This window comes from Benincasa hispida, chromosome 12 (genome assembly GCF_027475165.1).
Source record: "Benincasa hispida cultivar pf3 chromosome 12, pf3_genome.v1.1, whole genome shotgun sequence".
Taxonomy (NCBI): Eukaryota; Viridiplantae; Streptophyta; class Magnoliopsida; order Cucurbitales; family Cucurbitaceae; genus Benincasa; species Benincasa hispida.
In genome coordinates, this window is record NC_143489.1 from 27,006,943 (window position 1) to 27,079,031 (window position 72,089).

Genomic DNA, 72,089 nt, shown 5'->3' on the forward strand with positions numbered 1-72,089 from the left:
TATGCATTGACACAAGGCAAAAAATGCGATCCAAAGAAATCAACGGCCAAGCGCATCAAGAAATTGCGTTAATGCAAGGTTATGCGATCATTTGTGCTCGCGAATATCTACTCAAGAAGGTTGCCGCATAGAGCTGGTGCATCTTGGTGGGCGCATCTGGGTGAAAAGTGTAATAAATCACGATGGGACAGAAAGTTAATGACGGTCGATCCCGAATTAAGTTGACAAGCCATTAACGACCTACTGTAGCAAGTACATTAAAATTTTTGGCGACAAATATTCGGTGCATCAGACAGAGAATTAATGTCATCCCATCAGTGTAATCATAAGAGAGAAAAATCCTTTCACCCCGAAGCTCTATAAATACAAGAGTCCACCTTCAGTGAAGGAGTTCGTTCAGTTAGAGAATTTTCCCTTTAGATAGAAATAGCCTTGTTCTTAGTTTTATTTTACTCAGAAGGCGGAAGTGAGGGAAGTAAGATTGTACCGAGAGATCATTCCGGTGAACTTGGAAGAGTGTCAGAAGCGTCAAGATTAGATAGAGAGCCAACTCTTGCAGAAGCAAAAACATCTTTTGAGCTGAATAGAGTTAACAGTGTAAAAGCTTTGGGAAGCAAGGAATTGTTACCAGGCTCTCTATCCTTATTTTCCATTGTCATTTTGTACTCTGAACTGACTTATAGAAATGGAATTTGCATCTTTATATCTTTTCACTCTCTGTATGTTACGCATGAGTAGCTAAATCTATCGAATGGGTTGAGAAGCACTTAGCTAGCACAACGGGGGATCTTCATTCTATGCGATTATCTTGTATTATGTATGCGTCATTCGTCCATTAAAGATACTCAGGAAGGTAGTCTAAGGATAGAATCTAGGCTTGGAAAAGTCAGGTTAGAATCTAGGCTCGGGAGAGTCAGATTAAAAACGCATAATCAAGAGATAGGAGCTTAGGAATAAGCGTTGTTTACTATTAACACATTGCATGCATCCTAGAGATAGGTTATGGTTGAATGCGGTCACCTTATCCTTGTGTGCATCTTGCATCATCGCATAGGCAAGAAGTAGAGACTTAGGAATAAGCTCTATAGACATTATCGCATTCATCGCATGCGTCCTAAAATTAGGAGCTACCGCATCTGCATTGGAAAATGATTTGTTGTCGAATGAGTGTAGCATGATTGCATAGTTTGACGCATTCTCTAGAAACGCTAGCTAAAATCCTTCTCAACCTGTTCCACCGTATACTCAGTGTATCTGTCGCATAATCATTCTTATCTCAAATCCACCACATACTTTTATACTTCAAACAACAAACCAACTAAATCATCAATTTATTTGTTACCATAAAGTAATCTAAAAATTATTGCCGCATATTGTTTTCCTTAGTCCCTGAGTTCGACTCTAGACTACCAGGAAACTCAGTAGGATTTATACTTGGGTTCTGCTGAGAAAACTTGTTGCACAACGCATTTTCCATCACCGCAATTCCTTTCATTATTTCACCGCATAAAATAACGCATCAGTATTCCTAGTCTTACTAGGTGATTCTCAAACACTTTAGCCGAGAGAATCTTTGTAAACATGTTAGTGTACAATAGACTTCTTATTAAACTATATGGGGAATGCATCTTATTCTCAATAATGACCAGGAAGTCATACTTTCCTCCCACTATATCGAGGTACTCTCAACTTTTTTAGTAAGACGCATCTAACCTGTTTTAAACAACTCTTGTTAACAGTGTTAATTCGATAACACTTTATTGATTTTTGCAATTTTTATGGAAACAAATAATACAATGTGATCTAGAATAATATTCCAATGATTGGAATGATGTTTGAGAAAACAATCTAAGGCAATTAGAAAGTTTGACATTAGATTTCAAGTTCAAATAGATCTAGAAATTTTAAAACTTTCTATACTTTGATCTAATCAAAGTATTTCAGTTTAATTTTACCTAATAAGTTTTGTACATTATGAATGTCTCAAGTGTTCTAAACTTATCATTTAGGTTAAATAACTATTTGCCTTAATTGATTTCTAGCCGTTTTAAATATCTGAATATTTGCAAATGGCTTTTAACTAAGTTTGGTTCTTTAACAGAAGTTGCTATGAGAAAGAACAAACATAATTTTCGAAAATGAACATTTCATTTACAACAAAAATATATACATTTTGTTCTTTACAAGATAACAAAAGTAGGTAAAATTATCATCAGACAGCAACATCTCCCATTGGTTAAGCTGAGCAAGCGGTCCTCAGGAACTAGTTTGTCTGTTTTGCTTTCTCTACCCTCTTCTCAGCAAGGTACTGAGGGCAATTCATCTTCTAGTGCCCTTCCTCGATGCAGTGGAAACACTTTCCTTTATCTGCAGCGTTATTCTTGCCTTTCTTCCCAGCGGGTTTCTTCTTTTTTTTCCCTTTGCTCTCCTTAACAGGATTACTCTTACTCTATGAAGAGGAAGCAACATCAGCCTTTTCAAAGGGCGTTCCTCTTTTCTCAGCGGTAGTAACGTTTACTTTCTATTCCAGTTCTTTAGCTCTCACTATTGTCTGGTAAGCCTGTAGCTCATTTAGAAGAGTAGTCAAGTTGTATTCAATTTTATTCATTAATGTGTTCGTACAACTACAGAAAACTCTTCGAAAGAGATTCCAGAATAAAACCAATTTAACTTCTCTCGTCAATGACCGCGTCATTTACTTCTGCCACGTGAAGTGGACCATTATGTTCAGGACATGTTCACGAACAGAGGCCCTCTTTTTCAAGCGGAAATTGTAAAAGTACTTGATGGAATCATGCCTTAGAGAGAAGGACGGTTGCCCGAACATCCCTCATAGAGATTCCATAATCTCTTTGGCAGTACCTATATCCTCATGTTTCTTCGCCAAGACATCAGATATGCTGGAAAGGACATAAGCATGGGCTTTATCATTCGCCCTAATCCATCTATCGTACGCATTCTGAACAGTTCAGTTTGTGTTAAAGCCCAGAATGGGAGGACAATCCTCTGTTAAGACAACCTATAAATTGTCTATCACTAGTATAGCATTCAAATTTGATTTCCAGGTTGCATAATTATCCCCTATCAATTTATCAGATGCCAAAAATTGTATTAGTGCACTCGTCATTCTGAAAAATATAAACAAATTATAAGTGAATTGCTTTTTAAACCCAATCAAGTTTTTAGTAAAGTAATAATATATCCAAAATTATTTTTGCGACAATACTACAGCAAAATATTCCTGACTAAAAACTATCTCCAGAATAAGTCATATTCTGATAGTCATTTAGCTACCGTTTTCTTTTCTTTTTCTTTTTCTTTTTTTTTTTGTCTTAAATTACTAACACTTTTAATAACTCTGTAAGTGTAATCCTCAATTTTTAGACCTTAAAATTCTGATCCCAATGATGCTTCTGAAGTTGGAAAGTCAAAATTAATACCGACTTTAAAAATCCTATTCATTTTTGGGTTTGAGTTGTTCTGAATCTTATGTTAAAACCCTTTGAGGGGATAGCCATCGTTAAACGACTACCAAAGCCGACTTAAAGACGACAAGCAGGAGGAACATAGGAATCTCACGGTTCGAACCAACAGAAGAGACAGTAGTATATGTTGACACATATCCTTCACCCACTTACTATGAACTACTTCCCATATTCGCTTTGGTCTTGATCTCATGACGAACACTTTCCGAATGGAGCAGTCAAGGTATAATCGACACGAAGTGTTGCACGGATCTCATGGTGGGAATTATGCAGGGACGTGAGAATTGAAATCAATATATCGTATAATTGATTTTCCATTGAACAACTTCCCCTCATTCACCATGATCAATTCACGCAAACACTTTCTGAATGGAGGTCACTCCAGGGTGACACGAAGTGCCATATGAACCTTTCGGTGTGAATATCTTCATAACGTGAAAATTTTAAAATCGAAACATCACATTTGATTTTAAAGTGAACAACTTCCTCTATGCACCAAAATCTCAATTCATGTAAACACTTTCCGTATGGAGGTCACTCCCAGAGTGACACGAAATGCCATATGAATTTTTTATTGTGAACTCTTAGGGACGTGAGAGCTAGAAATAATCATATCATATATGTTTATTAATCTCCCACTGAAGCGTTCTAACATATCATATACGTTACTTGATTTTCACTGAAGTGTTCTAATAGCATATCGTATATTTTATTAAACTCCCACTGATATTCTAACGTTTAAAGGGTCTATTCATTTTTTAGGTTTGTTTCGGCTAATTAAACAACATAAGTCTAGGTGTTTATCCAAGTATAAAGTTTATAATTGGATTTCACTTACGATGTCTAGGTGATAAACCAATTTTAAAACCTCACACCACTCACGTATTGCCTATAAAACCGGTTAACAATGCTTAATAATTCGGCCATAATCCTCAGTAGGAGGTGTTCCATAGACCGTCAACTTAAATACCTCCAGCCTTCGATAGGATTATATACTAGTTGAGTTTGTAACCCGAGTTTTACAAGTTTAACGACCTATTTTAACTATTAATACGAGTGGTTAACGTACGTGAGCATGCAACTGGTCTTTGTTATGGATTTTAAATATCTAACCCAATTTTATAACGATTTAAAAAATTTTAGACAAGCTAAACATCCACAACATACATAAAAGGCATTCAATATTTAATATAACATTTATATTAAATAAAAGAAACCCTAAATATGCATACTATATATTATAACATTTTATAACATACTTTCAATGCATGTAACATGCTTCCTATGGTGGGATTTTAAATCTACATGGCATACTGTATACACATACAAGATTTATTTAATTATAATATACATCATATGCATAAATAATAAACGCATACTAATATGGTTTTAGTTTTGGCATTTTCAAGGAAACAAAGGCCTAACTATTACAAAATGTACAAGAAACGGCTCCAAACCGCTTCTGGACCACTTGAACCATCCCAAACCAGACCCGAACGGCTCGAGCCAGACCTTCAAACCTTCAAAAGTGGCTGAACAGGACTTAATTAGGTCAAACTGGACCTTCTTGACTTGAACCGGCCGAATCGGTTCAGCTGGACCGTCAATTTGGGTTAAAGCGTGCATGTTGGGCTGGGGTAAGTAGCGTTGCAATGCTCTCACCCCAGTGTTGTGATTCTGCGAGTGTTCTTCAATTTTTTGAGTAGCCACGAAGAACAGCGTTGCAATGCTCAAAGGCAACGTTGCAACGCTGCCTATACAAAAGCTCAATTTCAGGTTGCAGCAGCTTGACCTTCTTTACTTCTTTCTTCAATTACAACTTAATTTCAACTCTAATAACTCCTAACAAATTATAGACTCTTGAACACACATATAAGCTTATTAAACAAGAGTCAATTACAAATTTAATCAAGGAATCAAAGAGAATTTAAATGCCAAAACTCAAAAATCCATATCAGTTCACCATTTTCATATATATAATGAAAAAACATCCACCAAACCAAAATTAAACCAAATTGAATGCTTAAATGATGCTCTGATACCAATTGTTAGAGTTAGAAAACATGCAACGGAAGAAAAAAGGATCATTAAACTTTCTAATTCATTAATTTTGGCTCAAATTTAAGCATGCTCATAAAATACAAGTGCGTTTTATGACATACCATTGAAGAACACCTTGAATCACGATTTTCAGCAGCAATCTTCTTGAATTCAACTTGGAAACCACCTCAAGGCCTTCCCTAATATCCTCTTGGTGCCTTGGATTGAGTTGTGGGACTCGAAATAAGCTTGGATTAAGAGATTTTTATGGAGATGAAGATTAACTTTCTGGTTTTTCACAGTTTTTGAAGAACCCGATTTCTTCAGCTTTTTTCAGTCAAAATGTAACTCTTGCATGAAATTTTCCACTCAAATCTCTCAGTTTATAATGCATGATCATCATGCAAGAAGGAATATTGCATGTATTGCAGCTCATGCTTGAATTTGACTGAAAATTGTGAAGTAGATTGTGTGTAAGCAAGTAATTGGAAATAGAAGTGGGAAAATTCCAACTTTTCCATTTCCAATTTTCTTCTTCTTTTTCTTTTAACTTGTAATTTCTCAAATTAAATCATAATTTTAGTTTTTTAATTCAATAGTTAAAACTGAAATTGTATTTAATTTTACAAAAATTAATTCAAAATTAATTTTCTAATAAAATTAATAATTAATAATTAATTAAACAAATTAATTAATTCAATTAATTTAATATCAAATATTAAATTAATCTAACACTAATTCCACCATCATGAATCCTTATTCATGAATTTAATACTTAAATCATATTTAAATATTAATCGATTCTCCAATTTCGTTTAATTCCAAAATTAAACGTGTAATTATAAATCTAACACTAATTCCACCATCATGAATCCCTATTCATGAATTTAATACTTAAATCATATTTAAATATTAATCGATTCTCCAATTTCGTTTAATTCCAAAATTAAACGTGTAATTATAAATCTAACACTAATTCCACCATCATGAATCCCTATTCATGAATTTAATACTTAAATCATATTTAAATATTAATCGATTCTCCAATTTCGTTTAATTCCAAAATTAAACGTGTAATTATAAATCTAACACTAATTCCACCATCATGAATCCCTATTCATGAATTTAATACTTAAATCATATTTAAATATTAATCGATTCTCCAATTTCGTTTAATTCAAAAATTAAACGCGTAATTACAATCTCATATAATTACTAATTTCCTTAATTCTAATTCGAACAATTCAAATCAACTTATCACATTACTCCAAGGCTAATCCATTTACGAGCTAATAGGGAAACCTTGTGGACATACAGATCATGGGTTCCAACGATTTGAGATTAATTGGCTAAACTCTTTACACCAAATTAAACCCCCATTCGTTAACTACTGGGTAACTCCACTAAAGCTTATAGTTTCACTCCCCTCATTGTAGATATATTATGTCCACTCGATATAACCATGATTAGTGAGTTAACCTTTCACAAGTTGTTCGTAATAACGGTTGGGCCAAAAGTCTGTTTTTCCCTCTAAGATTACCTCTTGTTCTTTAAGTCCCACTGATCCTCTAATGAACAATTGGTTTGTGATTCAATCAACAAATCGAGTCCCTCTCGGGCCAATGAGAGGGTGGGGCCCCTTGTTTAAGACCTGGAGTCAGCACTTAAGGGAACAACCACCCTACTATCCCTGAAAGCGGGTAGGAGTGAATTCCATCTTACACCCTATCTCCCCAGCTATCTACCCGGTCTTACCCCTGAAATGGAGGTTTATTGAGTCGGTGTTGTTGAGCTAACCCTCACCTATGTAAATCTAAGGATAATCCCGTATAAACAGGAGTTCATAGTTAGCTCGGGATTAAGGTCAAATTACCTAGGTCATCACTTTGAAATTGTCAGTCTTAAACAGTAAACGGTGTTTGAAAGTAAGAGTGACTGATTTCGTGGTTCGATCTTGTACAAACTCATTTCACAGGACGCCCCACTCCTCATGTCATAACTTGTACGAATTAGAATCACATCGTCTATAGCACTTTCAAACTCCTTTGTAACAACTACAGAGTAAGCCGCATCCAATAGTATTACGAGAATAAGGCACCCAACCTCATTCATATACTATATATCATTTTGACTATTTACTTGAACCTGATCAACTTTTATGTCTCCACATAAAGTTCAAGTACTCATGTAATAGTTATGGATCTTTTTTGTTTATTGGATTTATTTCTACAATGAAATAAGCAATATATTTTCAAAAACAACTTATTGAATTTTCAGAAATAAATTTTATTGTTTACAAACCATGAGTTTTAGGACATAAAACCCAACACTAAAGACCGACAGCTACATTCTTCACACTACAGATATATTTCTATGTCTATTGGATATAACCAATCAATAGTACGATGACCCTTCACAAATTGTTCGTAAGTACAGCTAGGCAAAAATTATCGTTTTGCCCCTATATTTAAATCTAACTCCTTTAGTACCATTGATCCCTTTAATGAACAATAAATCATAGTCCAACTATGATCAAACTTCTTTTAGACCACAAAAGGGTATGGTGTCACATTATTCAAGCTTTGAAATCAGTCCTAATTCATAGCTCATTTTTCTGTCTTTTAGAACATGCATGCTTAATTTGTAAAATTAATGTAGTTAGAGTGCGTAAGATCATAATTGCTTCTGCATGTTGATTGTCAACACCAACATCATTGAAGTTCCAATATCATTTTTCAACAATTTTAGGTGTTAAGTGCAAGCATATCGTATCTATAAATGCAAATGATTCAATGTATCTAATACACTTGAAGTAATATGTCTTTTCGTTGACAAGTTGAAGTAAATTGAGTATAACTATGTAAGAACTAATTGACTAAATCATATTTATAAAAAGGAATCAAACAAGATCTTAAGTTCTTATCAAAACCATTAAATTTACAGGTCATTACATCTTAAACATATCATAGGTTTAAATTCGTATCACAGGAAAGTTTGTATTAAAAAAGATTGCAAGGTAGGTTATAACTTCTACAAAATAGAACATGGTATATGTTTGCCATAAGGTTGAAGTTGCTTATAGTGATTTCCCAATTTACAAGTGCAAATAATCATCTTGGGTATTCTTCTTTCATGTACATATTTCTTGACAAGTATAACATTGGTTATGGCTATCCGTTTCCCTGGAATGTGTACCGTAAATAGTCCAAAATCTAATTTTAGGTTTCTATAGAATGTCAAATGCTATATGTTGGTCTTATGCTTACAAAAAGAAAATTAACAATGGTCATTTAATTAGTAGAAGACTTGTTCGTTTTCTTCCTTGCTTGAAAACTATGTTAGATGGGCTTGAGTTTTTATCACTTGCTCCTCTTGAAAAGTTTCATGTTTTCAAAAGACTTCAGTTTTTTTTTGGCTAAGAAACGAACATTATTTACATAGGCATTTGCAAATCCCAAATTGCCATTTCATTAGCTTTGGTTAACTTTGTGTTGGATCTTGTTGTTATTTACACGGGGAGTGGCTTATGGGGAGGCTATCTTCATGTTTAACATTTGATTAGGAACCAATCTATTCATGCGGATTTATTACCTTACAAACTGTACATTATAAAAAATTTGATCTTGAAGAGCCTTGACCAAATATTTTAAACTAGGTTTTCCATATATATATTTTGGTAGATATTCCTTTGGATTTTCAGGGCAACTTTTTATTTCGATTTGGTTATTGGGTAGTTTTTTCTTTCTATCTCTTTTTATGATCTTGCTCATATTCTTGCATACTTTTGGAATAACAAAGAGAGAATATAATTATTGTCTATCATTTTGTTGGGTTAATTTAAATGATACTAAGATGTTATTTTCTAGGTTGTAGTATTGACTTTTTGTAAAGATTGGATGAAAAGAATGTTTGATAAAGATTGGATTCATTTGAACAAGTATGAGAATGTCAAATTAATATAAAATTAATGATAGATTGATATAGTTATATTGGTTATGAACTTGAATTTTTATAATAGAGCACCCAGTAATATATGAGGGGAGCATAGAACTTCATCAAACAAGTTGAGTCCCTATTGGATGGGGTAGACGAAATTTTATGTTCGTGCAAGACATGTAGGAACATGAATCACCAAACCTTTGATTTTTTCTATGAACATTTGGTTATCAAAGGTATGGATCCAACTTATAGCAGTTGGTACCATCATGGTGAAGAAGTACGTGTAGAGAATATGTTTAATGGCGAAGCCTTTTGTAGTACTTCTTTCATGAACAACGAAAAAATTGATGAACCATTTGTAAATAGTGATGTCACTCAAAAGGTTGTAGCTGCCAACATTTTTTTGTATCCGCTTTGTACAAAATATACAAAAATGTCAGTTGTGGTATCCTTATATAAGATTAAGGTTGCTAATGATTTGACCAATAAAAGTTTCATGAGCCTTTTAGAACTATTGAGGTGTGAAGTTCATGACTCATTTTATAATTCATTTGAGGTGTGAAGTTCACTTATGCAAATTAGTTCAATTTCACTAGAAGTATCCATTTGAAAGGTATCTTACTTATCATACCATATACTATAAATAGCAATTAGTTGAAAATCTTAAGTATCTTATAATTTTTTTTGATACAATCCCTAGATACATGAAAACATTAAAAGGATATGTTAGGAATCAATCACGTTTAGAATGGTATATTGCAGAATACTATCTAGCTGATGAATGCATTCTTTTTTATAAGAATTGTGTTCAATGTTCAAATGGACTCAATGCCAAAGAATGCTACAATGAAGAGTTTAACAATAATGTCATTCTTCAAGATCATCCTATATCAACTGGAAATGAAGTTACATTATCTGATGATTTACTCAATATAATACATCAATATGTATTGTTTAACACAGTTGTGATGGAACTATATATAGAGTACGTAATGTAATTGAGACTATTTAATTTCTTTTCAACAAGGTTTCAAAATTTTAATTAGTGATTCATTAAATATTTTAGGATGCATAAAAATGAGTTTCTACTCTTGAATAAAAGGCTTGTCAATGATGATAGTCTCCTAATAAAGGTTCACTTGGAACAATTTCCACTTTGGTTGAAAGACAAGACAATATATTACTACTTTTGATGATAGAAACCATCATGAATTCATCTAAAAAATATATTTTTTGTATTAAAACATGTTTCATTAGACGTTGGTAATACAAAAGACTCAGATTTATTGAAATGGCTTACAAATAGACCTCGCAATAATGCAATGTCATATTCAAGTTAAACAGTAAATGATTCCATATCAAAAGTATGGAAAGTTTGACTCAAAAGAGTGTTGTTTCAATTGATGTAAATACACTATATAGATCAAGTGCTAAGGATAGATCTCCAAAGATTGATGTGATTATATATTGTGGAGTCCTGATCGAAATAATTTTATTTGATTACTATATCTATCGACTTCCATTATTTAAGTGTGATTGGGCTAAAATCCACAATGATGTGAAAGTTGAAGATGGATTTATACTTGCTAACTTGCATCAAAACCAAAGTCATTCGAAAGAGAGCCATGCATACCTGCATCACAAGTTATACAAGTTTTTTATGCAAGAGAAAATGACAAATTTGGTATGTTTTATTCAAAACACCCCTAGAAGATTTCATGAATTAGAAAAATATGATGAGAATGTTGACACAAACTTTGTGGGTGAAGGATTCTTCATAACGCTTGACAATATTGATGATGATTTTGAACGTTTTAACAATGCACGAACAGATTGTGAAGGCATCTATTATGATGACTTAGAATTTATGGTCACTTTGTGAATTTTCACTAACACTTTAATTGTGGCCATTTTGTGAACTAATTTAGAATTAGTGGTCATTTTGTAAATTTGCACTCATAGTGCATATTTAGAACATATGGTCATTTTGTAAATTTGGACTAACATAGTACTTATGGCCATTTTGTGAACTAATTTAGAATTAGTAGCCATTTTGTAAATTTGCATTCATATTGCATACTTAGCAATTATGGTCATTTTGTGATTTTGCACTAACATATAACTTGTGACCATTTAGTAAATTTGCACTCAGTGCATACTTAGGGACACTTAGTATGGTGTTAGTTGACCATGCTAGATGACCATTTTGTGAATATGCACAACATATTGGTAGGTTGTGTGCAATGTGAACCATTTCAATTTGTAATAATCTTCAAATATTTTACATGTATACTTTGTTGGGATTGATGTCCTAAATCTCATAGGATCCTATAGTTTGTAAACCTTGTATGAACAAATATATCAGTGATTAATAATATTTGATATTTTATTCACTTCGTCTACTGGGACTAGTTTTTACGCTTCCGCTCATGAGATTTAAAGTTCTTTTCATGTTTCTCTTAATTTTTAGTTTTGATGTTTAAAACTTACTTTTAAGAATCGTTTTTCAGATTTATTTATTATCCTTTATGATTTATGGGTACCCTACTATTGATTTAGTATTTGAATTTAATGAAAGTCTTTTGAACTTACCTTATTTAATTAGCATTTATTTCGCCATAATCGAGTGTCATTTTGAGTTCCATGCATGCATGTATTTAGTAACGGTCTAACTTAAGTCCTAGGGGGTCGGGTCGTTACAATCTCTGTTTTGGCTTGCTGTTTAAATTTACAAATATTAATTTGTAAGGGCCCCTATATTTTGGGCATTAATTCTTGCAATCGAGTCTGTATTCGTTTTGTTTTTTGAGTCGTTCATGAAGCTTCAGACGCAAAGGTTGCAGTTTTTTTTATGGAGAAGACGAAACGGTGATCGCATCGTGTAGCTTAAGCTAAACGATCATTTAGATTTGGCTATGCATTCGTGTAGAATTTTCTATACGATCGTGTAGCATCTGCTAAACGATCGCATAGCTAATGCTACGCGATCGTGTAGAATTGTCTACTCGATCGTGTTGCGTTGGTTGCATGATTGCGTAGGCGTTCGAGGTGTAAACAATCACGTGGTATTTGATACTCGACACATGGCTTGCATGCTAAACGATCGTGTAGACTATCATGCTCATCGCATAGTCAGTAGCTACACGATCGCATAGTATACTATACTTGGCGCATGCTACTCTATCGTGTAGACTATCATGCTCATCGCATAGTCTTTAGCTACACGATCGCATGATATGCACTACTCGACGCACGATGCATGATCGCATGGACTTTCATGCTCATCGCATAGTCCAAAGCTACGCGATCGTTACTACACGATCATTTATACTCGACGCTCTTGCTCGACGATCAGAAGATTTGCTACATGATCAAGCTGCAAAACTTCAAGGCGAGCAGTTCAAGACCCGATTCACCTATTCCAAACCGGTTGACCCAAACTTTTGTAATAGATTAGCCTGTTCTTTTCCAATTTTGAGATTAACTATCCCGATCCATCAACTTTATTGAAATATGCATGTGATGTATGTTTATCTTATATGCCATAATGTATGTCATATAGTTTTAAAACTCACCATAGGTTATGAATTTATTTTCATGCATCATTTTTATATTATAAATGTTATAATATATTAGTATGCATGTTTAAATTACATAAAGCATGCTCATGCATCATATAATATAGGAGTTATAATATATGCATGCATTATAGCATATCCATGCATCATTTATATTATAAATGTTATAATATATGGTTGTATGTACGTATGGAATGTATATTATTTCTAAGTTCATTATTAGTTTATTTAAAAATTATATATTAGTAATGAATGAACATTGCATGAAGCATGACACTACCTTAAGTTAATTTATAAATGTTATAAATAACTTGTATATGTCAGTATTGCAATGGTTGGTTTTAATTGATTCATTTTTTAAAAGTGTTTTAAAATCTAATTAAGATAAACCTACACATTTCTAATAAGATTAGAAATCTAAATTTAATCTTTTAAATCGGTTTAATAAGATTAAATTGATATCTAATAAAAGACTAAATATGTAAAAAAATGTATCTATAAAGGACCTTTTGGCTAAGGTTGGTTCTAGCTAGGCTGGGGTACTTAAGTCGATGGAAAAATCGCACCCCTACCTGGGAACCTACTTGGAAAGGTAAATTTGATAGATTTGTTACATGCATGCAAATTTGATGAAAGTCTTTTAAAGAGTTTAATAAGACTTGAATCAAAGTTTTTTAATCATCAAAAGCAAATGTTCCTTTTTAGAAAATTAACAAATCACTTAGATAAAATCAGTACCCGGATTTTTCAAGTTAATGAACCCTAGGTAGAACATTCAATGGGAGGTAAATAGGTATATGATACTTCATTTTAACCTCAACACGTTTCTCCCTAAAAGTTCACACCATGAGATCTATCCTCGGCCTCGAGACACCATGGGAGTGTCCTCCTACAGATGGCATTTGGGTAGGCCAATACCAAGGTGAATGGAAAGAATGTTCATGGTAAGTGGGAGCGGAATGTGTGATAACATATCCCTCGGTCTCTCTCATTAGGTTGCATAAAGTTTTTGTGCATCACCTTGTGGCATCGTGGGTGTCCCCCTAAAGGATGGCAATTTTGCACAACTCTTTATTTGATCTCCAGAAATGGATAGAGTTGCTTTAGTCTCTTGTCTTAATCGGCTTTTCCCTAAGGTTGGCTCATTAGGGCGGGACTCTAGATCCTAAAATGAGGGGTTAAAACATTTACACATAATTGTTAAGGATGTTAACAAATTCTGGACTGAACAATGGTGACTATTAGATTCAATTACAAGGAGTTGTTTCTGTCTAATGGTTGAGAATGTCTCATTTCAGTGAAGGGGCACTTGATCACCCTACGGTGATTTTTGTCCTGCCTAACTGAAGTATCATTGCAAAATAGATGTCACTTAGGGTACACTAAAACTATTTTACTAAAACTTGATTGGTTTTCTAAAAGTGGTTTAATGTAAGTAGACTTCATTAAGTTTGTTCTTTTTTAGCAATTTAATATGGGTACCACAACCTTAAGTTTACTTGCTGCTAAACTGACTGGCGAAAATAACACTAGTTAGAAAAACACCATTAACACGATATTGATCATCGATGATTTCCATTTCATTCTTACAGAAGAGTGTCCTCCTATTCCATCTCTTGTTGCTGCTCGAACCGTACGAGATGCGTATGAGCGTTGGACACGGGCAAACGAAAGGGCCCGAGCGTATATCTTGGCCAACCTTAACAAAGTTTTGGCCAAGAAGCATGAGCTCACGGTCACTGCACGCGAGATCATGGAGCCCCTGAGGGGAATGTTCGGGCAACCATCCGCGCAGCTCAGGCACGATACTCTTAAGTACATCTTCAACTCACGGATGAAGGAATATCTGTTCGGGAACATGTTCTCAATATGATGTTCCACTTCAACGTGGAAGAGATGAATGGGTCGAGCATGGATGAGGCAAGCCAGGTTAACATAATTCTGGAATCTTTACCAAAAAGCTTCCTTCACTTTATTAGCAACGCTTTTCTGAACAGGGTTGACTACAACCTTACAACTCTACTCAACGAGTTACAACTTTCCAATCTTTGCTGAAAAGCAAGGAGAAGAAGGGTGAAGCAAATGTTGCTTGATCATCTAAAAAGTTCCACAAAGGTTTGACCTTTGGAACTAAGTCTGCACCTTCTTCCTCCGGCACTAGAAAGTGGAATAAGAAGAAGGGTGGTAAGGGGAAGGCACCTACTAACCCACAACTTGCTGCTCCAAGGTGTAGGCAACCAGTGCGAATTGACAAGGGAAAGTTTCCATTATAATCAGGATGGGCACTAGAAGAGGAACTACCCCAGATATTTGGCAGAACAGAAGAAGGACAAACAAGATAAATGTGATTTACTATTTTTAGAAACTTGTTTAGTGGAGAATGATGATTCTGCCTTGATTATTGACTCTATGACCACTAACCATGTTTGTTTTTCATTTCAGGGAATTCGTTCCTAGCAACAGCTTAGTGCTGGTAAGATGACGATGCGAGTTGAAACCGGGCACGTCGTCTCAACTGTGGCAGTGGAAGGTCTCCGATTGACTTTACAGAACAAATTTCTCATTCTAAATGATGTATTTGTAGTTCCCGATTTAAAGTGGAACTTAGTTTCTATAAAGTGTTTGCTTGAATGTAATTATCAACTACATTTTTCTTTTACTAAAGTGTTTATTACAAATATGGTGTTGATATATGTTCAGCTCAACTAGAAACTAATTTGTATGTGCTAAGGCCTTTAGCAACAAATACCCTCCATAACATAAAGATGTTTAAAACTTTCGTAACTCAAAATAAACAACTTAAAATTTCTCCTAAAGAAAACGCCCAACTTTGGCACCTAAAGTTAGGACACATTAACCTATTGAGAGGTTGGTGAAGAATGGACTTCTAAGCGAGTTAGAAGAAAATTCTTTACCTGTGTGTGAGTCATGCCTTGAAGGCAAAATGACTAAAATGCCTTTTACTGGAAAAGGTTGTAGGGCCAAAAAGCCTTTAGAGCTAGTGCATTTAGACCTTTTGGTCTGATTAATGTAAGAGTCAGGGGAGGTTATGAATATTTCATCACTTTCACTGATGATTATTCACGGTATGGGTACGTTTAATGCCACATAAGTCTGAGTCTTTTAAAAAGTTCAAAGAATTCAAGGCTGAAGTTGAAAACGCATTAAATAGAATGATTAAAACACTTCGATCTGATCGAGGTGGAGAGTTTTTTTATTCATCTTTCCATAACTATATGATAGAACATGGAATAGTTTTCAAACTCTCAGCACCTGGTACACCTCAGCAGAATGGTGTATTAGAGAGAAGAAATCGAACCCTGTTTGGGCATGGTTTGGTCTACTTACCTGACTCATTTTGAGGTTATGCAGTGGAGACTACAGCTTATATCCTAAACTGTGTTCCCTCCAAGAGTGTTGCCAAAATACCTTCAGAGTTATGAAATGGTTGTAAAGCTAGTTTACGTCATTTCAGAATCTAAGGTTGTCCAGTACATGTGCTTGAGGCTAATTCTAAGAAACATGAACCATGTTCAAGGTTATGCCTATTTATAGGCTACCCCAAGGGAACGAGAGGTGGTTATTTCTATGATCATAAAGAAAACAAAGTGTTTGTATCGACAAATGCTACGTTTCTTGAGAATTATCATAGAAGGGAGAACAAACCTAGAAGCAAAATCGTGCTAAATGAGCTTTCCAAAGAAACTACTGAATCTTCAACAAGAGTTGTTGAAGAGCCTATTACCTCAACAAGAGTTATTGAAGTAGGTTCATCTAGTAGGTCACATCTATCTCAAATGTTGAGGGAACCTTGACATAGTAGGAGAGCGCAAACCCACCTATTCGCTATATGGGTTTAACTGAAATCCTAGCTATAGTAGTTGATGGCGAAGTTGAGGATCCATTGTCTTATAAGAAGGAAATGGAGAATGTTGACAGAGATGAATGAATCAAAGCCATAGATCTCGAAATGGAGTCTATGTACTTCAATTCAATTTGGGATCTGGTAGATCAACCTGATGGGGTTAAACCTATAGGTTGTAAATGGACCTTCAAGAAGAAACAGGGTGCTGATGGGAAGGTACAAACCTTCAAGGCTAAACTGGTGGCAAAAGATTATACCCATGTAGAGGGAGTTGACTATGATGAGACTTTCTCGCTTGTTATCATGCTGAAGTCTATCAGGATCCTCCTATCCGTTGCCTCATATTATGACTATGAGATATGGAAAATGGATGTCAAGACTGCTTTTCTGAATAGCAATCTTGAGGAGACCATTTATATGGTGCAACCCGAGGGATTCATAGTCCAAGGTCAAGAGCAAAAGGTTTGCAAGCTGAATCGGTTCTGAAACAGGCATCTCGATCTTGGAATATAAAGTTTGATACTGCGATCAAATCTTATGGCTTTGATCAGAACGTTGATGAGCCTTGTGTCTACAAGAAAATCATCAATAGTTCAGTAATTTTCCTAGTGTTGTATGTAGATGATATTCTACTCATTGGGAATGATGTAGGCTTACTGACTATAGCTAAGAACTAGCTAAAAACCCAATTCCAAATGAAATATTTGGGAGCGGCTCGGTTTATTTTTGGTATTCCGATCTTTCGAGATCAAAAGAACAAAATGTTAACACTGTCTTAGACATCATATATTGACAAGATGTTCATCAAATATTTGATGCAGAACTTCAAGAGGGGCCTATTACCTTTCAGGCACAGAGTTACTCTGTCTAAGGAATAGTGTCCTAAGACACCTCAAGAGGTTGAGGAAATTAGACGGGTCCCCTATGCATCTGTCGTGGGAAGTTTGATGTATGCGATGCTATGTACTAAACTTAACATCTGCTATGCATTGGGGATAGTCAGTAGATATCGGTCTAATCCAGGATATGATCACCAGACAGCCGTTAAGAATATCTTCAAGTATCTACGGAGAACGAAGAACTACATGCTTGTGTATGGTTCTAAGGATTTGATCCTTATAGGATACACGAACTCTGATTTTCAGACTGATAGGAATTCTCGAAAATCCACATCAGGATCAATGTTCACTCTTAATGGAGAGGTTACAGTATGGCGAAGCACTAAGCAGGGGTGCTCGCAGACTCCACCATGGAGGCCGAGTATGTAGCGGCTTGTGAAGCTGCTAAGGAGACTGTTTGGCTAGAAAATTTCTGACTGGTCTGAAAGTTGTTCTAGACATATCAAAGCCCATCAACACATTATTGTGATAATAGTGGTGTTGTGGCTAATTCCCGTGAGCCTAGAAGTCATAAGCGCGGCAAGCACATAGAGAGGAAGTATCATCTTATCCGAGAGATTATACATTGAGGGGACGTGATTGTCACGAAGATAGCTTCGGAGCACAACATTGCTGATCCGTTTATGACGGCCCTCACGGCTAAAATGTTTGACGGTCACCTGCAAAGTATGGGTCTATGGGACAAACCATGGCTGGACTAGGGAAAATGGGAGATCTTGTACTGGGCGTGTTATGCCCTAGTTTATTATTTTGTGTACTTATAATTTTATTATCTTGTACACCCCACTAGCTTTAAGACAATTGGGAGATTGTTGAGATTGATACCCTAAATCTCGTAGGATTCTATAGTTTGTAAACCTTGTATGAACAGACATATCTGTGACTAATAATATTTGATATTTTATTCACTTCGTCTATAAATATGTGATATTTTAGTTGCATTAACCACAAACCAATAAATTAACATCCAAGGTTATCGTTGTAACTTAAACATGTATGTGGAGACATACAGGTCGATCATGTTTAAGTGATAACCTAAATGGTCTGTATATATGGATAAGACTGGGTACCTTATCTTGGTGACATACGAGTATGGCCCACTTTGTAGGTGTTACAAATGTTGTAAAGTACTACAAATGATATGATCCTGATCATTCATGTATTAGACATGCAAGTGAGGATATTCTATACAAAGGAATTTGTATAAGACCGGACTACAAAATGCTTAGTCTCATTATATAACGTCATTCATAATAGAGACTTTCATTTCACTAGGATGACCATAGGTAACATGAACTTAATCCTGAGTGAGTTGTGAACTCGGTAGTCCTTTGATTTGTATGGGTGAGAGTGGCCAGATCGCCGACTCAACAAATCTACCATTTTGGGGATTCATCTGATTGGGGAGTTGGGAACTCAGCTACATGAGATGGAATTCACTCCTTCCCCAAAGATGGGGTAAGTAGATAAATTGCTCCCTTAAGGGTTGATTCTGGGTCTTGAACAATGTGGGGCCACATCCTCTCATAGGCCAAGAAGGGTTTTATCATAGTGGGACTATGATCTATTATTCATTAGAGGGATCGGTCGTACTTAAAGAGTTAGATGTAACTACAAGGGCAAAACAGTAATTTGGCCCAGCTGTACTTACGAGCAATTTGTGAAGGGTCGTCGTACTATTGATTGGTATATCCAATGGACACAAAAATATATCTGTAGTGCGAAGAGTGCAATTGTCGATCTTTAATGGAGTACTCGATAGTTAACGGATGGTGGATAATGTGATTAAAGGGTTTAATTAATTATTCACCTACCTTGGAGCTTCAAGCTACAGGTCCATAAGGTCCCCTTGGTAGCTCAAAAGAATTTAGTTGAGAATTAGTTTTTGGGTTTATTTAAATTGTTCAAATTAATAAGAGGGAATTTAATTATATATGATATGATTCAATTGATTCAACTATATATGATATAATTGACATAATTTATTTAATACATTATAGTTTAATTGGATGAATAAATATTTGAATGGGATTCAAATATATTTTCTATGAATAAGATTCATAGTTGTCAAACTTAGTATAAATATGATTTATATTAAATGCTATAAAATAGAGAACAAGAACTATAGTTTATGTTGTATATGATGAAATATTAAAACTATAGGTTATAAATATAATATGATAAGTTGGTTGTCATATTTATTTATATTATTAATTATTTGATAATTTATCCATTTTTCTCTCTAACTACCTTAGTGGAAGGTTAGTTGATTTTTTATGGCAAATGGATAAATAAATTATATTTTTATTATTCCAAAAAAAGGCACATGATTTGCATCATAATCTATACGATAGATTGAGAGACTATACGATAGACTCTTTAGATACATGATTGAAGAACTTTTCTATATGATAGTCTTCTTCTTCAATCATCTTCCCCCTCCAATCTCACAAACTCTCTCCTAACCAAAATAGCCAAGGTCACCAAGTGTAGTGTCCTTTACCTTTGGTTTGTTGTTATTTGTTTGAGGAGAGTTCATTGTTGTTCGAGGATTTTGAGTTTGTTCGAGGGATTTACGTGAAGAAGAGTTCTTCAAAGGTATAATCACTTGAATTTTATTTATTATTCAAAAGCATGTTGTAATTTATATTATAATGCATAATCTGTATTGTTTACTGTAAACATTTGGCTTCAATCGAAATAGAATTTGAACGATCCGCTTCCGCTCATAAGTTCTCTGTAAAATGAATTCCTTCATACTTATTATGTAAATACAAATTTTCTATTTATGCTCACTCTAACTATTACTATGCAAGACATGTTTGTTCTTTTAGGTTCTATTTGTGGGTGTAAGAGCTTCTACATTAATCCATAATGATGTCCAATGTGCATGTAAGTTGTCTTTAAATGTCTATTTAGATAGAAAAACATTATATATATAATATCGTCTCAATGTTTTATTTCGTAGGATTTGGATAAGCAAAAGGTTGGACCAAACATGAATAAGAGGTTAAAAGGACCTTGGACTGCAATACCAACATTTGAACGATGATAATCTGATCGCACCTTGTTGAAAACATCATGGAGATTTATATAGTTATTTAGTATGAACTTAACTAATGTGGCTAGTGGGGACAAAGAGGATGAGGAACAAGTTGCTCGTTCAACAGAAAGTGTAAAAAGGAAGATAGTAGACGTTCTAGATAATGTCGTGAGGGATAGTATAGATAGAGAAGGTTGGAAAACATCTCCTAACCCACTTCACCATAACAATAGGGATTTTTCATCTGTTACTATTCCACTTCCTTCTCCACAAGACAATGAAATTGTTCGTCCCGAGCCTAAAAGACCACAAATTAATCCATTAGATTCCCTTGCTACTCGTACTAGAGCAGTGATGCGTAGATTAACCACAAAAGTGGGTAGGAGTGAATTCTGTCTTGCACCCTATATCTCCAACCCATGAAAATTAAGATACCCATGAAAATTAAGATAATCTTGAATAAACTGAAGTTTATAGTTAACTCAGGATTAAGGTCAAGTTATTCAGGTCATCGCTTTGAAATAGTCAATCTTAAATAGTAAACAGCGTTATAAAGTAATAGTGGCTTATTTCTTGGTCCGATCTTATACAAACTCTTTGCATATGACGCCCCCATTAGAATGTTCCCATATGAACGATTTAGGATCACATCGTTTGTACAAAGTAAAAAGTGGGTCGCATCCAATAGTGTTACCAGAATAAGGTACCCAACCTTATTCGTATACTATAGACTAGTTTGACTATCTACTTAAACTTGATCTTGAAGAGACCCGGTTAAAGGTCCTTGAGCAAAAGCAGAACGTCCCAATTTTCCAATTTTCACAAAATACAGAATTTTACAGTAGAAGAACATACAATTATGCATTTAGTACGTAAATAACAGCATGCTCATAATGAAAATGTGGAAGAATAAAAATTGAGTTCAATAACCTTGACCTTTGAAGATCGTTCTTCAGTGGATAACCTCGAACAATATAGACACAACCATGATAACTACCTCGATATTCTCTGGGATGAGAACCCAAAAGTTGTAGGCTCTGGCTATTTTTGTAGAGAGGGAAGAATTTTGAGAGAGGATATCATGATAAGAAAGGAACTCATATAACCCTTTTGTAGAGAGAAAATTTCTCTGTATCTTTTCTCTATTTTTCACGTACTGCAGAGAATAGAGAACAACTTCTCCACTCACACATTTGAGAGTAAAAGAAGGGGAGGGATTTACAACTCCCTCCCATAATTAGTTTTTCTTAATAATTAAAATAAATAAATATACATGTATATGTATATGATAATTACCTTATCATAAAATATATATTAAACTATATGTTATATCAAATATAACATATAACCTATAATTTCTATATTGTATCAAATACAATATAACCTATAGTTTCAATTCTCTCCTACCAATGGGTTTTAATATAAATCCCATTTATATTAAATTTAAAAATAGGAATCCATTTCACATAATTAATATTTTAATTATATTCAAATATTTATTTCCTCTTAAGTATACTTTATATTATAATGTATCAAATACATTATAGTAATTATATCATATATAATTAAATCTCTCAATTAATTTGAACAATTCAAATTAATCCAAAAATTGATTCTCATTTATTCCCATTGAGCTACCGAGGGGACCTCATGGACCTGTAGTTTGAAGCTCCAACGGTACGTGAATAATTAATTAAACTCATTAATTAAATTATTCACCATCCATTAACTATTGGGCACTCCACTAAAGATCAACAGCTACACTCTTCGCATTACAGATATATTTCTGCGTCCATTGGATATAACCAGCCAACAGTATGATGACCCTTCACAAATTACTCGTAAGTATAGCTGAGCCAAAATTACCGTTTTGCTCTTATAGTTACATCTAACTTCATAAGTACCAGTGATCCCTCTAATGAACAATAAATCATAGTCCAACTATGAACATCCCCTCTCGGGCCAAAAAAGGGTGTGGCGCCACATTTTTCAAGCCCTGGAATCAACCCTTAAGGGAGCAGCAATTTATCTACTTACCCCAACATTGGGGAAGAAGTGAATTCCTTCTTGTGTAGTTGTGTTCCTAGCTCCCCAATCAGATGAATCCCCAAAATGGTAGGAATATTGAGTTGATGAATCTGACCACTCTCACACATACAGATCAAAGAACCATCCTCATAGGTAAGAGTTCATAACTCACTCAGGATTCAAGTCATGTTACCTATGGTCATCCTGATGAAATGTAAGTCTCTATTATAAACGGCGTTATATAATGAGACTAAACATTTCGTGGTCCAGTCTTATACAAACTCTACTGTATAGAATATCCTCGCTCACATGTCTCCACATGAATGATCAGGATCAGATCATGTGTAGCACTTTACAACAATTTTAACATCTACAAAGCGAGTCATACTCGTACTGTCACCAGGATAAAGTATCCAACCTTATCCATCTACTATAGACCATTTAGGTTATCACTTAAACATGATTCACCTATATGTCTCTACATATATATTTAAGCTACAAGATAATCTTGGATCTTAGTTTAATCGTTTGTGGTTAATGCAACTAAAATTGAAATAAAACATCATATGTTTTATAAATAAATAAGATGTTTGTACACTACAATTACAAACTATAGGACCCTATAAGGTTTGTGGTTCCTCTCAAGTGTACTTTATGTTACAATGTATCAAATACATTATTGTAATAATATCATATATAATTAAAATTAAATTAATTATATCATATATAATTAAATCCCTCAATTAATTTGAACAATTCAAATTAATCCAAAAACTTATTCTCATTTATTCCTGTTGAGCTATCGAGGAGACCTCATGGGCCTGTAGCTTGAAGTTCCAACGATATGTTAATTAACCTCTTTAATTAAATTATTCACCATTTGTTAACTGTCGGGCATTCCACTAAAAACTTACAGCTGCACTTTTTGCACTACAGATATATTTCTGTGTTCATTGGATATAACCAGTCAACAGTACGATGACCCTTCACAAATTGCTCGTAAGTACAATTGGGCCAAAATTACCATTTTGCCCAAATAGTTACATCTAACTCCTTAAGTATCATTGATCCCTCTAATGAATAATAAATCATAGTCCAAATACGACCAGACCCCGTTCGGGCTAGGAGAGGGTGTGGCATCACATTATTCAAATCAACCCTTAAGGGAGCAATTTATCTACTTACCCCGACATTGGGGAAGGAGTGAATTCCTTCTTGTGTAGCTGTGTTTCTAGCTCCTAAATCAGACAAATCCCCAAAATGGTAGGCTTGTTGAGTTGGTGATTTGGCCGTCTCACCCATACAAACCAAATGTCTGCTTTCATAGGCAAGAGCTCATAACTCACTCAGGATTCAGATCTTGTTACCTATAGTCATCCTGATGAAATGTAGGTCTCTATTATGAACGGCATTATATCATGAGACTAAACATTTCATGGTCTAGTCTTATACAAAATTCTTTATATATAATATCCCCACTCACATGTCTTCACATGAATGATCAGGATCAGACATGTGTAGCAGTTTACAACAATTGTAGCATCTACAAAGTGGACCATACTCGTAGTGTCACTAGAATAAGGTATCCAACCTTATCCATCTACTACAAATCGTTTAGGTTAGTACTTAAACATGATCCACCTGAATGTCTCTACATACATGTTTAAGCTACAGGATAATCTTAGATCTTAGTTTATTGGTTTGTGGTTAATGCAACTAAAATGAAATAAAACATCATATGTTTTATTAAATAAATAAGATATTTGTACATTACAATTACAAACTATATGACCCTACAAGATTTAGGGCACCAACCCCTATAGATCCACTCTTATGTCTCTACATAAGGTCCAAGTACTAATGTAATAGTCATGGATCTTAGTTTATTGGATTTAGTATAATTTACATATTCAATAACAATTTCATTGAACAAAACCTCAATAACATCTTTATTGCAAATAGAATATGTTTAGTTTTATAAACTGTGAGTTTTAGAACATACAACCCAACAAACTCCCACTTGGGTTAAAACTCATGTGGGTTTACATATGTATAAATATATACAATGTTGACTATAAGAGAATAAATACAATGAACTAGGTCATCAGATACCCAATAATTCTCCCACTTGCCCTAGATTTATCTCTTTCATAGTCTAGTCCCACTAAGTGACCTTCAAATGTTGTACCTGTGAGGGCCTTTGTAAAGGGATCAGCTAAGTTGTCTTCTGAGACTAACTGCGTGACAATCACATATCCTTGAAGTACTATCTCCCTGATGTGATGGTACTTGCGCTCGATTTTCTTATCGCACTTATGGCTTCTAGGTTCTCTGGAATTTGCAATTTCTCCACTGTTATCACAATAGAGTGTGATCAACAAGTGCATATTTGGAACCATTTCCAAATCGGTCAAGAACTTTCTAAGTCATACTGCCTCCTTGGCTACCTCACAGCTAGCTACATGCTCTGATACTAATTGATAGAGTTAGCATGTAATTAGTGAAAGCAATCAAGATCATTAATGTAACGACCCAACTCCCTAGGACTCGAGCTAGGTTGTTACTATACACATGCATGCATAGAATTTAAAATTATACTTTTTCATAGAGAAATAAATGCCAAATAAATAAAGCCAAATAAAATATTTTTCATTAAAACTAAATAAAAGTCAAATAACAGGGTACCCATAAATCATAATTAGAAATTTAATGACTCTAGAAAACTATAAAAGTTTGGAAACGAATACTAATCAGTAAGTTTCAAACATGAAGACGGAAAGTGGAAAAATATGAAAGAAATCTAAACATCATGAGCGGAAACATAAAACTGGTCCCAGTGGCTCGATCATGGATTCCGCTTATCATTCGCCGGTGCGTCCCTACTCTTACCTAAAACATAAACATGAGAAATGATGAGTATAAAATACTCAGTAAGTAACCCCACTACTAGGGTCAAGCTAGACATCTATGTCCTCTAGATGCCTACCTCTGATGGAACATATAAACTGCTCTAGTCCTCCTAGGACACATACATACATGAAAAACTTGTTTCTATCCTACTATAGTTAAGTATGCTCACTACCTCTAGTAAGTCCCGTAGGACCCACAACCGCTGGTGAATCCCGAAGGAAACACAATCTCTGGTGAATCCCGAAGGAAACACAAACTCTTACGTACGCATGGTTATGCATACACATCTTTCGTATACACATAACCCACTTAATGTGTACCTCCTTCGTACACATGGTTATGTATACACCTCTTTCGTATACACATAACCCACTGAATGTGTATCTCTTTTGTACATCTGGTTAAGTATACACCTCTTTTGTATACACATAACCCACTAAGTGTGTACCTCTTTCGTACACCTGGTTATGTATACCCTCTTTCACATACACATAACCCACTGAGTGTGTACCTCTTTCGTACACCCCAGATCCTCTCTATGAATGTAGGGATGCATACCTCTTTCGTACACATGGTTATGTATATACTTCTTTCGTATACACATAACCCACTAAGTGTGAACCTCTTACATACACCCCAGTATCCTTTAGGTATGTATCACTTTCATACACACCAGCCCTAGTATATCTCTTTCATGCAGTCACATAGTCTAGATAGGAAAAGAGATATCTAACTTCATATTACATATAACATTCACATAGTCATGAGTCCTCTAAAATCTCCTCGTCAAGGTCATGTTAATTAACATCAACATACGTAATTAATCTAGTGTTAATGGATCTACTCTAGTACATCACTTTCATGCACTAAACTATGTAAACAATCAAGTATTCGAGATTTCATAATATATAGTACGATCTATACATTCTCATAATAAATCACATAGCTATATGAATCAGCAAATGTTGAATCCTTATCTAACTTTAAGACATTCCAGTAGGAGTGCCACTTAACTTATATTCAATAGTCATGCTCAATCATCCTTTTAATATAACTCATAAAATTCTAAATCATGCTCATACATTAAAATGACATATTCTCACATGCTCATATATCTTTTCTAAACAGTCCATTAATCTCAGAGCAATCAAAATTATCCTTGTAAATAGTCTTAAAATCCTCAAAATAAATCATAAATTTATCGCCCGGCACAAAGGTGATTCCAGTAGTAAGATTACTTACCTTGAATTAAAACAAAAAATTAACCCAACGGTCAAATCCTCTTCTAGCTTTCCACTAACTTTGAATTTGATCCAAATTTCACCCAAATAGCACTTCAACCAAACCAACCAAACACCAAATAGCACTTCAACCCTTGATGGACAATCCTTCCAACCCAAAAAGAAACTTTTGATAAGCTCACAAAACAACGACACATTCTACAAAATGGTGGCGGCGTAGACCGGTGGCCGGACGAGTACCAGAGGTGGCTTCAGATCTGACGTGATGTGGTGGATTGCAGTTGCGCGATTGGAGTCGACAATGGCACAGCGAATGGACTACACCACGAACGCGACTGACCGGTGACACGATGGAACGATGACGGGAGACGCTAGACAACGAGCAACACTAGGGCTCGACGAGCGACAGCTTCAGAGTGCGGACAGTGAGCGGCCGAAGGGTTTCATGAGGGACTAGGACAGGGGAACGGCGGCGTCTGACTGGAGGCTCGGACGGCTGGCGGTGGAGATCTACAGACTTGGCGGCTTAACAAACCAAGCGATGGCGTCCGGCGAAGAGGGTCGGCGAGAGGAGGAAAATTAGAGTTTCAGGGGGTCTAGGGACTCGGGAAACGTGAGGAAGAAGGAGAAGGGAAAATTTGTTTTTATAAAAAAATAATAATAATAATAAACTTAAAACTTAAAAACTTAAAATTTTATTTTATTCTTTTTCTTATTCCACTTTATTTTATTAACTTCATTTCTTTCCATACACAAGGTAAACCCTTTCCTTTTCCTCTTAAAATCCAATTTCAAAATTAAACCAATTTCCCTGATTTAAATTAAATTTTTGACATTAACTTAAATATCAAAATAATGCGACATAAAATCCAAATTTTCTTTTAAACAAAAAATCAAATTTCAAAATTAACAAGATGTCCTCAAATTTTACGAAAATATAGAATTTGAATTATGAAAAACTCGGGATGTTATAAGGTATCCCTCCTTAATCCTTATACTACAGACCTTTTTAGGTTATCACTTAAGGCATGATCCACTTGTATATCTCATATATATGCTTAAGTTTTCATACAATAACCATGCAACTTTGTTTATTGGATATGAGTAAATGCAAAATAAAATAACTCTTATTTTATTCATAACAATGTGTATAATTTACAAACTACGAGACTCCGGGAGAATTAGCACACCAATCCCAACAATTAGAGCGTTATGATCTGTTGCTTCCACTGTGCATGCTTCTATTTTCCAATAAAACAAAGTTTAAATCATCTGCTTGTATTGCGTTTATATTTGATGTTGAAAGATTAAGACCATTAAACTTATCGGAAGCGAGTAATTTAGAAGAATTCAACATGCTGAAATATAAACAAATTCTTATTAGTGAACTGCTTTTAAATCCAATCAAATTTTAGCAAAAGTAATAATGTATCCAAATTTCATTATTTATTTGTAACGATACTTTAGGGAGTCAAAATAGATACTACCGAGGGGTAGTCAAATACTCATTCACTGAAGCAAGACATTCTTGACTAAATACTAATTCCAGAATAACTCCTATTCCTAAGAAATAAGACTGGATTGGAGAGTTAAGATTGAGAATGGACCTAAGAAATTCTATCCATTTCTAGAGTTTGAATTGCTCCGTATCTCATGTTATAACCCTCCGAGTGGATAGCTGTTGTAAAATGACTAGCTTATGCCACCTAAAAACGACAAGCAGATGCAACATTGGAATCTTACAGTTTAAACTAATGGAAGAGATTGTAGGATACGTTGACACACATCCTTCACCCACTTACTATAAACTACTTCTCCTATTCACCTTGCTATTGACCTAGTCTTACCCCTGAAATGGGAGGCTTATTGAGTCGGTGCAGTTGAGCCAACTCTCATCCATGCAAATCTAAGGATAATCTTGAATAAACAAAAGTTCATAGTTAGCTCGGGATTAAGGTCAAGTTACCTAGCTCGGGTAAAGTAAGAATGAGTTATTTCTTGGTTCGGTCTTATACAAACTCTTCGCATAGGATGCCTTCACTCACATGTCTCCACATGAACGATTCAGGATCACATCATTCGTACAAAGTACAAAGTAGACCGCATCTAATAGTGTTACCAGAATAAGGTACCCAGCCTTATCCGTATACTATAGACCATTTTGGCTATAACTTAAACTTGATTCATTCTTATGTCTCCACATAAAGTCCAAGTACACATGTAACCGCTATGGATCTTAGTTTATTGGATTTAGTGCAATTTACATATCCAATAATAGTTTTATTTAACAAAACCTCAATAACATCTTTATTGCAAATAGAATATGTTTAATTTTATAAACTGCGAGTTTTAGGACATACATCCCAACACTTTATTCTACTGTTTTCTGTCTTTGTTACTTGTTAAGGTATAGTATCTTTGAATTGACACTAGTAACTCATGGTATTTGAATTGATGAAGTTTATTCATTTTCATTTACTTATGGGCTAATTTTCTAAGGGAATTAATTACGTGGATACCCTACAAGAATATGGCTTGAGCCAATGTGACCGTATCACATTACATCCACATTTCTATTTCTTTTATTGACTAAATGTTATCTTGTTAAGTTGAACTAGCTATTTGAGTTAACATGTTAGTAGAGTCTTAATATTGTGATGTTATGAAGGTTAGAACATAAGTGAAACTCATAAAAGAATATGAGACTAATAGCCTAGATAAGTTGTCACGTAACCTTAGACATAAGATTCACCATAGGACTTAGAAATTGCATAAATTATCCTAAGTTTTAGTTAGCTATAGAAATATAAGACTAACTACTTAGACTCCTAAAAGAACATGTGAAATAATACTGAATTGAAGTAGTTTGCTATTTATAGTTGGTTGATGTTGACATGATGCGGTGGCATAGCACAAGATACATTGTTTACGAGTTTAAACATGACCTCTAATCTCCATTGCCATTTAATGTTTACCTACCAACCAACCCCAGAATCATCTATTTTTTATGTTCACCCTTAGTTTTGCATTGAAAGTATTTTCTTAGAAAGAATTGAATTGCTTACTAGTCTCGTGGGGTACGAAACTTGGAATACTCCTAAATTACTACGTGTGACGATCTATGCTTGGAATAAACCTTACAATTCTATTACTATATCACTCATACACTTTTTGATCATCAATATCAATCATTTTATAATCTAATACTTTTTCCCACTAAGAATTTCTTAGTAGCATCTTCCAACTTGTATTTCTAGTCTAATGCATCACACAATTGTTTTGATGTATTATAGGTAGTGTAATAAACATTATACAAAGTGTCTTCAAGAACACTAAGTATGTAATTATAACATAGGAAATTCGAATGCATCCACACCTGCTTTCTAACTTCAGTTTCAAAAGTAGTTTTTGGTGGGACAACTGAGCATTCTTCCTTTAAAATATGAGCAAGTTTCAACGTACTGAGATTAGAAGATCATCTTTTAAGGTTTTCTTTTTTGAACTTGCTGGTCTTTAAAAATAAAATTTGGCAATAGTCGACCCCATCATGGCAAAAGTAGCAATAATAATAGAGGAGTTTGCAGCCATCAGTTCAGCGATTTAATTGTCTTTAAATTGCTAGGGGAAACAATGTATACAATAATTCAATAGTATTAGCAAACTAATTACACCTTAAATGAATACAAACAATGTATATGAAAAGTACATCAAACAGAATAACAACATTATAAATTGAAATAAGGAAAAAAAAAAAACTCTAGTTCCCATAGAGATTCAATAGGTAGTCAAGGGATACTTACAAAACATTGTCCTAAAGATAATTATTCGCGCTACATGGGTTGGAAATAGATTACTGTGATCGTCTGAACAAGATACCAATGACTAATTCTGGCAAACCAACAATTTCGAATTATTCGAATCTAGTAGAATTTTCAGACACTTGCTCTTACCTTCACTCAAGATTAAAGATAAATAAATAAAAAGAAGAGAACTCTTTAAATTGAGAATATGGGACTACAAATGAAGGAACAATTTGAAAGTTTCAAACATAAATTTAATCTACATATTACATCCACCCAATTTCACGCACATTTACAAATGAAAGAACAAAAGTTAGAATGTGGCACAATCTGATCGTTCTATGTGGTAGGGCTGTAAAAGCTAAGAGATGGCATTGCAAAAGCTTTGCTGTTTTAATATTATATATGTCAACGTAAATGCTGGATTAAAAGCCACCCGTCCAAGTCAAGATTGCAAGTTGTCAAATACAGCTTAAAAACCTTTCCCTTGACGGCTCCATAAAATGTAATATTGCTAATGAAGAGAAATTTTGCTTCCTCCATTCAAAAACAATGCATTACACACTTCCCCACCTCTCTTTTTGCACTTCACTTCACTCATAAACTAAATTTGGCGTGTGAATTTACACCAAATGATAGCCCTTTTGGACATAGACAATAAAAGATAATGTATTCTACAAAAAGCTTGTAATTTCATTTAATTTCTAGCCATGTAAAAGAATTGAGAACCAAAGGTATTGATTATATAAATATTTGTTCCTTTTTCTCTAAGAAAGTTTCATTTAGAGAAAGGGTCTACCATCTCTCTCTCTCTCCCTCTTTCCTAAGCATAAAAAGGTAGCATTTTTACCTTTTCCACAATAAGCCCATTACATTAAATTTGTCATTCTCCACTCTCCAATTGCTCTCTCTCACTCTCTCCATTGAAAAAAAAAAAAAAAAAAAAAAAAAACCATCTTTGAACTTTAATTTCTGATTGGTTTTAGTGCTCCATGCTTCCCTTTCAAACCTTTCCTCTTCTCTCTCTCCTTCTTCCTCCATGACATTGAAAATCTCCCACTTCCTTTTCACCATGCTTTGGATCTCTCTTTTTCTCTTATTACTTCATGAACTAAACATCTTCAAGGCCAAAATGAATCACAAACCAACACCAAACATCACATTTTCCTCTTCTTCTTCCTCCTCCAACCATCCCTTGATAACAAGGAAGGTACTAACCAGCAAGGTAGACTTCACCCCCTTTTTCCCACACCGCCGGCCGAATCGACCACCAAAGCATTCCCGGCCTACCGACACCAACGTCGAACCAGCCCCCACCGACATCGATCCTCGATATGGCGTCGAGAAGCGACGAGTCCCTACCGGTCCAAACCCATTGCACCATTGATGCATATGAATGGAGAAAAGAAGAAAAGGTTCATAGTTAGTTAAAGCTTGAACTCCAATTATTTTCTTTCATAAATGATAACATATTCATGTTGTTTGATGATATTGATAGTGTGAAAAATATTTGGCTTTGTATATGTCGATAAGTAGAAATTCTAATTTACCTTTTATTGTGGTTTATTTTCAATGGTTTGATCATATAAACCACGTAAGAGAAAATAGAATAGCTTCTACTTATTGGTAAGTAAGCAAGTTTTGTTGATGATGACACTGTGAATTTGAGTTTGTACATTAATTTCGGGCAATGATATTTTTTAAAAAAAATATATAGAGTGACTTTGATTGTTATTCTTTTTTCTTTATGATATATGTAATTATTAATTATATTTATGAGTAATTATGAGTGGCCATATTAAAGAAGATTAGGAGTAGCTGAGAAGGCAAGGTAAATTGCACATTTCTTCGAAGATTAACAATAAAAAAGCAAATTTTGCAGTGCAAGTGATGCGGTTGGTACCCACCGGCCCTTAGCATATATTTAGATTATGTTGTAATTAATGGAAAACAATTTCATTCATATAAAATAAAAGCTCCCAAGTACATTATTTTAATTTCCACTCAATCAAGATAAGCCATTCTTAGATTTGAGATTAATTATAATGCCTTAATTAGTTTAATTATATTAAATCGTTTTCATTAATGATGAAGGGTGAAATTGTAATGCTATATTCTAAAAAAATATATTAATTATATATTAAAAAATTCTTAATTTATCCCGATCAAAATTTTGTTTATAGTAGGGAAATAAAGTATTCAATACTGGTTGATGAATAGTAAGTTACACCTCATTTTAATGTTTTTCTTTGAGTAATTACAACGGATAGCACTTTTAGAGATAATAGTTAAGTATATAACAACATTTTTAAAGAATTTCAAATATAGCAACACTTACAAGTGATAGACTCTATATAGTCTATCGCTGATAAACTCTTACCATCTACTAGCGATATGATCTATTATTGATAGATTTTGAGAGTTAGATCTAAATTTTGCTATTTTTGCAAATTTTCTTACATTGTACTATATCTTCTTATACTTTAAATTTTATTACTATATTTGTAATTGTCTCATATTTTTTTATAGTCTTATGAGTGGTGTACTCATATGATGATAGCGGCCATTCTTGAATAATTTTTGTATTGATCAAGATACAAAATTTATGTGTTAGTGAAATACAGAGATAGGTAGTTTAATATTTTTCCACATGATTATAATTAGATAGAGGGGCGCAAAAGGAAGATTTTCCTTTTTTTTCAGATGTTTTGATGGCCAAATAGAGTGGAAAGGGTAGTGGTGGGAATGATTAAGATGGGCTAGGGAACAAGGCAAAAAGAGGAGTGATAGAATAGTGTGAGATACATTTTTTTTTTTTTTTTTTTGTGGGGGAATGCTGTAATAATAATAATAACAACAATAGAGTTCTATACTTTTAAATTTGTACGATTTTAATTCATGTACTTTCAAATTTTTCGTTTTAGTCCTTACATTTTGAATATATCTTAATTTAATCCCTATTATTAGTTTCTTGATTGAATATACAGGAATCAAAATGATACTTTAACCTAATAACGAGAATAATCCAAACAAACATGGACTTTGACGACTTTAGTAGTGGATTCATAATAATCTTCAACTGGGAATGGCGTTTGTGCAATGCATAGGTTTTTGTTTTATGGGCACTAATTTCCTAGTGATAGCCAAATGATTTTCCTCAAGACTTTGCTTTGTCTTGAAAAAGTAACAAGTATTTGGCGGAAAGAAGATGTAAAGGTCAAGCTCAATCTCTAAATGGGTCACCCATAAGCCATGAGGTAATTAATTAAATATACACAGTCTTTGTGTTCAAATACTACTAATTAATTCTCATCTTTTAGAATCAAAATGATTGGTCAAGTAAATGATTTAATCCTTCATTTTCAGTCCAATTAGGAGGGCTTAATTAGTAAAAATTGATTGATTGATTTAACTTTATATCTATCTTAGTTACACTTCCAATGGACATTTTCTAAAAAATGTAATTGATGTTGAATATAATAAAGCTAAGATCGATCATACTACGAGGACTAAATGTATCGAGATCCAATTAGAATATGTATATACTGAAAGAGAAAGATTATGTATAGGACAAGAGATGTGAAAGAATAGAGATATACATATAGTCAAGAGTATATATATATATACACACACAAGTATCAAGTGGTATACCACTTAGAAATATTGTCGTAACTGTCTTTCGTAATTCGTTTTTCAGTCATTGAATCGACCATCAAGATAAGAGTATCAAGTGTGTTAAGAAATCGACAATTAATCAAAGAAACAGTAGAAACATAAAGAATAGAAAAATCAATACAGAGATTTACGTGGTTCACTAACCGTGTATCAACTACATCCATAGGCAGAGGGAGAGATAGCAATTTATTATTAGAGAGAAAATATCATAGTACAAATTTAGAGACGTCGTTAGAGTTTAAGAGTTTATGTAGTGCACTCTTCTAAAACCTAAGGCCAAAATCCTAAATAACATAAATATGGATACAAGTCAATGATATCCCGTACATATTCATTCGGAACGCTTGATAATAAATTCAAGGCATTTTAACAAAGTGGTTGAATTTTGATCCTCATTAACTCAAGATATGAACGATACTTGTTCTTCGTTTGGTACCCAATCTACAATGCATTCTCATTATTGATAATAATAACTTGTTATAGTAGATTTGGCAGCCGTTTATAAGTCAGTAATTGTTTATATAGTTGATAGTAGTGTAATGTCATTAAAAAGTTAATTCAAGTGTCATTGATACCGAAGAAAAATAATTTTTATAAGCTAGTAAGTTTAAGATATTGAACTTCAACTTGGGAATGGAGGTAGTTTCATTAGTGGATTTCCATAGATTCTCCAAGATCTATCTCACCCTGCAAGCCACTATACATGTATTTTCCTTTGTCAGGTTATCTGAAAGGTACGATCAATGATGCAACTTCTGACTTTGTTGGATACATCGATGACAGTTGATGATCTTTTGGCTTTACAATTCTATCAGCTAGAAACTAGAGCATTATTTTCGTTTTCGAACAAACAAAGGGCTTGTTTTCGTAGGTATTTAATAGTTGTTTCACATTATGTATGTTTATTATGTAGACAGCTCTTTGATATCTTGTGTTCGTTCTTTTAAAGCCATAGTAATGTTCTTTGTTTAAACAAGTGTGTGGACTTGACCTTTTGTGAAGTTAGTATATATGTTACTTGTTTCAATGAGATTCTGATGTTGTTAACTTAGTCATGTGAGAATGAAAATTTGGAGAGTTGTGTAGTTGTTGGTTTCCAAGAATTATGTTATACTATGTAGTTGTTGGTTCGCAGGAGTTGTGTAGTTGCAAGTGTGGTAGCTAATTTTATATAAGTGGTTTAGTATGTTTGTTAGTTGTGTAAAATATAGGTTGGAAACTGTTAGTTATATTTGGTTGTGATAATGCTAACGCCATATTTTAAGCTTCGAAATTTTAAAATGATTCTAACACGGAATACTTACAAGTCAAGCAAAATGTTGTAACAAAACAAATAAGTAGAGAGGTTAGATAACAGATAATAAAAGTAGAGATAATGAGACACAAAGATTGGTAACTCAGTTCAATGTAATATCACTTGTTTTAGGGGGCAATATGGTTGATGGAAAGAAACTTCACTATAAGAAGAGTTAATTAAGCAATTACAACATAATACTCAACTGTGAAGACTCCCTTTATAATGACTCACGAATAGCTCACTCTCTAGTTTCAACTTAGGTTCCCCTAAGTTTGAGATCCCCTCGCTTTCATAGATAATTAGCTTCTTCCAAACTTTGTTTGAAATCCCCTCAAACAAACTTACTTAGGCTCTATCTAAATATGATAAGTTCATCTAACCTTTACGAGACAGCTTCTATCAAGCTAAGTATGAGATCCCTTCAATATAATGGAGTTTAGGACATCCCTAAGTATGAGATAAAGTCTTTTTCACTCATAGGGAAAGAAAACAAATGAAAACACTTCAACCTAGTTTAGATGATAATCAACAACATCCTCACCAGTGCGGTTCACTAAGTATTTTAGCAATACATCATAAAGCTCTCTGCAAAAAAAAGCTGCAACAAGGCATAACAACAATAGTATTCCAAAGTGGCTAACCCTAATATGAACAATCCCATACCATATGTGACACCGTCTTGAAGAGAAGGAAGAAAATCTTTTCTACAACACTGTTGACTAGTAACTATAGTTTTAAATATTGCATGATATAATGAAATTTTCACCTCTTAAATTTTCAAAGACACTAATTTTAAGTCATTGAATCGCCCATCAAGATAAGAATAGCAACGACACTTTCTAAAATTGTCGTTGTCAAGTGTATTGTGACAATTAATCTTTGTCAATAATTCACTTAAGATTTTGATATTTTGGTATCTTATGATAGTGAAAAATGTCATTAAAAATATATATTGACAGTTTCACATTGTTCCAGAAACGTTAATAATATCACTTTTATTGTTAAGAATATCTTGGTCATTACAATGTTTTAAGTTAACGAATGTCATATGACGATACCTATTTACTGTGATAGAAGTGTATATTATGACAATATTACATCGTCAATTAATTACATCCCATAATAGTTTCTTAAATGTCAAAGAAATGCTTATAATGATAGAATGCTATTTTTCTTAACCTTGTTATTACACATGATTTTCATCATCATCAAAATTTTGACACAAACATAAATAAATTTGTATATATATAATGGATAAAGTTGGTGTTGCGAAATCGATAATTAAAGAACACAAAAAAGGGAACGTAGAGTAGGGAAGATCGACACACAGATATACGTGGTTCACTAACAGTGTGTTAGCTAGGTCCATGAGTAGAGGGAGAGCAATATTATTTCGAGAGAATGTTTTCAGAATTACATCAAGAACGGCGCATCTAGATTAGAGAGTTTATATATCGCACTGCTCTAAACCCTAGGGTCAAAAACGTAAATAACTGCAAATAAATAAACAGCGAGACCCCTAGGTTGTTCGAAGCACCAGCAAACAGATTCAAGGAATTTCAACAAATCTCCACCTTGACTTGAATTCTCTCCCAAATAACAGATGTACCAAATGCAATATAAATCAATATCGCCAGACGTACCCAAACTTCTCCCTCATGCCTCAAAGTGTCCCACAAAGGGGACCACTAACAATTCAAAACATTCAGCAAGTCCAAACAATGTTGGAACTTGCCTTGTGGAACTGGTTTGGTGAACATATCAGCAGGGTTATCAGCAGTACCAATTTTCATCACTTTAACTCTCTGCTCACCTCTTAAGAAGTGATATCTTACATCTATGTGCTTAGTTCTCTCATGATGAACTAGATCCTTGGCTAGGCATATTGCACTCAAACTATCACAATATGCAATAGCTTGGTCATGATGCAAACCAAGATCACCAACTAACCCCCTCAACCATATTCCCTCTTTAGCAGCTTCTGTCAAGGCCATGTACTCTACTTTAGTAGTAGACAAAGTAACTGTAGGTTGTAAGGTTGCCTTCCAACTAACAACAAAACCACCCAGAGTGAACACATAACCAGTCATAGATCTCCTACTGTCAACATCTCCAACATAGTCAGAATCAGAATAACCAGTCATCAAACACTTTGTGCAGTTCCCATAAACAAGACCAACATCATATGTACCTCTAAGATAACAAAAAATCCTCTTAACGGCTTGCCAATGCTTCTTCCCAGGTTGGCCCATGAACCTGTTGACAACACTAACAGCATGGGCAAGATCAGGCCTAGTACAGACCATAGCATACATCAAAGTTCCTACTGCACTAGCATAAGGAACTCGAGACATGTACTCTGTCTCAGTTTTAGACTGTGGTGAAAACTCAGATGACAAATGAGCATTTACAGCACTAGGAGTATGTATAGGCTTAGCTGATGACATACCAAACCTGGACAATATTTTCTGAATATATCCTTTTTGTGACAAGAAGAGCTTATTCTTACCTCTGTCCCTATAAATTTCCATACCTAAAATTTTCTGAGTAGAACCTAAATCCTTCATATCAAACTTGGCACTGAGAAGATTCTTTAATTTCAAAATATCAGACTTGGACTTTGCAACTATGAGCATATCATCTACATTTAAAAGTAGATAAATCATCGAACCATCATCAACTTTGTTGTGATATACACAACAATCATATGGACTCCTGTTATAGCCAAGTTCAATCATATAGTTGTCAAATTGTTTGTACCACGCCTTGGAGACTACATTAACCCATACAAAGATTTCTTCAACTTGCAAACATAATCTTCTTTACCTAGACACTGGAACCCATCTGGTTGGGTCATATAAATCTCTTCCTCCAACTCTCCATGTAAGAAAGTTGTCTTCACATCTAGTTGTTCAAGTTCCAAACATAAGATCTCTTTTTGACAGAATTTGCATCCCTTTTTCACTCATATGACCAAGTCTCATATGCCATAACTTAGTTATATCATCCTTGTGAACGACCGACGATGCAACAGCAGCATAACCTGTTATTGTGGAACCTAATAAAAAATACAGTGTTCCACGCTTTATGCCTTTCAAAACTACCTCAGAACCCTTATAGACATACATTGCTCCACCTTTACCTTCAAAACTGTAACCCTTGCTATCGAGTACACTAAAGGATATCAAACTCTTCTTCATTAGTGGAACATGTCTAACCTCTTTTAAAGTGTAGAAGGCACCATTATGTGTTCGTATCTTGACTGAGTCGATTCCAACTATCTTGCACACAGCACTGTTAGCCATGCTAACATTCCCTCTATCTATTTGCTGATAGGTTGAGAACCACTCTCTATTTGGGCACATATGATAAGATGCCCCAGAATCAAGAACCCACACATCATCAGAATGTGACTATTCATTCACAACTAAAGCTAAATATCCTTCAGAATCGATCTTGACTTCTTCAAAATCAATCTCAACTTGTTCAACAGAGGCGGATGCTTCCTTTTTGTCACTCTTTTCCTTCTTTTCCCGATTCCTTTTTATCTTAGGGCATTCAGTTTTCCAATGCCCCTTTTCTTTACAGTAGTTACAAATATCATCTGATCTAAAACCCTTTGACTTCGAAAACCTTTTATTCTAATTCGATTTTTGCTTACCAGAATTCCTATGTCTCTTGCTTCCTGTAGCAGCTAACCTAGATGCCTGACTTTCTGAAACTGAACTTCCTGCATTCTGACGGTCCTCTCTCATAAGCACAACGCCCACAGCCCTTACTGCTTTAGCAGGGATCGCATCTTGATCTGCCATAAACCAAAACTGTTCCTCCCGGTAAATTTGTCGATCTTTACGTTCACGTCAGACATCTTCAATTGTCGAACAAATGCGGAATTTCGAAAAAACCCTAACAAGGCTCTGATACCAGTTTGTTGCAAAATCGACAATTAAAGAACACAAAAAAGGGAATGTAGAGTAGGGAAGATCGACACACAGATATACCTCATTCACTAACAGTGTGTTAGCTACGTCCACGGGTAGAGGGAGAACAATATTATTTCGAGAGAATGTTTTTAGAATTACATCAAGAACGGCGCCTCTAGGTTAGAGAGTTTATATATCACACTGCTCTAAACCCTAGGGTCAAAAACGTAAATAACTGCAAATAAATAAACAGCGAGACCCCCGTACTAGGTTGTTCGAAGTGCCAGCAAACAGATTCAAGGCATTTCAACAGTTGGTATCACTTTTACAAAGAAACTAAATTCAAGAAACTAATAACCAACTTGGTAAATTTGAGAGAGGGAGAGAGAAGGAGAGGAAGATGAAGTTTTTTTATAAATATGCAAATTTCAATAGTGAATATAGTCAACACTGCTGAAGTTGGTGAAGGAAAGTTATTTAACATTACGTTGTGAAGTATGTGGATCAAACAGTGAGTATGTTGGTCATTTGAACCAATTAAACCTAACTCAAGTTGATGAGCCAAACATTCTCTATTAGGCCTTTAAAGCTAGAGTTTACTATTAAGATCAGTGAGTCGAGTTGCCTCATTATCCATGGTTGAGTGATAACTTGTGAAAATAAGCTTAAGTAATCAACCTTAGGGATAGAAATATGTTTAACGTTGAATTTGACCAATTTGATTGTACATCTTAATTAATCCCTAAACTTAATGCCACTAATCGACAAAGTATGGAATGTTATTATGCCACCGTTGGCTAGTCTAGAATTAATTAGATTGTTTATTTCTAATATTCAATTAATCAAGGGGGATTTTTTATTAGCTTGGAAATCTATGGTGCCCAACTAATTGGATTAGGCTTAAACTAAGAAGACATAATTCTTTGATTAACCGAGGAACAAAATCCACTAACTATCTTCCTTATTTACATTTTATTTTTCGTCTTTTGTTTGCCGATCAACCCGTCCCCTTTTATTGCTCTTCACGTTCAAATTTAGCTTAGAGAAATTCGTCTAGGTAAACTCTTAACTTTATTTCTCTTTATTTTCTTACCAAGTATCTTACTATCCTACATTTTATTTTGTCCATCTTTCTTTTGGATGTCGAACCTTATCACATTAAAATTTAGCCCTAGCTAGGGAAATTAAATGTAAGCTTCCTAAGGTTCGACCGATTCTTCTACTAAATAATACAAATTTATTAGACATTTAGATTAGTAGTTTATAAATTTTATTTTATTGAAAGGGTTTCCACGAAAAAATCGACTTCGTAACTTATGAATTAAAATTTCTATTTAATGACTCAATCATAGTCATAAATTGGTCCTGCTTCAAAACTGTTGTAAATTTATGAAAATTTTGAAAATCTTCTTTTCAAAACGAAAAATACTTATGAATTAATTAGTTTCTATTTAATGATTCATATATCGATGACTTGAAAACTGTAATAAATTTCTGAACATCCTCGAACATCTCCATTTTTTCTCCAAAAAAACGCGTCTTTTTGTTTTCTTAAATAAAAATAATAATAGAAAAATACTTTTGTGGTCCTTAGATTTAAAACGTGTTACACTTTTAATCCTTAAATTTTGATTTTGATATTAATTGAAATTTTAGATTTAAAAAATTTATGAGTTTTGTTTCAATTTGGTACTTAGCTAGGTTTCAAGAAGATTTAGCTTTTTAGGGACGATCTGTCAGTTGGGTTATATTCGCTTTGACAGCAATATCATGAAATTATAGTATGATAATATGTATATTATACTATCAACCTCCAAGTCAAAGGTTCGTTTTTTCTACCACAATATATTGTCAAAAAAAAATTGTGATCATCACCTCTCTAATCTCTCTTTTCTATATTATGTATTGAAAAAGTCTGGTTACCATTATTTGTCCTCGGGTTTGAGATTAGTGTTGGAAATAATTTTAAGTCAAGGCCCATAGCACAAAGTAAAAGTAGAAAAGGAAAGGGTTTTATCCCACATTGAAAGATTAAGTATTGCCAAAAGTGTGTAAATATAAAGACATGCCACACAAAGTTCCACATTGTGGTTGTGGTAGAAAAGAAGGGATTTTCCCCACACGTTCACATTGTCGTCTCTTGAGAGTTTGAGTAATTGTTCTCGAGTAAGAAATAACATACTTTTTACTACCCTTCAATTTCTCTTTTGTAAAACGTTTTTATTAAATTCAGATCCATAATTTTTATATCTAATTTTAATGGTGACTAGTCTCTTTCCTTTTTCTTTTTTTTTTTTGTCTGTTTCTTCTTCTTCCTCTTCTTTATACAGAAGGTTTTTTCAAGTCTATTATACATAGCATTTTTCCAAATTTTCTTCTCTTCTTTCAAGCAATATTCTAAAATTCTAAGCAATATTTTTTGCTCTGATTCCATTCCTTTCTTCGACAGCATACGTCTGAGATTGGAGATAGTGTTAGAGAGCAATCGACAATTGCAATTTACTATAGAAGTTGTGTCGAATTTTTCTTTTGAAACAGTAGATCTTCCCCGTCACAATGACAATTTGATTTTTGGAACTACAATTATGCCAAGTCAACTTTGATTATAATTCTTATCAATCACTTTTCATTTCATTTTTGTATTACATTCATAGAATTTCTTGAGATTATCTACATAAAGTAAGCTAGAGATTAATTATACAATACAAATAAAATAAAAACTTAGGAAAATATGATCTTCAATTAATATTCTTTTGTCCTGCCTCTGTATGGACACGACTCCTCAGCTCTTCAAAAGCCTTCATGCTCTCAAAATCAAAGCCTCCTGCAAACTAAGGGGAAAAAATTTCCAAAATTTTTAGTTTGTGTAATTTTGAAGATTAGTGTTCATCTACATAATAATTAAGGGGACCAACACAATTATAATTATTGATTAATTATGGAATATTAGAAATCTAAGACATTATGATAGTCAATTTAATTATTAGTGATTCATATGATTGCAAGTACAATAGTCACATATCTCATTTTGAAGGTAATAGTTTTTACTATACTTTTTGGGCCAAATTATTGTTTATTAATCTAGTCCACATCAACATTTAAATAAAGATGTCAATAGTAAAAAGACTTCTTGAAATTCAATTGAAAATAAAAAGGTGTAAATGGAATATTTAAAATTCAAAAGCAAAAATAGTTTCAACCATCAAATTTAACAGACTAAATTTGTAAGTTGACATAATTATTAAGATTAAATGGAGTAGCAAAACAAGTAACCAAATCCTATTTTAGTAATTTGGTTATTTGAACTTCAATGTATTTACTACTGTTTCCATATTTGGTTTTCTACCTTTTTCCTAAAACACTTTTAATTCTACATGTGTAAGTTTAAACTTTCAAGGAACTTGGGAAAAAAAAAATTCAAACAAAACTAATTTTTCAAAAATTAATAATTTAAAATGAGTTTAGTGTAGTTTATTAAATGGTTTTAAATGGTCAAATTGTCTTAAAAAAAAAACCTTAATAACTAAAATTGACAGTTAAGCTTGGATTGATTTAAAAATTATTTTTGAACAAACTTTAACACATAAATCATCCAAAAATTACTTTTAAATTATAGAAATTATTTCAAATGAAAAAACTGTTAAAATATTTACAGTTAATAGTAAAATGTGTCTATTAAAGATATTTAAATTAGATAAATATTTAAATTTAAAGATATTTATTATGATAGACAACGATAAACTAGTGTCATGATAAATAATATTTTACTATTAATTATAAATATTTTAATTCATTTTTCTATATTTGAAAAGAGTCTTTTAAATTAATCTAGATTTGTTAAGGTGGCTTTCATTCATTAAGATTTTCTTAAAAAATTCATCTAAATAACTATACTAAGATTTTTTTTTTTTTTTTTTTGAGAAAAACATTACTTTTTTTTTTCTTAGTTGATTATTATTTTAAATATATATATATATATATATATTTGTTTTCACCCATTATTCCAATCACACTAACTAGTCTTGAAACCATTTCCAAAAGGTAATTTCGGAAGGGAGATGTTTTCCTTTTGTTTTTATTTTTGGGGTTTTTGGAAATTTGGTAAAATAAGATTAAAAAATTAAACTTATAGTCCAGACTTATTATCTTTGCAAAAATAGCAAAAAAACAAGCTCAATCCACATGATACACTCGATACACTATTGATAGACAATTAATATACTTGATATACTATTGATACATGATTAAAAATGACTAGTTATCTTTAAAAAAAATCATAAAAATGATTTTTTTGAAAAACATTTTTCTATAGTTATTCCAAATACACCCAACATGTCAAAATGAGTATAGGGTTGAATCTTCCCGGCCTATTGTACATTTGTATTTAAAAATGAAATAAACAACATCACTTAAAAAGACACAAAAATTAAAGTGAATAATAACGCTTACGATTTTCTATATGTTGAAGGCATGCCCCTAATCATACATTTTGAATTTGTCACCCATTACAAATTCCCTTTATTTTTTCCTAAAAAGAACGTAATTATAGTTTAGTGAAACATCTATTATTTTTCTTCCTTTTCTTCCTTGCTATTGCACTGCATTTAGGGTTGGCGAAAATTCTAACAAGGTTTGATCCCCGTGCACCTCTATTGGAGTAGGGAATCTCCAGTTTTATTGGGGATGGGGTCAAACCAGGGATACAAAATGGATCCTCGGTCGGGAACGGGAGTTCCTCACCCCGTTCTCGTCCTCAACCTCGTCTCGAATATTTTATTTTATTTTATTTAGTATTTATATATATATATATACATTGTTATTTTATTAATTTTTATTATTCTTTAGTATATATTATTATTCATTACTATTATTTATTTATATTTATATATATAATAGTAGTTACTGTTTTTTTTTTACTTTTTTTTAATTTCATTTCCTAATATAATTAATTTTAACTTTTTGTTAATTTTACAATAAAAAATCTTTAATATTTTTTTAATTATTAATTTAAATAAATAAATCATAATTAAAAATATAAATATAAACGGGGAATTTTTTCTTGCGGCCCCAAATGGGGATTTCCTGACCCCGATTCCACAAAACGGAGAATGGGGTGGAGATTACAAATCTCCCCAACCCCACTCCGCCCCGTTATCAATCCGAACTACAATCTAAATTGTTAGAAGGGCATGTTAGAGAATAATTTCAAAATCATTAAAATCACTTTTATATGGTTTAAATTTACTCCTAAACATGTATTCGATCATTCCAAATCAGTTTTTATTATACGATCAGAAAAACATGTTTTAAAGTGATTTTGACATGTTACAAATGATTTTAATTCTTTCAAAATCACTCCTTATCATGCCTTAAACATAAAAGAAATACAAGAAACAATATGGTTAAAAGCAACACAAGAGACCAAACATTAAATTGACTGGGAATGATTAAAAGCATGTTTTAGAGTAATTTTGGTAATGTTGGAAATGATTTTAACTTTTCAAAATCATGTAAACATACCTTATGAATACGAGAAGCAAAACGAACTCCTTGGAAAAGCAAAAATTCTCTGTCTGGTTCTTTCTCAGGTCCACTCAATGCATTATGTTCATTTACTATGCGTTTCATGTACTTCCTTGCCAATTCTACACATGACACCTTTATCTGCAGTGTTCAAATTAATGTGCACTATTTAATCAACCAAAGAGAAACATAGTAAAACAGACAAAAAATAAAAGGCTCCTTTTTACTACATAAAAACTCAGAAAGCTTGAAACTTTATGATATATTATGATATTAATTGTTTCCTTGAGTTATGTAACAAACCTTGCCAACAACTCCACAATCCAACAACCAATCAATGGGAATTCCGAGTTCCTCGTATTGTGAAATTGTCGTGTCCCTTGTACGAAACAATCCATAGACACTCTGCTCCACCCTATCAAATTGATAGAGGCAAGAAAAAGTTAAACAAAATGCAGTCGACTCGAATCAAATGACGTTCCAATCAAACTAAACTATGCAACTTTCTGCTCGATATCGAAAATGACGGTGTCGGTTTGAGGCTTCAACAATTTACTTGTTCAGATACTTGGCTATTCTATGTTGTACTGAAAGAGAATAGTAGAGAAACATGACATACTTATCTACCAAGGAGTTCATTTTGTTTAAAGCAACTTCACATGTGAGTTTGGGATTGTCAACAAAAGAAGATACTTCTTCTCTTAGTTTCATCAGCTTCTGATATCCAAAGGCTGCTTCTATTAATGCATCTGTTTTTCCCTTAGGCCAATCAAAATGCTTGAGAATCTCCATCCCTTCAACCTTTATCAAAGGAGAAAAACGGTATATTTATCTTTCTCACGTGTGAGCTCAGATGTTAATATTTTCATAAAATGACCTATTATTTAGAGAAAAAAAATGACATCACGAGGCGTTGAACACGAAGGAGTTAGGAGAATAAAGAAGTTAATTCAATATCATATATACCAAAGAAAACTTTTCATCGAGCCGTATAATGAAGGAGACGACATCTTCCATGTTGGAGAAAGACGCTTCTCTAACTTCCATTGCCAATGCCACAACCAAGTCTCCTTGAGTTTCTATATCAGCGTTCACCTTAATTTAGATAGAACACATATCTATTAACATTTGAACATATACAAACTTATTCTAAGCAGATTTTTTAGAAGAAGGAGACGACATCTTCCATGTTGGAGAAAGACGCTTCTCTAACTATTGCCAATGCCACAACCAAGTCTCCTTGAGTTTCTAATCAGCGTTCACCTTAATTTAGATAGAACACATCTCATTTGAACATATACAAACTTATTCTAAGCAGATTTTTTAGAAGGCAAAGATCTGTTCTCAATCTCCTCAATCTAGAATCAAATGCATTTGAAGTTAAAAAGAAGGAAGATGGTGCATAATTTTTACCTCAGGTTTCATTATTTTTCGATTGAATCGAACTAACTCGGGTCCTCGATGAACTTCACCTCCAGAAGAAGTTGGATTGGAGATCATATTTTTGCTATCATTATCAAATTGGCTATCTGGATCAGAAGAAGTTTCATTCATCTTCATTTGAGTAAGTTCAAGGGGTAAAATTGCAGGCTTCTTTCTCACGTTTGTGTCATCGTATTCTGACTTCAAACTCAAAGCGTCACCGGAACTTTTTGCCCTTTCATTCACAGCCTTTTCCTTGATTTGCTTCTCACTACCTAAGGCCAACTTTTGATGCTCTTTATAAGTTGAATACTTCTGTTTTAAACTTTCATCAACTGATTTAGACATCAGTTGAAATGATGTTGCAACTGAGTTGACAGATTTTCCTGAAGAAACTTGCAATCTAACTTCGGAGAGAGTTAAAGTTTCAGCACTCAAAGCCATCACTGCTTCTAAAGGATCCTTCCATCTGTGGCTCGAACCGATTATGCATGGAGACGAAACAGCACTCGAACCACCTGTGTTTCTGATCAATTTCTTCAAACTCAAATTTGAATTAGGCTTCTCAATGAAACTACTTGTTCTGCTCCTTGAACTATCAATTGAAGTATTGTCAATATCTTCAATCCCTGAAGAGAATGGATGAGAAAAGTTGCTTTCATGATCTGTTTCTTCTTGTCCAGACTCCAATCCTGCATACTCTAGCATGAGTTGTTTTGCCTTCTCTTTTGACTTTGGACTCAAACTCTTATTGAGATAACGAGCGGATTCGCCAGTCGATATCTCATTGTCTCGAAGCTCATACCTCAAGCAAGCATTGATCCAACGAAGGTACACTAACTCTTCAACTTCATTAAACCTATTCATCTGAAGCCTTTCAAGATGCTTTATCAGATCCTCATTTTCACTCTTTAACTTTTGAGCCTCTTCTCTTTCCTTAGTGAGTATTTCACTCTGCAGCAGTTAGAAAATGGTCTTTAAAGCCACCAGCCTCAAGAGTAGATCATTCAATACAAAGCTCCCCATGGAAGAGAGTTTCTAGTAAGTGTAAGATGTATGTAGGATGATAATGGGTAGAGAATCAACATAGAGATTTACGTAATTCACTAACAGCATGTTAGCTACATCCATAGGCAGAGGAAGAGAGCAGTTTATTATTAGAGAAAAAAATATCAAAATACAGATCAAGAGGTGTCAGTAGACTTAAAGAGTTTGTATAGCACACTCCTCTAAACCCTAGGGCCAAAATCGTAAATCATGTAAATAGCATAAATACAAATTCAACTTAGATTTCGAGAGACCCGTGCTTGGTCAATTAGAGCACCAAATAACAGATTAAAGGCATTCTAATAGGTATATTATACTCAAAATTAGCCAAAATTAGCCCTTGAAGCCACTAACCTCTGTCATCTTAGTGAGTGTTTTGATCCTGGCCTTCATAACTTCTAGTTTAGAAATTAGTTCGTGCTTTTCGTGTTGAAGCTCTCGATTCTTCCGCTTAAGCTCCCCAAGTTCTACCTCAAAATCCTTCGCTGCTTTCTGTTTCTTATAAAGTTCTGCTTCTTTCTTGAGAGCCTCTTCCTCTTTTGCCTGCAAAGCGGAAACTCGTTGTTTGAGTAATAATAAATGTTCTTTTGTTTGGTTTGCATCAAGCTGAATTTGCCTCTGCAGCTCCTTAATCTTGCCCCTAGCCCCCTCTAGTTCCTTCTTCATCAATGCTCCCTTCATTATCTCTTCTTGTAGAATCTTTCTCTCAGCCTGCAAAGAGCTGATTGTGATATTAAGCATACTGATATCATCGTTCTTAGCCTTGAGCTGCTTTCGTAACTCTGTGACGTCAGTTTCACTGTATTTTATTCTATCGCACATGAGCAATTCACCTTCAAGTTTCTTTTTCCTCTCCTCCAATTCCATCACTAGTTTCACCAACCTTTCCAATTCAATCTTATTGTTTTCTATCTGGATTTCAGGCACTTTTTCTTCTTTCTTATTGTCATCAAGCGACCAATTTTCGGACTCTCGTGGTAGAAGTACTCGAAACTCATCTGACCTATGATCTCCATCTTCAATATCAGAGGTTCTACCATTAACTTGACTAGTTTCATCATTTATTGAATTAGCTTCCTCTTCTTCTTCATCCAATCCCTGCCATAAAAAGATTATAAAACTAGTACAAAATGCATTCTAAGAAGAAAACACGCACACAAACACACATGCACACAGAATTCTTCGGTGTCGCCTTACGTTCTTCTTTGTGTCTTCTCCATTTTCTATGTAAATAAAGAAAATAAAGATAAAACAGGATTAGAAAAGGCATAAGCTTAACTCAAAAGGCAAAATAAACGAGTAAGAGAAAGAAATAAATAAAGAGGACAAAACCCGAACAGTTGGCAGGCGAGAATAATGAGCTCCATGATCTGATTGTGAGCTGCCTAATTGCATAAGCTGTAATTGAAACAGCAACAAGAAGACCTAATCTGTTCATCATCTGCAATGGCAAAACAATAAACTTCAAAATCATCAATCCCAATATGATTTTAAAACACAACCCATGTCAAATTCAAACACATCCATGGATGTAAAAATCATAGCTATATTTACTAGTTCTTAGCATTTCTATATCTCAGCACACAATGATCACGAACTTTCAAATCAAATGTAGTGTTACATTAGGAAGAATACATCAGATTAAGCTATAAATAACATTACATAAAGACAAGACATAACAACCTTAACTAGCTAGTGACCTTGAAACTTGAAAGTGGACAGAAAGAACAAAATTAAGAATGCCTCTGAACAGACTAGGTTCTGGTCGTGTCTTTGTCTTCTTCTCAGGACAGGAAGCTTTTGAGTTTGTCTCTTTTGGAAATGAATAAATTTCAGTACTTTTTTTTTCTTTTTTGCTGGGATTTTGATGAATTGGGTAAGTTTGCAACTGCTGAGTCCACGTTGCTATGTGAAAAATCCGAGCCAGTTTTCAGAATCGATTAGTGGCAGTTAGTTTCTTCTTGTGATTATGAATTGACCAAGTGTCACTACGTTATATGTTAATCAGTTTCAATCAGGACCCACCATAAACTAATGTATCATTAGAAGAAAGTTAAAATTTAGTTTCTATGGATCAGTTATAAATATAGGAAATCAAATTCAAAATATTAGTGGATATAGCACGATGTAAAAAAATTTACAAATATAGCAAAATTTAGATTCTCTCGAAATCTATTTATGATAAGCTATATAACTAATATGTGTCTATCACCGATAGATTTGGTTATATTTGCGATGCTTTAAAAATATTGATATACACTTAACTATTAGTCTTAAAAGTGCTACCTATTATAATTACCTTTAATCAAACTGGACAAATACAAGTCTAACCTTTTGTAATCATACAAACTAAATTCTAACTTTCTCTAACTCATAAGGACCAAATTATAATTGAGGGATTTTCAAAAATTAAAAAAAAATAAATAAGGGAAATTATTGACACAAAATAGTAAAATTTTAATCTTCTTTGATATAGGCTAATAGAAGTCTGTCAGTGTCTATTAGTAATAAAAATTGATAGAAATCTATCAGTAATAATGTCTATCAGTGATAAACTTCTATCAATAATTTTTTACTATTTCGATAAATAGTTTGATATTTTTTTATATGTAAAAATCTTCTTATATATTATCCCATCCAAAATTTAATGAAGTATATATAATGTGAATTCGAAATGAGCTTATGGTATGGACTATGAAGTTAATATGCTTATTTAATTGTTTTTGTGAAACACAATATTCCAGATTGAATATCAAGATAAGATTTTTGGCGATGGGAGAATCAAGCACAATACAAATGGGAGATTTTAAAGATAGAAAAAATAAGAGAAAATATTTACACAAATAGTAAAATTTAATTATAGTTGATATAGACATTATGGTGATACATATTAACAGAAGTCTATTCATTGATAGAAATTGATACATATCTATCTGTATCTATCTGTGTTTCTTTTATTTTGACAAATAATTTGACATTTTTTCTATTTGTAAAAATTTCTCAATTTTAAAACTTTGACCTTTTTCTTATGTGTGTTTACAATGCTAGACATTGTAACATAAACTATTTGAAAGTTTCAGCCTTATTGTTGTTCAATTTTTATTAAATCATATATAGTTATAATCTAATCGAGTTATCGTTTTAATATATATATATATATGGAAAAAAATTGTAGATCAAGAATTCATGGAAATTATAAGACTAGTTGGTACAGATTTAAATAATGCCATAAAATACATTTAAAGAAGAAAAGCAATTTGAATGTCAAAGATAATCTAATAATTTAATTTGAAAATATGATGGATTAGTGGATGGCTTGAAATAGAGTTGCAACATATGATGAATTAGTTGTTCATTGTGATGCATATTGCAAAGAGGTTGGGTATGCTTTCTTTGGTCTCACAAATTGCCACGAAATTGAAATAAAAACTTCGTGGGGCAGAAATTTAATTGTGTTCAACCACTTTCTTAATTCAAAGGGTGACACAATGTTACTCATAATCAACCAAAAGTTTCTAATATATCAAAAAAAAAAAAAAAATCCAAACCACCTTAATTATTTATTGTTTGTCATAAAAAAAATTTGTTTTTTAGTATAAATATGAGGACGTGGTATTGAGCATGTGAAAGAAGAAAATCATGTCGATTATCATTGAATTATAATGTAGAGTTTATTAAATAAGGTCCTATTTGGTAACCATTTTGTTTTTTGTTTTTGTTTTTGTTTTTAAAAATTAAGTGTATGAACACTATTTCCCAAAATTTCTTCCTTTGTTATCTACTTTTTTATAATGATTTAAAAAATCAAACCAGATTTTGAGAACTAAAAAAAAAGTAAATTCAAAAAATTGTATTGTTTTTAAAATTTGGCTAAAAATTCAACCATTGTTTTTAGAAATATGTAAATCATTGTAAGAAATGTAGATAAAATAGGCTTATTTTTCAAAAAAAAAAAAAAAAAAAAACCAAATAGTTACCAAATGGAACCTCATATAACATTATAGCTTATAAAAGGTTTATGTTTTATAGCAAAAAGTTTCAGAAATACAAACACTTTTGAAACTTTTTGCTATAAAGTGTTAATATTTTTTAGATTTTTTTATTTATAAGAATTTCTCCCTATAAAATTTGGAGCAAAATGAATATATGCTTTTATAGTCCTAAAAATAATTGAGTAATTGCAATTGGTAGCATTTTTAGGAATAATAACCAAGTGTATAACACCATTTTAAAAAAATTACAAATATAGTCAAGTCTATCAACGATATACTACACTCAAGTCTATCAGTAATAGACTTCTATCGTTGATAGACTCTTACCAATATGGTCTATCATTGATAGACTATTTAAATTTGATCATGTTTGTAAATTTTTTTTAATACTATATTATATCTGTTAATACTTTGGATCTAATGTCTATATTTATAACTATTCTAAAATAATTTTGATCTTGAAAGAAAATGATTTTCTTTAAAAAAAAAAAAAAAAAAAATTTAGCTGAATTTGGCAGGACCACCAATCAACCTAGTTGTCCTTTAGGCATTTATGTGGCCTTGTTTTCATGTGGTTGTGTCTTGTACGATGTGTGTTCTTATGTGTCACTAGAATCCCATTATTTTGAGGATTTTGTAACAAAGTTACAAAAAAAAAAAAAAAAAAAAAAAACTGCTATTTGTAAATGAAATATACTTTTTTTAATACAACAAGAATCAACAAAAACACAAAATACTACATAACCAACCTGTCAGAAAAAAATTAAAAATATGTTTGGAATATATTTTCAAGTGTTTAATTTAAAATATAAATTGTTTTGAAAGAAAGTTGAATATTTGAGATTCACTCAAAATAGTTTTTTAAATGTATTTTAATAAGTTTTTATCAAAATTATTTAAGTAAAAATGATTTTTTTAAAAAATATTTTTTTCTCGAATCAATTCAAACTTTAGAAGAAAAATATTTGATTCTAAAAATATTTGAATGTACTACACATATTTCGTACATTTCATTTAATTGTATAATTATATTTTGTCATATGTAAAATTTTTCTTATTTCTTTTTTATAATGTTTTCTAACATTTTCCCGAGTGTGATTAGGTGAGATGAAAAAAAAAAGTTGGTGGACCATTGCTTTGTAAATATAGTAATAACTTTTTTATATATAGTTATGAAAATTTTTAACAAAATATCGATTTATATGTCTAGACTTAGAAAATTGTATCAATTAAAGTTTTAAACTATTAGTTGTCTCAATTAAAACTCTCAGTTATTTATTTTTCTTTTTATTCTATTTGTTTTCTCACTAATATTGAATTTAAGGACCTACTTAATAACGTTCTTGTTTCATGTTTCTTGTTTTTGTTTCCCATTTTTTTTAACAAACAGAATTATTTGATAACCCTTTTTATTTTTTGTTTCTAGAATTTGAGAAACTTTTCTGAAAATGAGGCCAACTTTGAGAAACTACGAAAAGTAGCTTTTCCCGATTTCGTTTTTTATTTATAAAACATCCCTTTTTCTATTTATCAAAATGCACCCATAGCCTATTGGTAGTCATGCAGTTCTAAACTATCCTTCCACCCCTTGATTGTGGGTTCATTTTTGTCTTTTTCTTTTAGATATTTCAACTTTTATATTTTATTTATTTTTTTATTGATTTTTTATTTACAAAAATAATTATACTATATTTATATTTTATTTTAATTTTAAATTTTAAAATTCTTCAATATTTAGATTTATATATTATTTTAATTTTTAATATGTATATTAATTTTTCATATTTTAAATTTCAACTCCCAAATGAACACTTTTATTTTTAATTTCTTTGTTTTTTCTTTTATATTTATTTTCATAGTTTATATTTTCTTTATTTTCTTTATTAATTTTACTATTTAAAAAATAAAATTGCTATATTTATATTTTATTTAAATTTTAAATTTTAAATTCTCCAAATTTATTGATATATTATTATAATTTTCAATATGTATATTAATTTTTTATATTTCAACTTCTGCCATATGCATGTTTACATATTATTTTAGTTCTAATATTTTCAATATATCTGATACCGAGTAGAATTTTACAATATAATAATTTTGCTAACTAACACATTCATTTAGCTTAACCTTAATATTTTACAACCATGAAATTTACATAATAATATAATTAAATTGGATTGAAATCTCAACTCCCAAATGGGCACTTTTATTTATTCTTTTTTTTCTTTTATATCTATTTACATATTTTATATTTTATTTATTTTCTTTGTTAATTTTGCTACTTCAAAAAATAAATATGCTATACTTATATTTTATTTTTTATTTTGAATTTTAAATTTTTTTCAATATTTAGATTTATATATTATTTTAATTTTCAATATGTATATTAATTTTTTTATATTTCAATTTTGAGTATTAAATTTTTCAAAATACATGTTTATATATATATTTTAATTCTAATATTTTCGAGTAAAAATTTACAATATATAAATTTATAAATTTTTATTAAGCAATTAATTGGGCATCATATATAAGTTATATTAATTTAATTAATTGCTTAGGATGTTAAATTTTGGTCCAAAGTTGCTATTTATTATTTTATATATGTGATGTATGATTTAATTTTATTATATAGCATAACGTATGCCATATAGATTTAAAATCTCGCCATAGGATAAAATATAAAATCATGCATCATTTTAATATAACTCTTATATTAATTTAATTAATTAAAAAGTAATTAAATAACATAATAATTGAAAATACAAAAAAAAATAACTACTTGAGGAAACTGCCTAAGCTTCAAACCCACGACCTGCTGGCCATTTGCATGTACGCAAGAACCACTTGGAGCATGACACTCGGAAGGAGCGTTTTACAGAGATCCATGAGCGGAAGCAGATCGTCTAAATTTCATTTTGATTGAAAATCAAATTTATAGTAAATATACAAGATATGCATTCTATATATAAACTACAGCATGCATTTTATAAAGAAAAAGGGTTTAAGGGACACTACCTTTGAAGAACTTTTCTTCTTGTAGATTCCTCGAACGACACGAACTCAAATACAGCAACCCTTAAAGACTCTCTTCAAGAATTTCACGAACCAAAATAGACACTATCACAGGGAGCCTTCGAATACTCAGGGTGAGAGTCCAGGGGTGGTGGGCCTAATTATTGTAGTTTGGAGGGTTTGTTTGAGTTTGGATGAGCAAGAAGATTGAGAACTCAGAACGTTTCTGTCCTCCAATCGTATAATAACTCACATAAGTCTGTAAGGAAGAAGAGACACAAATTTATTTTATTCCTTTTCTCTATTTTATGGCATTTAATATAAATCATATTCATATTAAATTTAACAACTATGAATCTCATTCATAAAAAATATATTTGAATCTCGTTCAAATATTTATTTCATCCAAATAAACTATAATATATCAAATACATTATAACAATCATATCATATATAATTTAATCAATTTAATTATATCACCCTCTTTTTAATTTGAACAATTCAAATTAACCCAAAAACTGGAGAGGAGAGGGTGTGGTACCACATTGTTCAAGATCCAAAATCAACCCTTAAGGGAGCAATTTATCCATCATCCTTCCCTGAAGCAGGGTAAGTAGATAAATTTCATCTTGTGTAGCTGTGTTCCTGTTGGGATTGGTATCCTAATTCTCTCAGAGTCTCGTTGTTTGTAATTATACACATTCTTTATGAATAAAATAATTGTTATTTCATTCTGGCATTTACTCATATCCAATAAACAAAACTCCATGGTTATCTTATGTAAACTTAAGCATGTATATAAGATATACAAGTAGATCATGTCTTAAGTGATAACCTAAATAGGTCTGTAGTATAAGATTAAGGAGAGATTATTGATCCTGGTGACACTACGGATACGGCCCGCTTTGTAGGGGTCTGCAAGTGTTGTAAACTAATAGATGGTAGATCCTGACCATTCATGTGGAGACATGCAAGCGAAGGTGTCCTATACAAAGAGTTTGTATAAAATCGGACCACGAGATGATTCTCTCTGTATATAACGTCGTTATTCTAGAGACTTACATCTCACCTAAACGACCATAGGTGATACAACCTCAATCCTGAGTGTTTTGGAAACTTATGCCTTTGAGGGCGGACCTTTGATTAGTATGGGTGAGAGTAGTCAGATTGTCAACTCAACATGCCTACCTTTTTTAGGACTTGTCTGATTTGGGAGCTGGAAACTCAATACACAAGATGGAATTCACTCCTTCCCCGAAGCAGGGGTAAGTAGATAGATTGCTCCCTTAAGGGCTGATTCCGAGACTTAAACATAGTGGTTACAGCTTCTCTTTAGAAGAGAGGACTCAGTCATAGTAAGACTATGACTTATGTTCATTAGAGGGAACAATAGTACTTAAGGAGTTAGATGTAACTACGAGGGCATAACAGTTATTGGCTAAGCTGTACTTACGAGCAATCTGTGAAGGGTTGTTGTACTGTTGATTGGTTAAGATGGACACATAATATATCTGTAGTAAGAAGAGTTCAGTTGTCGGTCTTTAGTGGAGTGTCTGGCAGTTAACGGATGGTGGATCCCATGACTAAAGAGTTTAGTCAGTTATTCACGTACCGTTGGAGCTTCTAGCTATAGGTCCATAAATTCCCTTTGGTAGCTCAATGGATTCAAGTTGAGAACTAGTTCTTGGTGTTGATTTGAAATGTTTAAATTGACAAGAGGTAATTCGATTTTATATGATATGATCGGTGTGGTGTATGAGATACATCTAGTGGAGGGTTAATGTAAATGAGATTTACATTAAGAGCCGTGGAATAGGAAAAGAGCTATAGTTTGTATATTTCATAAGATGAAATATTAAAACTATAGGTTATAAATATAGTATGATAAGTTGGTTATCATTTATATTTATAATAATATTAATTATTGGATAATTATCTATTTTTCTCTAATAACCAATTGAGTGGGAGGTTATTGGTGGTTTCATGGTAACCATGAGATAAAAGAAAAAATGTTTTCCTAATTTAGTATGATTTGCAATGTTGATTTGAGATTTCCAATCTCGAAAATTACTCACGGATAGCTGTCAAGTAAATCAGATTTACTAAGCGACAGCTTGGAGTTAGCTAAAAGGTGTTCTTAAACGATAGACATTCAGCTAGACGATAAGCTAAACGATCGCATAGCTTTTCCTAGAAGATCGCATAGTTTTTACTAAACGATTGGGCATCGAGCTATACGATAGGTTGTTTCATCTCCCACTTGCTCAATTTTTTACACAATTGTTCTTCCTTCAGTTTCTGCCTCTAACCAGTCCACACAGAGACCACTCTATGGATTCTCACACCGAGAATACCAAGGTAACCTTTTTGGTGGTGTCATACTCAACTCAACACAGTCGATGTTCTGTGGAGATTGTTTGCGGTGTTCAGGATGTTTGTGACCTTAGCAATCGCTTAGTTCGAGTTTGTTGCGATCATACAATGTAGCGGTCGTGTTAGGCGAACGTTCGTGTGTTGCTATGTTACTGTGATCGAGCGTTCGTGATCAAGAAACTTGAAGATGAGTTTTCAAAGATTTGTTAATTCCTTCCCTTGATCATGTAGTAAAGCATGCTGTAGTTTATGTTTTATGCATAACCGTATGTTTCCGTTTGTGATTGTAATTGTAATGTTTATATACGATTGAAATTTGGAAAGATCTTTCCGCTACTCATAGAAATCTTCATGTCTGATTTCCTTCAGTTCTCAGCTCCCTAATCAGAAGAATTCCTAAAATGGTAGGCTTGTTGAGTCGGCAATCTAGCCACTCTCACCCATACAAATCAAAAGATCACCCTCATAGGTAGGAGTTCATAACTTACTCAGAATTAAGGTCAAGTTACCTATGGTCATTCTGGTGAAATGAAAGTCTCTATTATGAACGATGTTATATAATGAGACTAAACAATTTGTGGTCCGATCTTATACAAACTCCTTTGTATAGAATATCCCCGCTCACATGTCTAATACATGGATGATCAAGATCAGATCATTTGTATCACTTTATAACAATTGTAGCACCTACAAAGTGGGCTATACTCGTAGTGTCACAAGGATAAAATACATAGTCTTATCCATATACTACAGACCATTTAGGTTATCACTTAAACATGATCTATCTATATATCTCCACATACATGTTTAAGTTACAACGATAACCTTGGATATTAGTTTATTGGTTTGTGGTTAATACAACTAAAATATCACATATTTTATAGACAAAGTGAATAAAAATATCATATATTATTAATCACATAATAGTTTGTTCATGCAAAGTTTACAAACTATAGAACCTTACGAGATTTAGGGCATCAACCCCAACATTTTAAATATATCTTATTTTCTCTCTCTTTTTGTTTAATTCACAATTAAATATTAGGTTAAATATATCGTATATTTAACACTTTTCTCTAAAAACTGAATTCGAACACTTCAAATTTTTTTGTCACACTATTTTAAGTTTTAGTCTGATATGAGCTAGTAGGGGGACCTCATGGACCTATAGATCATGGGCTTTAATGATCCGAGATTAACCGGTTAAACTCTTTAACCCAATTAACCAACATTCATTAACTATCAGGTCACTCCACTAAAGCTCAATAGTTGCACTCCCCTTATTGTAGATATATTTTTGTCCATTCGATATAACCATAATTAGTAAGTCAACCCTTCACAAGTTGTTCGTAATATCGACTAGGTCAAAAGTTGTTTTACCCTTGAGATTACATCTTGCTTCTTAAGTCACACTGATTCTCTAATGAACAATTGGTTTGTGATCCAATCACTAAACCGAGTCCCTCTTCGGCCAACGAGATGGTGGGCCTCTTGTTCGAGACTTGGAGTCAGCATTTAAGGGAACAACCTCTCTACTATCCCTAAAAGTAGGTAGGAGTGAATTCCGTCTTGCACCTTATGTCCCTAACTATCTACCGATTTTATCCCTAAAATGGGAGGCTTATTGAAACGGCGCTGTTGAGCCAACCCTCACTCATACAAATCTAAGGATAATCCTGAATAAATAGGAGTTCATAGTTAGCTTAGGATTAAGGTCAATTCACCTAGGTCATCGCTTTGAAATTGTCAGTCTTAAATAATAAACAGCATTATAAAGAGTGACTTATTTCTTGGTCTGGTCTTATACAAACTCTTTGCACAGGACGCCCCCACTCGCATGTCTTCACATGAACGATTCAGGATTACATCATTTGCACTAAATATAAAGTGGGCCACATCCGATAGTGTCCCCAGGATAAGGTATCTAGCTTTATTCATATACTATAGACCATTTTGGCTACCTATTCGAACTTGATTTACTTTTATGTCACTACATAAAATCCAGGTATGTATGTAATAGTTTATTGGATTTAGGTTCTTTCTAAAATGAAATGAGCAATTCATACATTCAATAACAACTATATTGAATAAAACCTCATTAACATCTTTATTAATAACATAATAAGTTTATTGTTTACAACCACGAATTTTAGGACATAAAATCCAACACCTATAAAGTTAATAAAATAATTAAAACCTATAATCATGCATCTAGATGACAAAAGAAGAAATACAACATTTATAATTTCAAGTAATGTTATGTTTCATACAATTCCATTTTCATTATATAATATCTTTTATATTATAAATTAATGAAAATATAACACATCCACCATATAATATAACATTTATATTACAAACTATATAATGATGCATGGACATATTACTATGCATGCAATCATAACATTTATATTTAATATAATGCATGAGCATGCTTAATATATAATGCAACTATATAATATAACAATTATATTAAATATGATGCATGATAAAATGTTTATCCTATGGTGGGATTTTAAACTATATGACATACAATATGCAATATATTAAAATTAGTCATACATCACATGTAAATTAATTAAACGGCAACATTAGACCAAAAATTGGCACTCCTAATAAAAAAAATGCTCCATGACAACCTCAGGTCTTGAACCCACCACCTCCAGCAGCCTGGGACGTGTGTGCCGGATGCCTCGGAGCGTAACTACGCTAGCCACAAAGCATTACTACTCTCAGCAAGAGCGTAGCAATGCTAGTTTTGTGATGTGCTAGCATTGTTACGCTCGACAAGAGTGTCACGACGCTGGGTTAAAAAATTTTCTAGTGTAACAACCTTCGACTAAAGCGTAACTACGCTTGCCCTTCTGTGCTCCAGTGTAAAGGGAAACGTAATTACGCTCTCCCATTATGTTGTAGATAGAATGCAATTTCTCCATTCATTTGCAACCTGTTCTTGCTCCATGTGGTACTAAACTCCTTTTTAACTCAAGCGACACGAACTTACAAATTCGATAGCAAAATTAAAGCAATAAATACTAAGTGTCAATATTTTGTAGACATCCAATGTGCAAACCATCCATAAATTCAAAATGATTAAAACAGCCTACCAATTCTCTAAATTTATGTTCTAAAAAGAAATTCAGATATATGATTTGACTCTGATACCAATTAAAGGGAAGTGAATTCTCGTAGTGGAAGTGAGGAATTGTTTGTATCAGTGATTTTTTTTTTTGGAAGAACTTAAAAAGGGAGAAAAATAATATAGAGAGGATAAACAATATGTAAAACATGATATACAAAAACGAGAGGCAGGGGAAGATAAGAAAACTTACCTCTAAAGATACTCAATCTTCCCGTTCTCCCCTCAGGTGGTTGTAACGCAAATTTTGATCTAAGCTACAAGCCCATGCTTCTGTTACCAGTTCCCCGACAACGACACCATAAACTTGAAACGCAAATTTTATTCTTAAACAATACGCTGATAAATATGCGATACTACTTCTAAATATGCGTTAATTATGAATATTCTTGTAGTATGTCTTGCGTTGTCACAAGTTTCCTTACATTAGAACTAAGTGAAATTCCACCGCAAATTTCTCGGTGTGATCCGAGGTCGAACACAGGGACTGTTTTAGGTTATTGTGGTATGTTCATGGTATATGCGACTAAGTTTTTCAATCTTTAAAAAGTGTTTACACAAGTATATAAAATTGAGGTAAAGTAAAGGAAAGCAGTAAAATGCGATAATAAAATAAGTACAGTAAACCTAAGCTAGATGATACAAGATACAGACTCATGATACAAGATGCTGGGGTCAAGGCTAGCTATGAAGGTTAAGCAAAGAACATGGCATACGGCGGCAAGTCTTATGTACAAACAGAAAGACAAAGATAACTAATATAAACAGCGCAAGTTTCTTAATTGCGTTGAAGTTATAAGTACGATTCCGTTTTCTCTTGGCGTACACCTTTCAGTGATCTGCCGTGCTCCCACATGTCTGTGGTGAAACAGAGACGAACGTAATGAACACAAGGTTGTTTCTATGTCTGGAAGTACTACTCGCTTTAGTTAATGCATTCTTCTAACCTTCTCTCAACATATCAGAATGACATCTTCATTTCTGCTCTCACAGGTGAAGATGCCGTCTAGCATGCTTTAGCTAAACGCAGTTATCTCTTTAACACAAGTTAAGTACTCGTTTAATTCATATTAACTACCAAGGATTAAGAAGACATCATGGAGAAAGTGATTCACGAAGGAACGGAAGTAGACAGAAAATGGAATATGAAAGCAATCGAAACATTTAATATCTCTATTAGGCGTTTGATACATGGTGTGTGAAGGAAGAGATAAAGAGGGTGAAATATAATGATGAAAAGAGATAAAACAGATACAAACAAGCGCCAACGTCTTGGCACCGATTCAGGTGGAGATCTACTTGCCGGATCGAATGGATCAAATGGATGGATGAGCTTCCCTCTCAGGCTTACTCAACCGGTAGCAGGATTCTCAGCACAAAGCTTCTCGACGAGTATTTGACAGAATAGAACTGAGACTCACCTTTCAACCTTGTCTCGTCTTCTTCCCAGATTTCTTCAGTTAAGCACCCAACTCAACCTTTTCTCTCAACACTTTAGCAGCAATTAGCCCCGTATCTAGTAGCATATCTTTTCTTTGAAATCTATGGGGTATTTATAGGTGAGAATCTTTGACTCCGGCCTTATGGTCCCCACTTGCTGTTATGGAAATTTCGAAGATGGAGGGATATTATTCCTTCTGTTATGCAATCAGACCGTTAGTTGTACACGTCTCTCAATCCTCCGCTTTTGCATTGTTCAGCTACATCTTTCGATCGAGTATTCGCATGCGGTGTTTGTTTTTATTACCACATGCAGTTGAAAGTCAGCTCTGGATCGACTATCGCATTGCACCGTCATTGCGTTAATCGTCTCTTCATTGTTGATTGACGAGCGCAATGTGACAAAGATGCATTGATCAGTTCTTCTTGAGCCTTGAGCGCAAGCGGTGACTTGGTTTTCCTGCAAAACAGAGTAAAAATATCCTTTTCTTCCATCTTAAAGATGTTAGTAGGCATAATTACGATAATTTATAATTATTGTATTTCTGAGCTAATTTTCATACAATCAACGCAGATTCCTTCACTTTTGGCCGCAATATCTAGATAAGGCAGTCTAAATAACTTGTATTTTTACAAGTTATCACACCCCCAAATTTAGATATATGTTTGTCCTCAAGCATATCTTCTACTTAGGCAATAAAGCTTAATTCCTATCCTATATTTTTGCGTTGATTGGTTGCTCCAAATGTTACACTTAAGCACATTATTTACATCGCAATTTCTTCCTATCCTTACTAATTCTTAACAAAGCCTTACTTTATTCTTATATCTAACAAAGATGCTTTTCTAATTTTTCCAAATAGAATGTTTTTCTCTTCTTGTCAAAACAACTCAATGTATCTATATGTTGTGGTCAAAACTTTGCGTTATTTATTAGAGACTGTTGGTCATGGTTACACTCTTCATTTTGGTTTGTCCCCACGGGTGTCATACGAACATCCAACTACGGTCGTGTGCCAATTTCAACTTTAACTCATGAATTTCAGAGGAGTTGTCTCTTACATTTTTTTTTTTTATATTGCGTTGTTCTTGGAAACTCACCTTCGTTTTGGCTTGCTCCTACGGGTGTCATACGAACATCCAACTACGAGTAGACTTCTTTCACACCTAAACTCTTATCAGGTTGGGAACATTTTTAAGGGTCATACGAACATCCAACTACGAGTAGACTTCTTTCACACCTAAACTCTTATCAGGTTGGGAACATTTTTAAGGGTTTCCCTTGCGCTGACATTGGAACTTTGTATGAACATTTTTTATTATTATTTTTTTTTATTAACATGAACGAAAAATGAACGCATTTTCTTAATCATCGCATATTCTTGATCTTATCTGCTCAGACCTTCTTCACCCCTAAATTTAAAGATAAGCAAGGTTCTCATTGCGTTGTTTGGATAGACTAAACAAACACTTAGAAGAAAATTTCAAAAAGAAGGTTTGAGCAGAACTTTGAAAGATAAAAGGTAAAGTACTGCTAAACTAAGAATTAACTAAGTATTAGTCTGAATTTACTAAGTATAGGAAATGTTTCTAAGTATAACATATATTACATCATGGCAACACAATGATTAATACAAAAGTAAAAGATTGAGAATATCACAAATATTGACAAAGGAAGATAAAGAAAAAGGCACAGGCAAAAATGGAGTGAATATGTATTCATTGTATTGAATATTAACACAGTATACAAATAATTACAAATTAATGCAATACAAAAATTTGTGCCTGTACAAGAATCCAAGAATTCAGATGTCATAGTTTGAATTCGATTTAGACGTGTGCATCATAAATTAACACCGTGCTTCTATTAACGCAAGTACATTTTTGCTGAGGACGGACAACAACGCATATACCCCCGCAACACTCCCCTTAACCAAAAGCATTTATGGAGGATACCTCAACATAGTGCATTTAGCTAAGGGCAGGCAAAGGACATATACGAGTGCAACACACCCCTCAACTTAATGCATTTGAGTGTAATGGCCGCAAAGTGTCTCTTGTTAACACACTATGCACCCATCATCGCATTACATACGATTTTTTCTCTCTTTTTTTTTTTTTTTTTGAAGTCATCAGAAACACAAGTCGAAAAGACGTTGCGGTGTTTAATGTTTTATCTAATCATTCACAAAAATTAAAGAACAACACTACTAATGTATACAAACTCAATGATTTAAACATGACATAAAAAAATTAAAGCGAAGAGAATTACAGAAAGCAGTAAAGGCTAATCCTAAATGCAGTAAATACATGATTTAGAAAATAGTAAAGGAAACTGTAAAGAAAGCAAGTAAACATAGATAGGGATGCTGTTGAAAGAAGTGCTCAGAATTACCGCAATCGCTTCCCTCCGCAAGCGGTTTAATCCTGGTTGCCCAAGTCAATGGTGTCCATACGTCGCTCAAAGTTGCCTCCGTAGTAAGGCTTAATTCGTTGACCAATGACTTTAAACGCGTTGTTCCCATCTAAAGTTGTTAGTTTCACTGCTCCGTGAGGAAAGATAATCGTGATTTTGAACGGTCCAGACCAGCAAGATTTCAATTTTCCTGGGAACAATCGCAAACGAGCGTTAAATAATAATACCTATTGACCTTCGGTGAGTGTCCGATCGTTTGTGCGGTCTCCGTGCCATTTCTTTGTTTTCTCCTTATATATCTTAGCATTTTCATAAGCGTCCCTCCGCCATTCGACCAGCTGATTTAATTACAACTTCCAGACTTCCCCCGCACTTGCTAAATCAAACTTCAACTTCTTACATGCCCACATCGCCTTATGTTCCAATTTAGATGACAACCTTTTCCAAAGACTAGGGCATACGGAGACATGCCAATTGATGTTTTGTAGGCAGTTCTGTAAGTCCACGGTGCTTCATCAAGCTTAGGTGACCAATCCTTCCTGGAAGTATTGACTACCTTCTCCAAGATGATTTTGATCTCTCTGTTAGAAATCTCCGCATATCCATTAGTCTGTGGATGATAAGAGAATGCAACTCGATGGCTGACGTTGAATTTAGTTAACAGGTTGGCAATTATGCAGTTGATAAAGTAAGAGCCCTCGTCGTTGATTAAAGCCCGTGGCCTCCCATATCGAGCAAAGATGTTCTTCTTCAGAAACTTCGCCACTGTGGCCGCATCATTCTTGGCACATGCGATAGCCTCAACCTATTTTGGTACATAATCAACCGTAACCAGGATATAGTGATGACCTTCTGATGGTGGAAACGGGCCCATGAAGTCAATTCTCCAAACATCAAATAATTCTACTTTTAAGATTGATGTCAATGACATTTCATTTCTTTTTGACATATTTCCCATTCTCTGACATCTATCGCATTGCACAACGTAGGCTTAGGCATCCTTGAACAGCGTTGGCTAGAAATAGCCACATTGTAAAACCTTTGTGGCAGTCCGCTGCCCCCCAAAATGTCCTCCATACGGGGACTCATGACAAAGCTCTAGAATGTGTTTGACTTCATGCTCAGGAATGCATCGACGTAATATATGATCAGGTTCTTGTCGATATAGGAATGGGTCGTCCCAATAATAAAATTTGGCATCATGTCTTAGCTTTTTCTTCTACTAGTAAGAATAGTCATCTGGTATTTGACCGGAAACGATGAAGTTCACGATGTCCGCATACCAAGGAACATTCATGCCCACTGCCATCAGCAGCTCATTGGGGAATCTTTCTTCAATATCTTTTTCTTTTCCTTGAACCTCGCAATTCTCCAATCTTGTCGTGACTTGGTTCTCGATGCCCTTTCGGTCTTTAATCTCTAGGTCAAATTCTTGTAGTAGCAGCATCCACCGTATAAGCCTTGGTTTTGCATCCTTCTTTGTCATCAAATACTTGATCACAAAGTGATCCGCATACACCACAACGGTTGTTCCGATTAAGTACTGTCGGAACTTATCCAGTGCAAACACCACTGCGAGCATTTCCTTCTCTGTGGTTGTATAGTTTTCCTGCGCATCGTTCAATGTTTTACTTGCATAATAAATAGGATGCAATACTTTATCCTTGCACTGAATTAAAACTACGCCCACAGCATATCCGCTGGCGTCGTGCATCAACGTAAATGGTTGCGTCCAATCTGGCGCAATCAAAATAGGTGTGGAAATGAGCGCATTCTTCAATGTGTTGAATACTTTGGTGCACACGTCGTCAAAGTTATATTCTCGGTCAGCTTCAAGGAGTGCACTTAGGGGCCTTGTGATTTGGGAGAAGTTGTGAATAAATCTTCTATAAAACTCAGCGTGTCTCGGGAAGCTTCTAAGTGTTTTTACGTTCACTGGTGGGGGTAACTTGGAAATTACATCGATCTTTGCTTGATCAACTTCCAATCCTGCTTTAGAGATTTTTTGACCAAGAACTATACCTTCTTCCACCATAAAGTGACATTTTTTCCAAATCAAAACAAGATTCGTTGCCACGCATCTCTTCAAGACCTTTTCAAGGTTTGACAAACAGGAGTCATAATTACTGCCAAAGACTGAGAAATCATCCATGAATACCTCGACTGACTCATCTAAGTAATCTAAGAATATTTCCATCATGCATCGTTGAAAAGTGCCTGGTGCATTGCAGAGTCCAAATGGCATGCGTCGGAATGCGAACGTACCAAATGGGCACGTAAAGGTTGTCTTGTCTTGGTTCTTCGGCGCAATTGCTATTTGGTTATACCCTGAATAGCCATCAAGAAAGTAGAAAAATTCATTACCCACAAGTCTGTCTAACATCTGATCAATAAACGGGAGTGGGAAGTAGTCCTTTTTAGTGGCCAAATTCAGCTTGTGATAATTCATACAAATTCTCCACCCCGTAGTCATTCTTGTGGGAATCAATTCATTCTTGTCATTAGTGATGACTGTCATTCCCTCTTTCTTCGGAACATATTGCACTGGGCTCACCCCCAGCTGCTATCAGATATCGGATAGATGACACCGGCGTCCAGCCACTTTACTATTTCCTTCTTCATGACCTCCCTCATGGCAAGGTTCAAGTGACGCTGCCTTTCTATGGGTCTAGTCTTTCCTTCTTCCAGACAAATCTTGTGCATACAATATGAAGAACTGATTCCACTAATGTCTGCCAAGGTCTATCCTAAAGCCTTTGCGTTACTCTTTAGGATCTGTATGAGTGCAGCTTCTTTCTCCTTAATCAGCGATGCAGAAATGATAACCGATAACATGTCGTTACTTCCTAAGTAAGCATACTTAAGGTGCAGGGGAAACGACTTTAACTCTAGCACAGGTGGTTCTTCCAGAGATGGCTTCATGTGCTGTGAAGTCCATTCAGACAACTTGAGTGGTTCAAAATTTGCTTCCACATAAATTGCGGTGCAGTCCTCCTCCACTATTGCGCTGATTTCACAATTTTCTTCCTTCAGCTCCTTCTAGGGTTCATACCAAGTCCTTCTCGCAGTTTCTCGATATATTGGCCGTTTTCTATATCACCTAGGTACTTCAACACATTGAGTATGTTGAATTTTACCTTCTGATCGTCGACCCTGATGGTCAGTTCTTCTTTCTGCACATCGATTAGCGCTTGCCCTGTGGTGAGAAATGGTTGACCCAGAATGATAGGGATTTCTCTATCGGCTTCATAATCCAATATGACAGTCTGCCGGGAAGATAAACTTGTCCACTTGCACGAGAACATCTTCTATCTTGCCCTCCGAAAGCTTTATCGATCTATCGGCTAGCTGTAAAAATTGACAAGGGCATCAGATTTCTTCTATCTTGCCCTCCGAAAGCTTTATCGATCTATCGGCTAGCTGTAAAAATTGACAAGGGCATCAGATTTATGCTTGCCCCTAAATCGCACAACGTGTTCCCGACTATCTTCCCGCTTATCGTGTAGGGCAATGTAAAGGTTCCAGGGTCCTTCATTTTAGTGGGGAGGTGGTTTTAAAATAGAGCACTGCACTCATATGTTAACGCAACTGTTTCATTTTCCCCAATCTTTCTCTTATTGGCGAGAATATCCTTGAGAAACTTTACATAACTCGGCATCTGCTCTAATGCTTCTATCAAGGGAATATTAATGTGTAGCTGTCAGAGAACGTCCAGAAACCTCTGAAATTGCTTACTATCATCTTTCTTTTTCAGCCTGGATAGGAATGGTGGAGGATCCCGCCGTATTTCTTGTTCACTTGGCTGTCTGGTGAGGTCTGGTGTTTGTTATGTTTCGTTAGCTGGAGGTTGCGTCAATTGAGAATTCAAATCTTGAAGAGCTTCATCTGTTGTAGGTGAACTTGCGTCTGAACTAGTACTTTATCCACTATTAGTTAACTAGTCATCATCAACAGTCAAATCTACTGGTGTTGTTGTCGCATCTGGTGCTTTTGGCATAATAAGGGTTGTTGTTTTGCCACTTCTCATTGTCACTGCATGACATTATTCTTTACCTCCCTGCCCCTTTGTTCCTAAATTTTCGTGACGCGTACCAGGCGCTTTCTTCTTTAATTTCCTTGTAAGCTAATCTATCTGCTCTTCTAATTCTTTAAGGGACTCAGCTTGTGATTCTCTCAATGCCTCGCTTTTTTTAATGTATTGTTTTAACGATGTCTCCAGAATCGAGGTGCTGCAAGAGGTATCATATAAGAACAGTTAGTCACAGGGTGGTATACCTTGAGAATTACCTGAGTTACATTCCGAAGTATTGAAGTTGCCTCTACCCTCTTGATAACTATTCTGATAGAAACTCTGACTCCCCTGGTTGTGATTCTCGTCCCAACTTGAAGTTGGGTAATCCCACCAACCAGGGTTATAGATATTGTCGAACGATTCGTTATAGACAGAATATACGGGTTGTTGATTCCACGGGCAGTCTTCTACTGGATATCCCTCTCCACATTGCGGCCACGTGAGTCACTGCATTAACTTGCATTGATCCTTGAGAGAGATTCTCTGTTAGTTAGCCATCGTTTGGAGGAGTGAGGTCATTGTGGTCATTTGATCTACCAATGCGCTCATTGTATCAGTTGACGCATCAGCACTTTCTACTCTCTCTTGTTCTCGACCTCTTACCTCGAGCCCGGTATCAACCCACTCATCAGACTATCGGAAGATGTGATCCAATATATTCTTTGCTTCCGTATATGATTTATTCATTAATCCCCCTTCTGCGGAGGCATCGGTAACTGATTGCGTTGATTGGTTTAAGCCATTGTAAAAGGTTTTCGTCAAAATACTATTGAGAATCCCAATGTGCGGACAGCTTTTCACTAACTGTCGGAATCGCACCCAGGCAATGCTTAAGGTTTCGTAACCCTTTTGTTCCAAATTCAAAACGTCCCTCCTTCGTTGTGCGTTGACAGACGGAGGAAAGAATCTGTTCATGAACTTATCTACCAACTGCTCCCATTCATTAATTTCATCCGGCTCTAATGCTTGAGCCCACCTCTTGGCTTCATCCCGCAATGTGTACGGGAATAGATATAGCTTAAGCCCTTTTTGAGTTACACCAGGCATGGAGAATGCGCTGCATATGTCTACAAAATTTGTCAGATAAGCATGTGGCTCTTCTCCCTGTAATCCTCCAAATTGCCCCACATTTTGAATCATCTGCAGCATAATAGGTTTTATCTCAAAACTTACATTTCCTTCAGCCATAGGTCTTGAAATTCCTGGTGAGAAATTATAAAAATCTGACACCGCATAATCCCTCATAGGGATATTATGGTCAGCAGCAAGAAAAACTTGATCTTGCACTGGTAAATTTCCCATTTGGTTTCCTACTGGTGCCATATCTTCATTACCCATACTTCTTCACCAATTACTTTGGCCCTGATGAACTCTTGCAAGAATAGTACTCTCTTGATCTCTGGGTCCGCTTAGAGTCACTAGATCACTCCAGCACTCACAAGCCGTCAGACTGCTCTCCGCGTTGAACAGCCAATACAGAGAGATCTATCTTGCAAAATACCAAAAACACACTCAAACAATAAACCGTTAACTCATCCCTGACAACGACGCCATAAACTTATAATGAAAATTTTGATCTAAGCTATAAGCCCATGCCCCCGTTACCAGTTTCCCAACAACAGCGCCATAAACTTGTAACGCAAATTTTATTCTTAAACAATGCACTGATAAATATGCGATACTACTTCTAAATATGCATTAATTATGTATATTCTTGTAGTATGCCTTGCGTTGTCACAAGTTTCCTTATGTTAGAACCAAGTGTAATTCCACCGCAAGTTTCTCGGTGTGATCCGAGGTCGAACACAGGGACTGTTTTAGGTTATTGTGGTACGTTCATGGTATATGCGACCAAGTTTTTTCAATCTTTAAAGAGTGTTTACACAAGTATATAAAATTGCGTTAAAGTAAAGGAAAGCAGTAAAATGCGATAATAAAATAAGTACAGTAAATCTAAGCTAGATGATACAAGATACAGGCTCATGATACAAAATACGGCAGCAAGTCTTATGTACAAATAGAAAGAGAAAGATAACTAATATAAACTGCGTAAGTTTCTTAATTGCATTGAAGTTATAAGTACGGTTCCGTTTCACACCTTTCAGTGATCGGTCGTGCTCCCACATGTCTATGGTGAAACAGAGACGAACGTAATGAACACAAGGTTGCTTCTATGTCTGAAAGTACTACTCGCTTTAGTTAACACATTCTTCTAACCTTCTCTCGACATATCAGAATGGCATCTTCACTTCTTCTCTCACCGGTGAAGATGTCGTCTAGCATGCTTTAGCTAAACGTAGTTATCTCTTTTACACAAGTTAAGTAATCGTTTAATTCATATTAACTACTAGGGGATTAAGAAGACATCATGGAGAAAGTGATTCACGAAGGAACGGAAGTAGCAGAAAAGGGAATATGAAACATGTCATGAAAACATATGATTGGAACCCAAAACATAAACTTATAATAGTGAAGAAATGCATAGTCACATGCAATATGTCATGAAAACATATGATTGGAACATAAAACATAAACTTATAATAACGTGAGGTGGTCGGTTATGCTTCCAACGTAAGTTCCTCCGTCCTGGTAGGAAAATGAGGACTTAAGCGAAAACTAACCCATCTAATGATTAGCAGGTCATGCAGTCAGTAGGGCCAGAGTCGCATCCAACATCAACCATTAGCATAAACGTAAGGTTAGACTAGAGGGGTGCAACCATACATACCCTACTAGTCCCTAGCATAAACATAACGTAAGATTAAGCCTAAAGGGGTGCAACCATACATGCCCTGTCAGTCCTGGAAGCATAACCTATACCTAATTAAAACTTGATCTTAACATGATCGTGAACAAATATAATGCATGGGGTCCCTTGTAGAGAAACGTGTTTTAAACATATAATGCAACATAATAATAAGAACATAATAAAACAACATATCAAAAGTAAACTACCATAAAACACTTAAAGAGAAGGTGAGATAAACTACTTACCTCGATTGCGATCCTAATTATTCCTTATGGCTTGGTCCTATAGATTTTATAAATAATACTTATGATTAAAACTAGTTTTAAGACTATTAGATTAAGAAATTTGATGAATATAACTTATTTATTTACAAAATTAAGATTATTAAATCTTGGGAGTATTAGTATAGCTATGCTGAATTATTTAATGATGATGATGATGATAATATTATTATTAGTATAATAAAAATAATAATAATAGTAGTAGTAGTAGGATATTAATAACAACAATAATAATAGTAGTAATGATAGTAATAGTAATAGAATGATAATAATAATAATAGTAGTAATAAAAGTAATAATTCTAATAATGATAGTAATAATAGTAGTATTAGTAATAATAATAGTATAATGATAATAATAATAATAATAATAATAATAATAATAATAGTATTAAGAAGAAGAAGAGGAGGAGGAGGAGAGACGGAGAATAGTAATAAAAAGTTAATATTTAGTATTGTATTAGTAATAATATTATTATCAATAGTAATTCTAAGTAATAATAATGATAATGATAATAATATTATCATTAAATTAATATTGTTAATAAAAATAGTAATATCGACAATAATAATATTAATAATAGTAGTAGTTATAGTGAAATCCAAACTTTACTAAGTAAATAATAGAAGTTTAATTTTAATTATTCAAATTACTAAGCTTATATATTAATGGTAGTTTTAAAATTGTGCTTGAATTTGACATTTAACTATGTTTAGTATATGTGAAAAGAAATAAACAAAACTTAAAAATAAGAAAACTTACTTGCACTAACCCCAAAAAATCAAGAATGCTCCCAAAATCTTCCATTTTTTTTAATTAAAAAGAAGCACCTACAAGCCTATTTATAGACCTACTTCACCAACTTACTTATTTTTTCTTTTAATTTAACCGACT

General features: G+C 33.8%; 1 protein-coding gene and 1 long non-coding RNA gene across 7 annotated transcripts; both read right to left on the bottom strand.

Annotated features, from left to right (window-relative positions):
• Positions 1-24,825: 24,825 nt before the first annotated feature.
• Positions 24,826-27,129, bottom strand: LOC150031899 (uncharacterized). The gene is made up of 2 exons (XR_016525458.1): positions 27,030-27,129; positions 24,826-25,766 (listed from the first exon to the last, which is right to left on the bottom strand). It is a non-coding gene; the product is annotated as an uncharacterized LOC150031899 (long non-coding RNA).
• Positions 27,130-42,306: 15,177 nt separating this feature from the next.
• Positions 42,307-49,631, bottom strand: LOC120092471 (protein CHUP1, chloroplastic-like). Of its 6 annotated transcripts, none has more exons than XM_039050565.2 (10): positions 49,416-49,631; positions 49,048-49,156; positions 48,913-48,938; positions 48,070-48,813; positions 46,660-47,622; positions 46,213-46,341; positions 45,866-46,047; positions 45,550-45,661; positions 45,244-45,387; positions 42,307-42,554 (listed from the first exon to the last, which is right to left on the bottom strand). In XM_039050565.2, exons 2-10 carry the CDS (start codon positions 49,154-49,156, stop codon positions 42,462-42,464), a joined length of 2,502 nt encoding a protein of 833 aa, XP_038906493.1. In that variant the 5' UTR covers positions 49,416-49,631; the 3' UTR covers positions 42,307-42,461. The 6 variants fall into 6 exon arrangements, with proteins under 6 accessions (XP_038906493.1, XP_038906491.1, XP_038906496.1 ...); XM_039050563.2 differs by having other exon boundaries at positions 49,399-49,631; XM_039050568.2 differs by having other exon boundaries at positions 48,882-48,938; positions 49,054-49,156; positions 49,399-49,630.
• Positions 49,632-72,089: the final 22,458 nt, after the last annotated feature.

Bases quoted from the DNA above. Each gene is read 5' to 3' on its own strand.
- LOC120092471 (XM_039050565.2), bottom strand. From the start codon at position 49,156: ATGATGAACAGATTAGGTCTTCTTGTTGCTGTTTCAATTACAGCTTAT. The intron at 48,814-48,912 runs GTAAGGCGACAC...TTTTTATGGCAG, and splicing joins GAGAAGACACAAAGAAGAAC to GGATTGGATGAAGAAGAAGA. The intron at 46,048-46,212 runs GTATATATGATA...CCTTTGATAAAG, and splicing joins TCGATGAAAAGTTTTCTTTG to GTTGAAGGGATGGAGATTCT.